This window comes from Scardinius erythrophthalmus (assembly GCF_964197995.2).
Source record: "Scardinius erythrophthalmus genome assembly, chromosome: 21".
In the NCBI taxonomy this organism is placed as follows: domain Eukaryota; kingdom Metazoa; phylum Chordata; class Actinopteri; order Cypriniformes; family Leuciscidae; genus Scardinius; species Scardinius erythrophthalmus.
The window spans coordinates 9,249,306-9,321,394 of NC_138241.1; positions in this window are offsets into that span (position 1 = coordinate 9,249,306).

The following is a 72,089-nucleotide window of genomic DNA, read 5'->3' on the forward strand; positions in this document are numbered from 1 at the left end:
ATTCATACTGACAAGAAACTTATGCAGTTTCATCATTAACAGCTGCCAAGCCACTCCATAGCAACCAAACAGAGGACCCTAGCAACCAAACTCCAGAGAGGGATATCTTCCATTCTGACTGTCACAGAGGCATGGGAGTTGGTTTATATCATTCATATTGACAAGAAGCCTTTGGTGTTTCATGATTGGCAGCTGCCAAGCAACTCCATATCAACCAAACAGAGTACCCTAGCAACCAAATTCCAAAGAGGAATATCTTCCTTTCTGAATGTCACACAGGCATGGGAGTTGGTTTATATCATTCATACTGACAAGAAGCCTTTGGAATTTCATCATTGGCAGCTGCCAAGCCACTCTCTAGCAACCAAACAGAGTACCCTAGCAACCAAAATCCAAGGAGGGATATCTTCCATTCTGAATGTCATAGAGGCATGGGAGTTGGTTTATATCATTCAGAGTGACAAGAAGCCTTTGCAGTTTCATCATTGGTATCTGCCAAGTCACTCCCTGGCAACCAAACAGAGGACCCTAGCAACCGTTTATCAAGACCCATGTCTCTGCATCAGAACATCATATAGAGATGGGGGTTGGCTCTTTAGTTTTGGTTGGGAAACAGTCTGCAAATTTCACCATGGTAACTTTGTATTCACACCCTAGCAACCGTTTACAGCCACCTAGCAACCATATTGCAACATAAAGAAGCCATATTTCAGCTCCACAACAGCGTACAGACATGGTTGTTGGCTCGTATGCGATCATGTACAACACCCTAGCAACCGAGTGCCGAATTTTGCCACTGCAAGCACCACTTCACATTTTCTTCAGGAAATGTACATTCTAGTTCTTCTTATTATTATTATTCTGGACAAAAGTTTGGCGCGTAATGCGCCCCGCACCGTTTGTCACAGGCTCTTGAGTGAGGTGTCAAATCGACCGGCTCATTGAGGAGAGGTGTGCTATGACTTTTCTAAGCGATCGGGTGTACGATGTTCGCACAGCGGACGAAAAAGCGGCCAAAAAAGTCCCCATTGACTTTACATTGGGAGTTCTAAAAATATTTGAATCCCAACTGCCGTTTTCACACACACAGACTCCAAAGGGCCTGACACCCCTGCATCTCTCCCTCTCTCTCTCCCTCAGAGGATTTATATTATCAAGCAGCCAATAAGTAATGGCCTAAAATCTTCATAGCTACACCCTAGCAACCAGTTTCAGCACCCTAGCAACCACTAAGAGCTCCCTAGCAACCACCCTAAACCAAAAAAAAATAGTTTTTTAATTTTTTTGTATTTTTTAACGCAATATTACACTTGTGGCCTTGCGATATTGCTCCATGCTTGTGCTTATTCGGCCATAGGCACGAGGCCGTAGGCCGAGTGCCGTACTGAAGGCACTCGTTATTAAAGATTTTAATAACTCTATAAAAACTCCATAGTAACCATCTTTGACAACTACCAACCACCTAGTAACACCATAGCAACAAAACAAATACCTTAGCAACCATCCTGAACACCCTAGCAACGTCTAGAAACGCTCTAGTAACCATCAAAATACCGTAGCAACCCCCCAGAACACCTAGCAACTGCCTAGCAACCACCCAGAACACCCTAGCAACTGCCTAGCAACGCCCTAGCATCCACCCAAAATACCATTGCAACTGCCTAGCAACGCCCTAGCAACCACCCAGAATACCCTAGCAACCGCCTAGCAAAACCATAGCAACCACCCAGAATACCCTAGCAACTGCCTAGCAACCACCCAGAATACCCTAGCAACCGCCTAGCAACACCATAGCAACCAACCAGAACACCCTAGCAACCACCTAGCAACACCATAGCAACCACCCAGAACAGCCTAGCAAACACCTAGCAACGCCCTAGCAACCACCCAGAATACCCTAGCAACCGCCTAACAACCACCCAGAATACCCTAGCAACCGCCTAGTAACACCATAGCAACCACCAAGAATACCCTAGCAACTGCCTAGCAACACCATAGCAACCACCCAGAACAGCCTAGCAACCACCTAGCAACGCCCTAGCAACGCCCTAGCAACCACCAAGAATACCCTAGCAACCGCCTAGCAACCACCCAGAATACCCTAGCAACCGCCTAGCAACACCATAGCAACCACCAAGAATACCCTAGCAACTGCCTTGCAACCACCCAGAACACCCTAGCAACCGCCAAGCAACGCCCTAGCAACCATTTAGAGCCACATATAAACCATATTGCAACATATAGAAGCTATATTTCAGCTCCACAACATCGTACAGACATGGTTGTTGGCTCGTATGCAATCATGTACAACACCCTAGCAACCGAGTGGAGAGTTTTGCCACTGCAAGCACCATTTCACATTTTCTTCAGGAAATGTACATTCTAGTTAATGGTGCTTGCTGAAAGCAAGGCATCATTAGTGTTCTCTTGCATACTTATTATTATTATTAGTGGTGCTTTTTTAAAAGCATCACTATTGTTATTGCTCATACTTATTAGTGGTGCTTGCTGAAAGCAAGGCATCACTATTGTTATTGCTCATACTTATTATTCTTATTAGTGGTGCTTGCTGAAAGCAAGGCATCACTATTGTTATTGCTCATACTTATTATTCTTATTATTAATGGTGCTTGCTGAAAGCAAGGCATCATTAGTGTTCTCTTGCATACTTATTATTCTTCTTATTATTATTATTCTGGACAAAAGTTTGGCGCGTAATGCGCCCCGCACCGTTTGTCACAGGCTCTTGAGTGAGGTGTCAAATCGACCGGCTCATTGAGGAGAGGTGTGCTATGACTTTTCTAAGCGATCGGGTGTACGATGTTCGCACAGCAGACGAAAAAGCGGCCAAAAAAGTCCCCATTGACTTTACATTGGGAGTTCTAAAAATATTTGAATCCCAACTGCCGTTTTCACACACACAGACTCCAAAGGGCCTGACACCCCTGCATCTCTCCCTCTCTCTCTCCCTCAGAGGATTTATATTATCAAGCAGCCAATAAGTAATGGCCTAAAATCTTCATAGCTACACCCTAGCAACCAGTTTCAGCACCCTAGCAACCACTAAGAGCTCCCTAGCAACCACCCTAAACCAAAAAAAAATAGTTTTTTAATTTTTTTGTATTTTTTAACGCAATATTACACTTGTGGCCTTGCGATATTGCTCCATGCTTGTGCTTATTCGGCCATAGGCACGAGGCCGTAGGCCGAGTGCCGTACTGAAGGCACTCGTTATTAAAGATTTTAATAACTCTATAAAAACTCCATAGTAACCATCTTTGACAACTACCAACCACCTAGTAACACCATAGCAACAAAACAAATACCTTAGCAACCATCCTTAACACCCTAGCAACGTCTAGAAACGCTCTAGTAACCATCAAAAATACCGTAGCAACCCCCCAGAACACCTAGCAACTGCCTAGCAACCACCCAGAACACCCTAGCAACTGCCTAGCAACGCCCTAGCATCCACCCAAAATACCATTGCAACTGCCTAGCAACGCCCTAGCAACCACCCAGAATACCCTAGCAACCGCCTAGCAACACCATAGCAACCACCCAGAATACCCTAGCAACTGCCTAGCAACCACCCAGAATACCCTAGCAACCGCCTAGCAACACCATAGCAACCACCCAGAACACCCTAGCAACCACCTAGCAACACCATAGCAACCACCCAGAACAGCCTAGCAAACACCTAGCAACGCCCTAGCAACCACCCAGAATACCCTAGCAACCGCCTAGCAACCACCCAGAATACCCTAGCAACCGCCTAGTAACACCATAGCAACCACCAAGAATACCCTAGCAACTGCCTAGCAACACCATAGCAACCACCCAGAACAGCCTAGCAACCACCTAGCAACGCCCTAGCAACGCCCTAGCAACCACCAAGAATACCCTAGCAACCGCCTAGCAACCACCCAGAATACCCTAGCAACCGCCTAGCAACACCATAGCAACCACCAAGAATACCCTAGCAACTGCCTAGCAACCACCCAGAACACCCTAGCAACCGCCAAGCAACGCCCTAGCAACCATTTAGAGCCACATATAAACCATATTGCAACATATAGAAGCTATATTTCAGCTCCACAACATCGTACAGACATGGTTGTTGGCTCGTATGCAATCATGTACAACACCCTAGCAACCGAGTGGAGAGTTTTGCCACTGCAAGCACCATTTCACATTTTCTTCAGGAAATGTACATTCTAGTTATTATTATTATTCTGGACAAAGTTTGGCGCGAAACTCGCCCCGCACCGTTTGTCACAGACCCATGAATGAGGTGTCAAATCGACCGGCTTATTGAGGAGAGGTGTGCTATGACTTTTATAAGCGATCGGGGGTGCGGTGTTCACCCCAGGGGCGAAAAAGCGGCCCAAAAAGTTCCATTGACTTAACATTGCGACGAACTTTGAGCACTCATAGCTCTGAGCCAGGATTTCGCAGAAACGTGTGATTTGCCACATTTGAAGAGGCTGACAGGCTCTGTAAGAACATACCTCACAATGGGGTAAAAGTTGCACCCCTGGGGGGCAGGAGCGTCCCAAAGTTGCCCCATTGACTTACTATGGGGAAGGAATGTCCCGTGAAACACACATGCTTTTCCTACTATGGTAAATTGCATAGGGATTTTGTAATGAACGTAGCTCTGGATCACAGTGTCATAGAGACAAGGGGGTGGGCTCATTTTACTCAGACGACCAATCAGTCTCTCAGGATCATTGTGAAGCTATCAAGCCACGCCCTAGCAACCATTTAGAGCACCTTAGCAACAAGTCCCATAGACTTCCATTGAAAGAGTTCAAAGGGATATCTCCGGACTGAATTGTCATAGAAACTTGAGGGTGGTCTCGTTTGACTTGGGGCAGCAAACAGCCAATCATGAATCACCTCAACTCTTCCTAGCCCCTCCCTAGCAACCATTGTCGAGCACCTTAGCAACCAAAATCCTAGAGGGATATCTTCCATTCTGAATGTCACAGAGGCATGGGAGTTGGTTCATATCATTCATAGTGACAAGAAGCCTTTGCAGTTTCATCATTGGCATCTGCCAAGCCACTCCATAGCAACCAAACAGAGTATCCTAGCAACCAAATTCCAAAGAGGGATATCTTCTATTCTGAATGTCACAGAGGCATGGGAGCTGGTTTATACCATACATACTGACAAGCAGCCTTTGGAGTTTCATTATTGGCAGCTGCCAAACCACTCCATAGAAACCAAACAGACTACCCTAGCAACTATTTAGCAATACCTCTATCTCTGTATCAGAACATTGTATAGAGATGGGGGTTGGTTTATATCATTAATACTGACAAGAAGCCTTTGCAGTTTCATCATTAGCAGCTGCCAATCAACTCCATAGCAACCAAACAGAGTTCCCTAGCAACTGTTTTGCAAGACCTATATCTCTGCATCAGAACATCGTATAGAGATGGGGGTTGGTTTATATCATTAATACTGACAAGAAGCCTTTGCAATTTCATCATTAGCAGCTGCCAATCAACTCCATAGCAACCACCAAGAATACCCTAGCAACTGCCTAGCAACACCATAGCAACCACCCAGAACAGCCTAGCAACCACCTAGCAACGCCCTAGCAACGCCCTAGCAACCACCAAGAATACCCTAGCAACCGCCTAGCAACCACCCAGAATACCCTAGCAACCGCCTAGCAACACCATAGCAACCACCAAGAATACCCTAGCAACTGCCTAGCAACCACCCAGAACACCCTAGCAACCGCCAAGCAACGCCCTAGCAACCATTTAGAGCCACATATAAACCATATTGCAACATATAGAAGCTATATTTCAGCTCCACAACATCGTACAGACATGGTTGTTGGCTCGTATGCAATCATGTACAACACCCTAGCAACCGAGTGGCGAGTTTTGCCACTGCAAGCACCACTTCACATTTTCTTCAGGAAATGTACAATCTAGTTATTATTATTATTATTCTGGACAAAGTTTGGCGCGTAACTCGCCCCGCACCGTTGGTCTCAGACCCATGAATGAGGTGTCAAATCGACCGGCTCATTAAGGAGAGGTGTGCTATGACTTTTATAAGCGATCGGGGGTGCGATGTTCGCCCCAGGGGCGAAAAAGCGCCCAAAAAAGTCCCATTGACTTAACATTGCGACGAACTTTGACCACACGTAGCTCTGAGCGAGGATTTCGCAGAAATGTGTGATTTGCCACATTTGAAGAGGCTGACAGGCTCTGTAAGAACATACCTCACAATGGGGTAAAAGTTGCACCCCTGGGGGGCAGGAGATGCCCAAAGTTGCCCCATTGACTTACTATGGGGAAGGAACGTCCCGTGAAACACACATGCTTTTCCTACTATGGTAAATTGCATAGGGACTTTGTATTGAACGTAGCTCTGGATCAAAGTGTCATAGAGACAAGGGGGAGGGCTCATTTTACTCAGATGACCAATCAGTCTCTCAGGATCATTGTGAAGCTATCAAGCCACGCCCTAGCAACCATTTAGAGCCCCTTAGCAACAAGTTCCATAGACTTCCATTGAAAGAGTTCAAAGAGATATCTCCAGACTTAATTGTCATAGAAACATGGGGGTGATCTCATTTGACTCGGGGCACCAAACAGCCAATCATGAATCCCCTCAACACTTCCAAGCCCCTCCCTAGCAACCATTGTCGCGCACCTTAGCAACCAAAATCCAAAGAGGGATATCTTCCATTCTGAATGTCACAGAGGCATGGGAGTTGGTTTATATCATTCATAGTGACAAGAAGCCTTTGGAGTTTCATGATTGGCAGCTGACAAGCCACTCCCTAGCAACCAAACAGAGTACCCTAGCAACCAATATCCAAAGAGGGATATCTTCCATTCTGAATGTCGCAGAGCCATGGGAGTTGGTTTATATCATTCATAGTGACAACAAGCCTTTGGAGTTTCATGATTGGCAGCTGACAAGCCACTCCATAGCAACCAAACAGAGTACCCTAGCAACCAAAATCCAAAGAGGGATATCTTCCATTCTGAATGTCGCAGAGGCATGGGAGTTGGTTTATATCATTCATACAGGCAAGCAGCCTTTGGAGTTTCATGACTGGCAGCTGACAAGCCACTCCCTAGCAACCAAACAGAGTACCCTAGCAACCAAAATCCAAAGAGGGATATCTTCCATTCTGAATGTCACAGAGGCATGGGAGTTGGTTTATATCATTCATACTGACAAGAAGCCTTTGGAGTTTCATCATTGGCAGCTGCCAAACCACTCCATAGCAACCAAACAGAGTACCCTAGCAACCAAAATCCAAAGAGGGATATCTTCCATTCTGAATGTCACAGAGGCATGGGAGTTGGTTTATATCATTCAGACTGACAAGAAGCCTTTGGAGTTTCATCATTGGCAGCTGCCAAACCACTCCATAGCAAACAAACAGAGTACCCTAGCAACCAAAATCCAAAGAGGGATATCTTCCATTCTGAATGTCACAGAGGCATTGGAGTTGGTTTATATCGACAAGCAGCCTTTGAGTTTCATGATTGGCAGCTGCCAAGACACTCCCTAGCAACCAAACAGAGTACCCTAGCAACCAAAATCCAAAGAGGGATATCTTCCATTCTGAATGTCACAGAGGCATGGGAGTTGGTTTATATCATTCATACTGACAAGAAGCCTTTGGAGTTTCATCATTGGCAGCTGCCAAAGAACTCCATAGCAACCAAACAGAGTACCCTAGCAACCAAAATCCAAAGAGGGATATCTTCCATTCTGAATGTCACAGAGGCATTGGAGTTGGTTTATATCGACAAGCAGCCTTTGAGTTTCATGATTGGCAGCTGCCAAGACACTCCCTAGCAACCAAACAGAGTACCCTAGCAACCAAAATCCAAAGAGGGATATCTTCCATTCTGAATGTCACAGAGGCATGGGAGTTGTTTTTTTTATATCATTCATAGTGACAAGAAGCCTTTGGAATTTCATCATTGGCAGCTGCCAAGTAACTCCATAGCAACCAAACAGAGTACCCTAGCAGCCAAAATCCAAAGAGGCATATCTTCCATTCTGAATGTCACAGAGGCATGGGACTTGGATTATTTCATTTATACTGACAAGCAGCCTTTGGAGTTTCATGATTGGCAGCTGCCAAGCTACTCCCTAGCAACCAAACAGAGTACCATAGCAACCGTTTAGCAAAACGTATATCTCTGCATCAGAACATCGTATAGAGATGGGAGTTGGTTTATATCATTCATACTGACAAGAAGCCTTTGCAGTTTCATCATTAGCAGCTGCCAAGCAACTCCATAGCAACCAAACAGAGTACCCTAGCAACCATTTTACAAGACCTACATCTCTGCATCAGAATATTGTTTAGAGATGTTGGTTGGCTCATTAGTTTCAGTTGTAAAACAGTCTGTAAATATCACCATGGTAACTGTGTATTCACACCCTAGCAACCAGTTAGAGCCACCTAGCAACCATATTGCAACATGTCGAAGCCATATTTCAGCTCCACAACATCGTACAGACATGGTTGTTGGCTCGTATGCAATCATGTACAACACCTTAGCAACCGAGTGGCGAGTTTTGCCACTGCAAGCACCACTTCACATTTTCTTCAGGAATTGTACATTCTAGTTAATGGTGCTTGCTGAAAGCAAGGCATCATTAGTGTTCTCTTGCATACTTATTATTATTCTTATTTTTATTCTGGACAAAGTTTGGCGCGAAACTCGCCCCGCACCGTTTGTCTCAGACCACTGAGTGAGGCATCAAATCGACCGGCTCATTAAGGAGAGGTGTGCTATGACTTTTCTAAGCGATCGGGTGTACGATGTTCGCACAGCGGGCAAAAAAGCGGCCAAAAAAGTCCCATTGACTTTACATTGGGAGTTCTAAAAATATTTGAATCCCAACCGACGTTTTCACACACACAGACTCCAAAGGGCCTGACACCCCTGCGTCTCTCCCTCTCTCTCTCCCTCAGAGGATTTATATTATCAAGCAGCCAATAAGTAATGGCCTAAAATCTTCATAGCCACACCCTAGCAAACAGTTTCAGCACCCTAGCAACCACTAAGACCTCCCTAGCAACCACCCTAAACCAAAAAAAAAATGTTTTTTACATTTTTTTGTATTTTTTAACGCAATATTACACTCGTGGCCTTGCGATATTGCTCCATGCTTGTGCCTATTCGGCCATAGGCACGAGGCCGCAGGCCGAGTGCCGTACTGAAGGCACTCGTTATTAAAGATTTTAATAACTCTATAAAAACTCCATAGCAACCATCTTTGACAACTACCAACCACCTAGTAACACCATAGCAACTAAAAAAAATACCTTAGCAACCATCCTGAACACCCTAGCAACGTCTAGAAACGCTCTAGTAACCACCAAAAATACCGTAGCAACCACCCAGAACACCCTAGCAACTGTCTAGCAACCCCCCAGAACACCTAGCAACTGCCTAGCAACCACCCAGAACACCCTAGCAACTGCCTAGCAACGCCCTAGCATCCACCCAAAATACCATAGCAACTGCCTAGCAACACCATAGCAACCACCCAGAACACCCTAGCAACCACCAAGAATACCCTAGCAACGCCCTAGCAACCACCCAGAATACCCTAGCAACCACCTAGCAACACCATAGCAACCACCCAGAATACCCTAGCATCTGCCTAGCAACGCCCTAGCAACCACCCAGAATACCCTAGCAACCGCCTAGCAATGCCCTAGCAACCACCCAGAATACCCTAGCAACCAGCTAACAACACCATAGCAACCACCCAGAACACCATAGCAACCGCCTAGCAACACCATAGCAACCACCCAGAATACCCTAGCAACACCATAGCAACCACCCAGAACAGCCTAGCAAACACCTAGCAACACCCTAGCAACCACCAAGAATACCCTAGCAACCGCCTAGCAACCACCCAGAATACCCTAGCAACCGCCTAGCAACACCATAGCAACCACCAAGAATACCCTAGCAACCGCCTAGCAACCACCCAGTATACCCTAGCAACCACCTAGCAACACCATAGCAACCACCCAGAACACCCTAGCAACGCCCTAGCAACCGTTTAGAGCAGGGGTCGGCAAGTAACTTTGGCCGCGGGCCAATATTTTTTTTAGCCAGTAGATGGCGGGCCAGCTACACAGAGTAGGCCTATGGATACAAATTAAATACTCTTATATAGGCCTATAATTGCGGAATATGATGGGTCCGTCACCGTCCGTGGATCATTCATTCAATCGTTTTTTTTTTTTTTCAAATTAAAACCAAAAATAAAAAGATGAAAAACGACTTGTTTTTCCATTATTTATTTCCTAAACTGAAATGAAAAAAAAAAAAATAAGGACGGGTTTTCTGATTTTCTGATTGTGCTCAGATCAAAAATAGAAAAAATGAATTACTGGATTAGACAAATTTAAATTTTGATTTTTAAGTTTTAATTTAACACCTTATGCATATATCAAGGAAACCATTTTAAACAGATCAAGTAGGCTACTATTGTGGTAACATATTACAGCCATTTTAATAAAGGTGTGAATAGCAATCATGCCTCATTCCGTACAGTCCGACTTTTGAACTTTATTCCTTTTTTATTATTATTATTTATTCGGGGACACACACATACACACCTAAGGTTTAAGGAGGTCTGCGTGGGACTGTTTTTTTTCGTCCCGCTCCCACAAGGTTCTATTCAGCAACCGCTTAAAATACACTCGGTGTTCACCCGCTTTATTTCCCGACCTGACGGGTCCACAAAATTTAGATCTCGTTTCCATAATCTCACATTCAAATGTCTCTAATGGAAAGAAGGAGATTGGAGTAGCCTATAATAATTATAAATGCTATACAAAAATTGTGTTCGTGTCAGTATAAATATTAGGCTATTTTAACATTGTACTGTCAGCAGAGAAAAAAAATGTCACAGAAAAAAAATATGAAATATAAATAACATGAATTAAATAGGACAAAGCCTATCACTCAAGTTTCTAAGCAACATAAACGAAAATCATATTGCCCTACTGACGAAATGAAGTAGGCTATTTTCTGTCGAACTATTTCAAACATCCTTGCAAAAAAAGAATGTTGTTGACTAGGGGTTGCACGACTACTGATTTCTGCTAGTCGATTTCTTATCAAAACAATACTCGAGTTACTCGACTACTCGTCGTTTATGCTACTGTGTATGAAAAGACATGAAATAGCTAAGTTAGATCTTATCAATAAACATTTATTAATTCATAGCCTAATGCAACAATTACATAAGTAAACTCAAAACTTTATAATTATGACATTTCATTTTTAAATTTTCATGTAACAGTCTAAAGCCAAATAAATAGCCGTTCTTGCCTTTCATTTCAGACGTCTGCTTCTAGGGGCCGTTCACATATCGCGTCTTTTCCGCGCTCAAGGTCGTTATTTCAAATGTAGGAGCGCGGCGAGCGCGCTCATAATGAAAGCAACGGACGTGGTGCGCTAGTTTGTCCAGGCGGGTTTTTCCTTCTCATCTCCAGAAATATATCTAGTAGTAAAGCTAATGCAAGGGCTAGAAATAAATTAATCCTTTGCTGAATGATACTTCTTCGTCGTCATCATGTAGAGCGCAGTTTGTTTGCATAGCAACGACAGACGCCACGGGAGCGCAAGCGCTTGTAGGAGACAGCGGAACGGCCGCGCGCGCTTTCCACACGTTTTTAGAAGCAATATGTGAACGGCCTCTTGCAGAGTTGGCCAAATTACAATATTTTTGTCATCCTTGATGAAATTCTTCCACACATCTGACGCGTGGTGTCTGTTGGTGACGTTCGCCATTTTTAATTAATTTTGTTTAATGGACGCTCGAGTAGTCGATTGTTTCCGACAGCGTCGACTAGTGGTTGAAGTAGTCGATCTATCGACTACTCGACTAGTCTATGCAAGCCCTATTGTTGACTGACAATGGTTTCAGTACCAAACAGCTCCTCAGAGCTAGGTGTACAGGCGGTCAGAATTAAGTGCGGATACGCTGTCAAAAGATGTCGGGAGTTGGCTATTGTCAGTCAGACCGCACGCTCCGTCCAAAGTACACCAGAGTTCTGACCGCTACCGTCTTTTGACGCGCGAATGGACACAAAGTGGTCAAGCGTATAACTAGACGCGGCAGGCGCGAATTTGACGCGCTATTCACGTCCGTTGTGAACGCACAGTTATACTTTAAAACGTAATCCCGCGCCGCATTATTCCCTATGGGCGTTTCACACAGTATGCGGCGGTGAAATCGCCGCGCGACTACGGCTTTTCTCAAGTAGTGGAAGAGTTTTGTACAGCATTTAGGACTGCCAAAATAATCCGGCGGGCCAGAAAATATTGCTGACGGGCCAGTTTTGGCCCGCGGGCCGCCAGTTGCCGTTCCCTGGTTTAGAGCCACATATAAACCATATTGCAACATATAGAAGCTATATTTCAGCTCCACAACATCGTACAGACATGGTTGTTGGCTCGTATGCAATCATGTACAACACCCTAGCAACCGAGTGGAGAGTTTTGCCACTGCAAGCACCATTTCACATTTTCTTCAGGAAATGTACATTCTAGTTAGTGGTGCTTGCTGAAAGCAAGGCATCACTATTGTTATTGCTCATACTTATTATTCTTCTTCTTCTTCTTATTGTTCTGGACAAAAGTTTGGCGCGTAACTCGCCCCGCACCGTTTGTCACAGACCCATGAATGAGGTGTCAAATCGACCGGCTTATTGAGGAGAGGTGTGCTATGACTTTTATAAGCGATCGGGGGTGCGGTGTTCGCCCCAGGGGCGAAAAAGCGCCCAAAAAAGTCCCATTGACTTAACATTGCGACGAACTTTGAGCACTCATAGCTCTGAGCGAGGATTTTGCAGAAACGTGTGATTTGCCACATTTGAAGAGGCTGACAGGCTCTGTAAGAACATACCTCACAATGGGGTAAAAGTTGCACCCCTGGGGGGCAGGAGCGTCCCAAAGTTGTCCCATTGACTTACTATGGGGAAGGAATGTCCCGTGAAACACACATGCTTTTCCTACTATGGTAAATTGCATAGGGATTTTGTAATGAACGTAGCTCTGGATCACAGTGTCATAGAGACAAGGGGGAGGGCTCATCTTACTCAGATGACCAATCAGTCTCTCAGGATCATTGTGAAGCTATCAAGCCACGCCCTAGCAACCATTTAGAGCACCTTAGCAACAAGTCCCATAGACTTCCATTGAAAGAGATCAAAGGGATATCTCAGGACTGAATTGTCATAGAAACATGGGGGTGGTCTCATTTGACTCGGGGCAGCAAACAGCCAATCATGAATCACCTCAACACTTCCTAGCCCCTCCCTAGCAACCATTGTCGAGCACCTTAAAAACAACAATCCAAAGAGGGATATCTTCTATTCTGAATGTCACAGAGGCATGGGAGTTGGTTTATATCATACATACTGACAAGCAGCCTTTGGAGTTTCATGATTGGCAGCTGCCAAGCCACTCCCTAGCAACCAAACAGAGTACCCTAGCAACCATTTTGCAAGACCTATATCTCTGCATCAGAACATCATAAAGAGATGCGGTTAACACAAGTTTGACTCAGGGCAGCAAACGGCCAATCATAAATCACCTCAACACTTCCTAGCCCCTCCCTAGCAACCATTGTCGAGCACCTTAGCAACAACAATCCAAAGAGGGATATCTTCCATTCTGAATGTCACAGAGGCATGGGAGTTGGTTTATATCATTCATAGTGACAAGAAGCCTTTGGAATTGCATCATTGGCAGGTGCCAAGTAACTCCATAGCAACCAAAAAGAGTACCCTAGCAACCAAAATCCAAAGAGGCATATCTTACATTCTGAATGTCACAGAGGCATGGGAGTTGGATTATATAATTCATAATGACAAGAAGCCTTTGGAATTTCATCATTGACAGCTGACAAGCCACTCCCTAGCAACCAAACAGAGTACCCTAGCAACCAAAATCCAAAGAGGCATATCTTCCATTCTGAATGTCGCAGAGGCATGGGAGTTGGTTTATATCATTCATAGTGACAAGAAGCCTTTGGAGTTTCATGATTGGCAGCTGACAAGCCACTCGCTAGCAACCAAATAGAGTACCCTAGCAACCGTTTAGCAAAACGTATATCTCTGCATCAGAACATCGTATAGAGATGGGAGTTGGTTTATATCATTCATGCTAACAAGAAGCCTTTGTAGTTTCATCATTAGCAGCTGACAAGCATCTCCATAGCAACCAAACAGAGTACCCTAGCAACCATTTTACAAGACCTACATCTCTGCATCAGAATATTGTATAGAGATGGGGGTTGGCTCATTAGTTTCAGTTGTAAAACAGCCTGTAAATATCACCATGGTAACTGTGTATTCACACCCTAGCAACCATTTAGAGCCACCTAGCAACCATATTGCAACATATAGAAGCCATATTTCAGCTCCACAACATCGTACAGACATGGTTGTTGGCTCGAATGCAAACATGTACAACACCCTAGCAACCGAGTGGCGAGTTTTGCCACTGCAAGCACCACTTCACATTTTCTTCAGGAAATGTACATTCTAGTTATTATTATTATTCTGGACAAAGTTTGGCGCGTAACTCGCCCCGCACCGTTGGTCTCAGACCCATGAATGAGGTGTCAAATCGACCGGCTCATTAAGGAGAGGTGTGCTATGACTTTTATAAGCGATCGGGGGTGCGATGTTCGCCCCAGGGGCGAAAAAGCGCCCAAAAAAGTCCCATTGACTTAACATTGCGACGAACTTTGACCACACGTAGCTCTGAGCGAGGATTTCGCAGAAATGTGTGATTTGCCACATTTGAAGAGGCTGACAGGCTCTGTAAGAACATACCTCACAATGGGGTAAAAGTTGCACCCCTGGGGGGCAGGAGATGCCCAAAGTTGCCCCATTGACTTACTATGGGGAAGGAACGTCCCGTGAAACACACATGCTTTTCCTACTATGGTAAATTGCATAGGGACTTTGTATTGAACGTAGCTCTGGATCAAAGTGTCATAGAGACAAGGGGGAGGGCTCATTTTACTCAGATGACCAATCAGTCTCTCAGGATCATTGTGAAGCTATCAAGCCACGCCCTAGCAACCATTTAGAGCCCCTTAGCAACAAGTTCCATAGACTTCCATTGAAAGAGTTCAAAGAGATATCTCCAGACTTAATTGTCATAGAAACATGGGGGTGATCTCATTTGACTCGGGGCACCAAACAGCCAATCATGAATCCCCTCAACACTTCCAAGCCCCTCCCTAGCAACCATTGTCGCGCACCTTAGCAACCAAAATCCAAAGAGGGATATCTTCCATTCTGAATGTCACAGAGGCATGGGAGTTGGTTTATATCATTCATAGTGACAAGAAGCCTTTGGAGTTTCATGATTGGCAGCTGACAAGCCACTCCCTAGCAACCAAACAGAGTACCCTAGCAACCAATATCCAAAGAGGGATATCTTCCATTCTGAATGTCGCAGAGCCATGGGAGTTGGTTTATATCATTCATAGTGACAACAAGCCTTTGGAGTTTCATGATTGGCAGCTGACAAGCCACTCCATAGCAACCAAACAGAGTACCCTAGCAACCAAAATCCAAAGAGGGATATCTTCCATTCTGAATGTCGCAGAGGCATGGGAGTTGGTTTATATCATTCATACCGGCAAGCAGCCTTTGGAGTTTCATGACTGGCAGCTGACAAGCCACTCCCTAGCAACCAAACAGAGTACCCTAGCAACCAAAATCCAAAGAGGGATATCTTCCATTCTGAATGTCACAGAGGCATGGGAGTTGGTTTATATCATTCATACTGACAAGAAGCCTTTGGAGTTTCATCATTGGCAGCTGCCAAACCACTCCATAGCAACCAAACAGAGTACCCTAGCAACCAAAATCCAAAGAGGGATATCTTCCATTCTGAATGTCACAGAGGCATGGGAGTTGGTTTATATCATTCAGACTGACAAGAAGCCTTTGGAGTTTCATCATTGGCAGCTGCCAAACCACTCCATAGCAAACAAACAGAGTACCCTAGCAACCAAAATCCAAAGAGGGATATCTTCCATTCTGAATGTCACAGAGGCATTGGAGTTGGTTTATATCGACAAGCAGCCTTTGAGTTTCATGATTGGCAGCTGCCAAGACACTCCCTAGCAACCAAACAGAGTACCCTAGCAACCAAAATCCAAAGAGGGATATCTTCCATTCTGAATGTCACAGAGGCATGGGAGTTGGTTTATATCATTCATACTGACAAGAAGCCTTTGGAGTTTCATCATTGGCAGCTGCCAAAGAACTCCATAGCAACCAAACAGAGTACCCTAGCAACCAAAATCCAAAGAGGGATATCTTCCATTCTGAATGTCACAGAGGCATTGGAGTTGGTTTATATCGACAAGCAGCCTTTGAGTTTCATGATTGGCAGCTGCCAAGACACTCCCTAGCAACCAAACAGAGTACCCTAGCAACCAAAATCCAAAGAGGGATATCTTCCATTCTGAATGTCACAGAGGCATGGGAGTTGTTTTTTTTATATCATTCATAGTGACAAGAAGCCTTTGGAATTTCATCATTGGCAGCTGCCAAGTAACTCCATAGCAACCAAACAGAGTACCCTAGCAGCCAAAATCCAAAGAGGCATATCTTCCATTCTGAATGTCACAGAGGCATGGGACTTGGATTATTTCATTTATACTGACAAGCAGCCTTTGGAGTTTCATGATTGGCAGCTGCCAAGCTACTCCCTAGCAACCAAACAGAGTACCATAGCAACCGTTTAGCAAAACGTATATCTCTGCATCAGAACATCGTATAGAGATGGGAGTTGGTTTATATCATTCATACTGACAAGAAGCCTTTGCAGTTTCATCATTAGCAGCTGCCAAGCAACTCCATAGCAACCAAACAGAGTACCCTAGCAACCATTTTACAAGACCTACATCTCTGCATCAGAATATTGTTTAGAGATGTTGGTTGGCTCATTAGTTTCAGTTGTAAAACAGTCTGTAAATATCACCATGGTAACTGTGTATTCACACCCTAGCAACCAGTTAGAGCCACCTAGCAACCATATTGCAACATATAGAAGCCATATTTCAGCTCCACAACATTGTACAGACATGGTTGTTGGCTCGAATGCAATCATGTACAACACCCTAGCAACCAAGTGGAGAGTTTTGCCACTGCAAGCACCACTTCACATTTTCTTCAGGAAATGTACATTCTAGTTATTATTATTATTCTGGACAAAGTTTGGCGCGTAACTCGCCCCGCACCGTTGGTCTCAGACCCATGAATGAGGTGTCAAATCGACCGGCTCATTAAGGAGAGGTGTGCTATGACTTTTATAAGCGATCGGGGGTGCGATGTTCGCCCCAGGGGCGAAAAAGCGCCCAAAAAAGTCCCATTGACTTAACATTGCGACGAACTTTGACCACACGTAGCTCTGAGCGAGGATTTCGCAGAAATGTGTGATTTGCCACATTTGAAGAGGCTGACAGGCTCTGTAAGAACATACCTCACAATGGGGTAAAAGTTGCACCCCTGGGGGGCAGGAGATGCCCAAAGTTGCCCCATTGACTTACTATGGGGAAGGAACGTCCCGTGAAACACACATGCTTTTCCTACTATGGTAAATTGCATAGGGACTTTGTATTGAACGTAGCTCTGGATCAAAGTGTCATAGAGACAAGGGGGAGGGCTCATTTTACTCAGATGACCAATCAGTCTCTCAGGATCATTGTGAAGCTATCAAGCCACGCCCTAGCAACCATTTAGAGCCCCTTAGCAACAAGTTCCATAGACTTCCATTGAAAGAGTTCAAAGAGATATCTCCAGACTTAATTGTCATAGAAACATGGGGGTGATCTCATTTGACTCGGGGCACCAAACAGCCAATCATGAATCCCCTCAACACTTCCAAGCCCCTCCCTAGCAACCATTGTCGCGCACCTTAGCAACCAAAATCCAAAGAGGGATATCTTCCATTCTGAATGTCACAGAGGCATGGGAGTTGGTTTATATCATTCATAGTGACAAGAAGCCTTTGGAGTTTCATGATTGGCAGCTGACAAGCCACTCCCTAGCAACCAAACAGAGTACCCTAGCAACCAATATCCAAAGAGGGATATCTTCCATTCTGAATGTCGCAGAGCCATGGGAGTTGGTTTATATCATTCATAGTGACAACAAGCCTTTGGAGTTTCATGATTGGCAGCTGACAAGCCACTCCATAGCAACCAAACAGAGTACCCTAGCAACCAAAATCCAAAGAGGGATATCTTCCATTCTGAATGTCGCAGAGGCATGGGAGTTGGTTTATATCATTCATACCGGCAAGCAGCCTTTGGAGTTTCATGACTGGCAGCTGACAAGCCACTCCCTAGCAACCAAACAGAGTACCCTAGCAACCAAAATCCAAAGAGGGATATCTTCCATTCTGAATGTCACAGAGGCATGGGAGTTGGTTTATATCATTCATACTGACAAGAAGCCTTTGGAGTTTCATCATTGGCAGCTGCCAAACCACTCCATAGCAACCAAACAGAGTACCCTAGCAACCAAAATCCAAAGAGGGATATCTTCCATTCTGAATGTCACAGAGGCATGGGAGTTGGTTTATATCATTCAGACTGACAAGAAGCCTTTGGAGTTTCATCATTGGCAGCTGGCAAACCACTCCATAGCAAACAAACAGAGTACCCTAGCAACCAAAATCCAAAGAGGGATATCTTCCATTCTGAATGTCACAGAGGCATTGGAGTTGGTTTATATCGACAAGCAGCCTTTGAGTTTCATGATTGGCAGCTGCCAAGACACTCCCTAGCAACCAAACAGAGTACCCTAGCAACCAAAATCCAAAGAGGGATATCTTCCATTCTGAATGTCACAGAGGCATGGGAGTTGGTTTATATCATTCATACTGACAAGAAGCCTTTGGAGTTTCATCATTGGCAGCTGCCAAAGAACTCCATAGCAACCAAACAGAGTACCCTAGCAACCAAAATCCAAAGAGGGATATCTTCCATTCTGAATGTCACAGAGGCATTGGAGTTGGTTTATATCGACAAGCAGCCTTTGAGTTTCATGATTGGCAGCTGCCAAGACACTCCCTAAAAACCAAACAGAGTACCCTAGCAACCAAAATCCAAAGAGGGATATCTTCCATTCTGAATGTCACAGAGGCATGGGAGTTGTTTTTTTTTATATCATTCATAGTGACAAGAAGCCTTTGGAATTTCATCATTGGCAGCTGCCAAGTAACTCCATAGCAACCAAACAGAGTACCCTAGCAGCCAAAATCCAAAGAGGCATATCTTCCATTCTGAATGTCACAGAGGCATGGGACTTGGATTATTTCATTTATACTGACAAGCAGCCTTTGGAGTTTCATGATTGGCAGCTGCCAAGCTACTCCCTAGCAACCAAACAGAGTACCATAGCAACCGTTTAGCAAAACGTATATCTCTGCATCAGAACATCGTATAGAGATGGGAGTTGGTTTATATCATTCATACTGACAAGAAGCCTTTGCAGTTTCATCATTAGCAGCTGCCAAGCAACTCCATAGCAACCAAACAGAGTACCCTAGCAACCATTTGACAAGACCTACATCTCTGCATCAGAATATTGTTTAGAGATGTTGGTTGGCTCATTAGTTTCAGTTGTAAAACAGTCTGTAAATATCACCATGGTAACTGTGTATTCACACCCTAGCAACCAGTTAGAGCCACCTAGCAACCATATTGCAACATGTCGAAGCCATATTTCAGCTCCACAACATCGTACAGACATGGTTGTTGGCTCGTATGCAATCATGTACAACACCTTAGCAACCGAGTGGCGAGTTTTGCCACTGCAAGTACCACTTCACATTTTCTTCAGGAAATGTACATTCTAGTTATTATTATTATTCTGGACAAAGTTTGGCGCGTAACTCGCCCCGCACCGTTGGTCTCAGACCCATGAATGAGGTGTCAAATCGACCGGCTCATTAAGGAGAGGTGTGCTATGACTTTTATAAGCGATCGGGGGTGCGATGTTCGCCCCAGGGGCGAAAAAGCGCCCAAAAAAGTCCCATTGACTTAACATTGCGACGAACTTTGACCACACGTAGCTCTGAGCGAGGATTTCGCAGAAATGTGTGATTTGCCACATTTGAAGAGGCTGACAGGCTCTGTAAGAACATACCTCACAATGGGGTAAAAGTTGCACCCCTGGGGGGCAGGAGATGCCCAAAGTTGCCCCATTGACTTACTATGGGGAAGGAACGTCCCGTGAAACACACATGCTTTTCCTACTATGGTAAATTGCATAGGGACTTTGTATTGAACGTAGCTCTGGATCAAAGTGTCATAGAGACAAGGGGGAGGGCTCATTTTACTCAGATGACCAATCAGTCTCTCAGGATCATTGTGAAGCTATCAAGCCACGCCCTAGCAACCATTTAGAGCCCCTTAGCAACAAGTTCCATAGACTTCCATTGAAAGAGTTCAAAGAGATATCTCCAGACTTAATTGTCATAGAAACATGGGGGTGATCTCATTTGACTCGGGGCACCAAACAGCCAATCATGAATCCCCTCAACACTTCCAAGCCCCTCCCTAGCAACCATTGTCGCGCACCTTAGCAACCAAAATCCAAAGAGGGATATCTTCCATTCTGAATGTCACAGAGGCATGGGAGTTGGTTTATATCATTCATAGTGACAAGAAGCCTTTGGAGTTTCATGCTTGGCAGCTGACAAGCCACTCCCTAGCAACCAAACAGAGTACCCTAGCAACCAATATCCAAAGAGGGATATCTTCCATTCTGAATGTCGCAGAGCCATGGGAGTTGGTTTATATCATTCATAGTGACAACAAGCCTTTGGAGTTTCATGATTGGCAGCTGACAAGCCACTCCATAGCAACCAAACAGAGTACCCTAGCAACCAAAATCCAAAGAGGGATATCTTCCATTCTGAATGTCGCAGAGGCATGGGAGTTGGTTTATATCATTCATACCGGCAAGCAGCCTTTGGAGTTTCATGACTGGCAGCTGACAAGCCACTCCCTAGCAACCAAACAGAGTACCCTAGCAACCAAAATCCAAAGAGGGATATCTTCCATTCTGAATGTCACAGAGGCATGGGAGTTGGTTTATATCATTCATACTGACAAGAAGCCTTTGGAGTTTCATCATTGGCAGCTGCCAAACAACTCCATAGCAACCAAACAGAGTACCCTAGCAACCAAAATCCAAAGAGGGATATCTTCCATTCTGAATGTCACAGAGGCATGGGAGTTGGTTTATATCATTCAGACTGACAAGAAGCCTTTGGAGTTTCATCATTGGCAGCTGCCAAACCACTCCATAGCAAACAAACAGAGTACCCTAGCAACCAAAATCCAAAGAGGGATATCTTCCATTCTGAATGTCACAGAGGCATTGGAGTTGGTTTATGTCGACAAGCAGCCTTTGAGTTTCATGATTGGCAGCTGCCAAGACACTCCCTAGCAACCAAACAGAGTACCCTAGCAACCAAAATCCAAAGAGGGATATCTTCCATTCTGAATGTCACAGAGGCATGGGAGTTGGTTTATATCATTCATACTGACAAGAAGCCTTTGGAGTTTCATCATTGGCAGCTGCCAAAGAACTCCATAGCAACCAAACAGAGTACCCTAGCAACCAAAATCCAAAGAGGGATATCTTCCATTCTGAATGTCACAGAGGCATTGGAGTTGGTTTATATCGACAAGCAGCCTTTGAGTTTCATGATTGGCAGCTGCCAAGACACTCCCTAGCAACCAAACAGAGTACCCTAGCAACCAAAATCCAAAGAGGGATATCTTCCATTCTGAATGTCACAGAGGCATGGGAGTTGTTTTTTTTATATCATTCATAGTGACAAGAAGCCTTTGGAATTTCATCATTGGCAGCTGCCAAGTAACTCCATAGCAACCAAACAGAGTACCCTAGCAGCCAAAATCCAAAGAGGCATATCTTCCATTCTGAATGTCACAGAGGCATGGGACTTGGATTATTTCATTTATACTGACAAGCAGCCTTTGGAGTTTCATGATTGGCAGCTGCCAAGCTACTCCCTAGCAACCAAACAGAGTACCATAGCAACCGTTTAGCAAAACGTATATCTCTGCATCAGAACATCGTATAGAGATGGGAGTTGGTTTATATCATTCATACTGACAAGAAGCCTTTGCAGTTTCATCATTAGCAGCTGCCAAGCAACTCCATAGCAACCAAACAGAGTACCCTAGCAACCATTTTACAAGACCTACATCTCTGCATCAGAATATTGTTTAGAGATGTTGGTTGGCTCATTAGTTTCAGTTGTAAAACAGTCTGTAAATATCACCATGGTAACTGTGTATTCACACCCTAGCAACCAGTTAGAGCCACCTAGCAACCATATTGCAACATGTCGAAGCCATATTTCAGCTCCACAACATCGTACAGACATGGTTGTTGGCTCGTATGCAATCATGTACAACACCTTAGCAACCGAGTGGCGAGTTTTGCCACTGCAAGCACCACTTCACATTTTCTTCAGGAAATGTACATTCTAGTTATTATTCTTCTTTTTATTATTATTCCACACAAAGTTTGGCGCGTAACTCGTCCCGCACCGTTTGTCACAGATCCATGAATGAGGTGTCAAATCGACCGGCTCATTGAGGAGAGGTGTGCTATGACTTTTATAAGTGATCGGGGGGGCGGTGTTCGCCCCAGGGGCGAAAAAGCGGCCCAAAAAGTCCCAATGACTTAACATTGCGACGAACTTTGAGCACTCGTAGCTCGGAGCGAGGATTTCGCAGAAACGTGTGATTTGCCACATTTGAAGAGGCTAACAGGCTCTGTAAGAACATACCTCACAATGGGGTGAAAGTTGCACCCCTGGGGGGCAGGAGCTGCCCAAAGTTGCCCCATTGACTTACTATGGGGAAGGAACGTCCCGTGAAACACACATGCTTTTCCTACTATGGTAAATTGCATAGGGATTTTCTATTGAACGTAGCTCTGGATCACAGTGTCATAGAGACAAGGGGGCGGGCTTATTTTACTCAGACGACCAATCCGTCTCTCAGGCTCATTGTGAAGCTATCAAGCCACGCCCTAGCAACCATTTAGAGAAACTTAGCAACAAGTCCCATAGACTTCCATTGAAATAGATCAAAGGGATATCTCCAGACTGAATTGTCATACAAACACGAGGGTGGTCTCATTTGACTCGGGGCAGCAAACGGCCAATCATGAATCACCTCAACACTTCCTAGCCCCTCCATAGCAACCATTGTCGAGCACCTTAGCAACCAAAATCCATAGAGGGATATCTTCCATTCTGAATGTCACAGAGGCATGGGAGTTGGTTTATATCATTCAAAGTGTCAAGAAGCCTTTGCAGTTTCATCATTGGCCGCTGTCAAGCAACTCCATAACAACCAAAAAGAGTACCCTAGCAACCGTTCAGCAAAACGTATATCTCTGCATCAAAACATAGTATAGAGATGGGACTTGGCTCTTTTGACTAAATCATGGTAAACTATGGTAAATCATCATAGAATCATAGTAAATCATACTAAAACATGGTAAATCATGGTATACTATAGTAAATCATAGTAAACTATGGTAAATCGTGGTAAATCATGGTAAACTATGGTAAATCATGCTAAAATCAGGAAATCATACTTGAACATGGTAAATCATGGTATACTATAGTAAATCATGGTAAACTATGGTAAATCATGGTAAATCGTGGTAAACTATGGTAAATCATGGTAAACTATGATAAATCATGCTAGAATCAGTAAATCATACTTGAACATGGTATATCATGGTATACTATAGTAAATCATGGTAAACTATGGTAAATCGTGGTAAATCATGGTAAACTATGGTAAATCATGGTAAACTATGATAAATCATGCTAGAATCAGTAAATCATACTTGAACATGGTAAATCATGGTATACTATAGTAAATCATGGTAAACTATGGTAAATCATGGTAAATCGTGGTAAACTATGGTAAATCATGGTAAACTATAGTAAATCATACTAGAATCAGTAAATCATACTTGAACATGGTAAATCATGGTATACTATAGTAAATCATGGTAAACTATGGTAAATCATGGTAAACTATGGTAAATCATGCTAGAATCAGTAAATCATACCTGAACATGGTAAATCATGGTATACTATAGTAAATCGTGGTAAATCATGGTAAACTATGGTAAATCATGCTAGAATCATAGTAAATCATACTTTAACATGGTAAATCATGGTATACTATAGTAAATCATGGTAAACTATGGTAAATTGTGGTAAATCATGGTAAACTATGGTAAATCATGGTAAACCATGCTAGCAACGTGGTAAAACAAGCTAGCATCATGCTAGCTACATGCTAATTATGCTAACATGATGCTAGCAACATGCTAATAATGCTAGCATGATACTAGCTACATGCTAATCATGCTATCTTCTTGCTACAAACATGCTAGCAAACATGCTATTCATGTTAGCATCTTGTTAAAAAATGCTAGCATCATGCTAACAACATGCTAATCATGCTAGCTACATTCACGTTAGCTTTTGCTAAAAACATGCTAGCATGATGCTAGCAACATGCTAATCATTTTAACATCATGCTAGCAACATGCTAGCATTATGTTAGTCACATGCTTATAATGCTAGCATGATGATAATTTTGTTATAATCTTGCTAAAAACTAGCTAAACGCACTTTAGCAACCGAGTGGTGAGTTTTGCCACTGCAAGCACCACTTCACATTTTCTTCAGGAAATGTACATTCTAGTTATTAGTGGTGCTTGCTGAAAGCAAGGCATCACTATTGTTATTGCTCATACTTATTAATGGTGCTTGCTGAAAGCAAGGCATCATTAGTGTTCTCTTGCATACTTATTATTATTATTCTTATTTTTATTCTGGACAAAGTTTGGCGCGAAACTCGCCCCGCACCGTTTGTCTCAGACCACTGAGTGAGGCATCAAATCGACCGGCTCATTAAGGAGAGGTGTGCTATGACTTTTCTAAGCGATCGGGTGTACGATGTTCGCACAGCGGGCAAAAAAGCGGCCAAAAAAGTCCCATTGACTTTACATTGGGAGTTCTAAAAATATTTGAATCCCAACCGACGTTTTCACACACACAGACTCCAAAGGGCCTGACACCCCTGCGTCTCTCCCTCTCTCTCTCCCTCAGAGGATTTATATTATCAAGCAGCCAATAAGTAATGGCCTAAAATCTTCATAGCCACACCCTAGCAAACAGTTTCAGCACCCTAGCAACCACTAAGACCTCCCTAGCAACCACCCTAAACCAAAAAAAAATGTTTTTTACATTTTTTTGTATTTTTTAACGCAATATTACACTCGTGGCCTTGCGATATTGCTCCATGCTTGTGCCTATTCGGCCATAGGCACGAGGCCGCAGGCCGAGTGCCGTACTGAAGGCACTCGTTATTAAAGATTTTAATAACTCTATAAAAACTCCATAGCAACCATCTTTGACAACTACCAACCACCTAGTAACACCATAGCAACTAAAAAAAATACCTTAGCAACCATCCTGAACACCCTAGCAACGTCTAGAAACGCTCTAGTAACCACCAAAAATACCGTAGCAACCACCCAGAACACCCTAGCAACTGTCTAGCAACCCCCCAGAACACCTAGCAACTGCCTAGCAACCACCCAGAACACCCTAGCAACTGCCTAGCAACGCCCTAGCATCCACCCAAAATACCATAGCAACTGCCTAGCAACACCATAGCAACCACCCAGAACACCCTAGCAACCACCTAGCAATGCCCTAGCAACCACACAGAATACCCTAGCAACCGCCTAGCAACCACCCAGAACACCCTAGCAACGCCCTAGCAATCACCCAGAATACCCTAGCAACCGCCTAGCAACACCATAGCAACCACCCAGAACACCCTAGCAACGCCCTAGCAACCACCCAGTACACCCAAGCAACTGCCTAGCAACGCCCTAGCAACCACCAAGAATTCCCTAGCAACCACCCAGAATACCCTAGCAACTGCCTAGCAACGCCCTATTCACCACCCAGAATACCCTAGCAACCGCCTAGCAACACCATAGCAACAACCCAGAACACCCTAGCAACCGCCTAGCAACGCCCTAGCAACCACCCAGAACACCCTAGCAACGGCCTAGCAACACCCTAGCAACCACCCAAAACACCCTAGCAACTGCCTAGGAACACCATAGCAACCACCCAGAATACCCTAGCAACGACCCAGAATACCCTAGCAACCGCCGAGCAACACCATAGCAACCACCAAGAATACCCTAGCAACCGCCTAGCAACCACATAGAATACCCTAGCAACCGCCTAGCAACACCATAGCAACCACCCAGAACACCCTAGCAACTGCCTAGCAACGCCCTAGCAACCACCCAGAATACCCTAGCAACCGCCTAGCAACACCGTAGCAACCACCCAGAACAGCCTAGCAACCACCTAGCAACGCCCTAGCAACCACCAAGAATACCCTAGCAACCGCCTAGCAACCACCCAGAATACCCTAGCAACCGCCTAGCAACACCATAGCAACCACCAAGAATACCCTAGCAACCGCCTAGCAACCACCCAGTATACCCTAGCAACCGCCTAGCAACACCATAGCAACCACCCAGAACACCCTAGCAACTGCCTAGCAACACCATAGCAACCACCCAGAATACCCTAGCAATGCCTTAGTAACCACCCAGAATACCCTAGCAACCGCCTAGCAACACCATAGCAACCACCTAGAATACTCTAGCAACCACCTAGCAACGCCCTAGCAACCACCAAGAATACCCTAGCAACCGCCTAGCAACCACCCAGAATACCCTAGCAACCGCCTAGCAACGCCCTAGCAACCGTTTAGAGCCACATATAAACCATATTGCAACATATAGAAGCTATATTTCAGCTCCACAACATCGTACAGACATGGTTGTTGGCTCGTATGCAATCATGTACAACACCCTAGCAACCGAGTGGAGAGTTTTGCCACTGCAAGCACCATTTCACATTTTCTTCAGGAAATGTACATTCTAGTTATTCTTATTAGTGGTGCTTGCTGAAAGCAAGGCATCACTATTGTTATTGCTCATACTTATTATTAGTGGTGCTTGCTGAAAGCAAGGCATCACTATTGTTATTGCTCATACTTATTATTCTTATTATTATTAGTGGTGCTTGCTGAAAGCAAGGCATCACTATTGTTATTGCTCATACTTATTATTCTTATTATTATTATTATTATTATTATTATTATTATTATTCTGGACAAAGTTTGGCGCGTAATGCGCCCCGCACCGTTTGTCACAGACCCCTGAGTAAAGTGTCAAATCGACCGGCTCATTGAGGAGAGGTGTGCTATGACTTTTCTAAGCGATCGGGTGTACGATGTTCGCACAGCGGACGAAAAAGCGGCCAAAAAAGTCCCCATTGACTTTACATTGGGCATTCTAAAAATATTTGAATCCCAACCGACGTTTTCACACACACACCACTCCAAAGGGCCTGACAGCCCTGCGTCTCTCCCTCTCTCTCTCCCTCAGAGGATTTATATTATCAAGCAGCCAATAAGTAATGGCCTAAAATCTTCATAGCCACACCCTAGCAACCAGTTTTAGCACCCTAGCAACCACTAAGAGCTCCCTAGCAACCACCCTAAACCAAAAAAAATTTTTTTTTACATTTTTTTGTATTTTTTAACGCAATATTACACTCGTGGCCTTGCGATATTGCTCCATGCTTGTGCCTATTCAGCCATAGGCACGAGGCCGCAGGCCGAGTGCCGTACTGAAGGCACTCGTTATTAAAGATTTTAATAACTCTATAAAAACTCCATAGTAACCATCTTTGACAACTACCAACCACCTAGTAACAAAATAGCAACTACCAAAAATACCTTAGCAACCATCCTGAACACCCTAGCAACGTCTAGAAACGCTCTAGTAGATCATAGAAACACCAAGGTGGTCTCGTTTCACTCAGGGCATCAAATGGCCAATCATGAATCACCTCAACACTTCCTAGCCCCTCCCTAGCAACCATTGTCGAGCACCTTAGCAACCAAAATCCTAGAGGGATATCTTCTATTCTGAATGTCACAGAGGCATGGAAGTTGGTTTATATCATTCATAGTAACAAAAAGCCTTTGCAGTTTCATCAATGGCAGCTGTCAAGCAACTCCATAGCAACCAAACAGATTACCCTAGCAACCAAAATTCAAAGAGGGATATCTTCCATTCTGAATGTCACAGAGGCATGGGAGTTTGTTTATGTCATTCATACTGAAAAGCAGCCTTTGGAGTTCATCATTAGCAGCTGCCAAGCCACTCCATAGCAACCAAACAGAGTACCCTAGCAACTATTTAGCAAGGCCTATATCTCTGTATCAGAGCATCGTATAGAGATGGGGGAAGGTTTATATAATTCAATATTGACAAGAAGCCTTTGGAGTTTCATGATTGGCAGCTGCCAAGCCACTCCCTAGCAACCAATCATAGTACCCTAGCAACCAAAATCCAAAGAGGGATATCTTCCAGTCTGAATGTCACAGAGGCATGGGAGTTGGTTTATATCCTTCATAGTAACAAAAAGCCGTTGCAGTTTCATCAATGGCAGCTGTCAAGCAACTCCATAGCAACCAAACAGATTACCCTAGCAACCAAAATTCAAAGAGGGATATCTTCCATTCTGAATGTCACAGAGGCATGGGAGTTGGTTTATGTCATTCATACTGACAAGAAGCCTTTGGTGTTTCATGATTGGCAGCTGCCAAGCAACTCCATAACAACCAAACAGAGTACCCTAGCAACCAAAATCCAAACAGGGATCTCTTCCATTCTGAATGTCACAGAGGCATGGGAGTTGGTTTATATCATTCATACTGACAAGAAACCTTTGGAATTTCATCATTGGCAGCTGCCAAGTAACTCCATAGCAACCAAACAGAGTACCCTAGTAACCAAAATCCAAAGAGGGATATCTTCCATTCTGAAAGTCACACAGGCATGGGAGTTGGTTTATATCATTCATTATGACAAGCAGCCTTTGGAGTTTTATGATTGGCACCTGCCAAGTCACTCCCTTGCAACCAAACAGAGGACCCTAGCAACCAAATTCCAAAGAGGGATATCTTCCATTCTGAATGTCACAGAGGCATGGGAGTTGGTTTAAATCATTTATACTGACAATCAGCCTTTGGAGTTTCATCATTGGCACCTGCCAAGTCACTCCCTGGCAACCAAACAGAGGACCCTAGCAACCGTTTATCATGACCCATGTCTCTGCATCAGAACATCACATAGAGATGGGGGTTGGCTCTTTTGTTTTGGTTGGGAAACTGTCTGTAACTATCACCATGGTAACTGATTTCACACCCTAGCAACCGTTTAGAGCCACCTAGCAACCATATTGCAACATATAGAAGCCATATTTCAGCTCCACAACATTGTACAGACATGGTTGTTGGCTCGAATGCAATCATGTACAACACCCTAGCAACCAAGTGGAGAGTTTTGCCACTGCAAGCACCACTTCACATTTTCTTCAGGAAATGTACATTCTAGTTATTATTATTATTATTATTATTATTATTCTGGACAAAGTTTGGCGCGTAATGCGCCCCGCACCGTTTGTCACAGACCCCTGAGTAAAGTGTCAAATCGACCGGCTCATTGAGGAGAGGTGTGCTATGACTTTTCTAAGCGATCGGGTGTACGATGTTCGCACAGCGGACGAAAAAGCGGCCAAAAAAGTCCCCATTGACTTTACATTGGGCATTCTAAAAATATTTGAATCCCAACCGACGTTTTCACACACACACCACTCCAAAGGGCCTGACAGCCCTGCGTCTCTCCCTCTCTCTCTCCCTCAGAGGATTTATATTATCAAGCAGCCAATAAGTAATGGCCTAAAATCTTCATAGCCACACCCTAGCAACCAGTTTTAGCACCCTAGCAACCACTAAGAGCTCCCTAGCAACCACCCTAAACCAAAAAAAAATTTTTTTTACATTTTTTTGTATTTTTTAACGCAATATTACACTCGTGGCCTTGCGATATTGCTCCATGCTTGTGCCTATTCAGCCATAGGCACGAGGCCGCAGGCCGAGTGCCGTACTGAAGGCACTCGTTATTAAAGATTTTAATAACTCTATAAAAACTCCATAGTAACCATCTTTGACAACTACCAACCACCTAGTAACAAAATAGCAACTACCAAAAATACCTTAGCAACCATCCTGAACACCCTAGCAACGTCTAGAAACGCTCTAGTAGATCATAGAAACACCAAGGTGGTCTCGTTTCACTCAGGGCATCAAATGGCCAATCATGAATCACCTCAACACTTCCTAGCCCCTCCCTAGCAACCATTGTCGAGCACCTTAGCAACCAAAATCCTAGAGGGATATCTTCTATTCTGAATGTCACAGAGGCATGGAAGTTGGTTTATATCATTCATAGTAACAAAAAGCCTTTGCAGTTTCATCAATGGCAGCTGTCAAGCAACTCCATAGCAACCAAACAGATTACCCTAGCAACCAAAATTCAAAGAGGGATATCTTCCATTCTGAATGTCACAGAGGCATGGGAGTTTGTTTATGTCATTCATACTGAAAAGCAGCCTTTGGAGTTCATCATTAGCAGCTGCCAAGCCACTCCATAGCAACCAAACAGAGTACCCTAGCAACTATTTAGCAAGGCCTATATCTCTGTATCAGAGCATCGTATAGAGATGGGGGAAGGTTTATATAATTCAATATTGACAAGAAGCCTTTGGAGTTTCATGATTGGCAGCTGCCAAGCCACTCCCTAGCAACCAATCATAGTACCCTAGCAACCAAAATCCAAAGAGGGATATCTTCCAGTCTGAATGTCACAGAGGCATGGGAGTTGGTTTATATCCTTCATAGTAACAAAAAGCCGTTGCAGTTTCATCAATGGCAGCTGTCAAGCAACTCCATAGCAACCAAACAGATTACCCTAGCAACCAAAATTCAAAGAGGGATATCTTCCATTCTGAATGTCACAGAGGCATGGGAGTTGGTTTATGTCATTCATACTGACAAGAAGCCTTTGGTGTTTCATGATTGGCAGCTGCCAAGCAACTCCATAACAACCAAACAGAGTACCCTAGCAACCAAAATCCAAACAGGGATCTCTTCCATTCTGAATGTCACAGAGGCATGGGAGTTGGTTTATATCATTCATACTGACAAGAAACCTTTGGAATTTCATCATTGGCAGCTGCCAAGTAACTCCATAGCAACCAAACAGAGTACCCTAGTAACCAAAATCCAAAGAGGGATATCTTCCATTCTGAAAGTCACACAGGCATGGGAGTTGGTTTATATCATTCATTATGACAAGCAGCCTTTGGAGTTTTATGATTGGCACCTGCCAAGTCACTCCCTTGCAACCAAACAGAGGACCCTAGCAACCAAATTCCAAAGAGGGATATCTTCCATTCTGAATGTCACAGAGGCATGGGAGTTGGTTTAAATCATTTATACTGACAATCAGCCTTTGGAGTTTCATCATTGGCACCTGCCAAGTCACTCCCTGGCAACCAAACAGAGGACCCTAGCAACCGTTTATCATGACCCATGTCTCTGCATCAGAACATCACATAGAGATGGGGGTTGGCTCTTTTGTTTTGGTTGGGAAACTGTCTGTAACTATCACCATGGTAACTGATTTCACACCCTAGCAACCGTTTAGAGCCACCTAGCAACCATATTGCAACATATAGAAGCCATATTTCAGCTCCACAACATTGTACAGACATGGTTGTTGGCTCGAATGCAATCATGTACAACACCCTAGCAACCAAGTGGAGAGTTTTGCCACTGCAAGCACCACTTCACATTTTCTTCAGGAAATGTACATTCTAGTTCTTCTTCTTCTTCTTATTGTTCTGGACAAAAGTTTGGCGCGTAACTCGCCCCGCACCGTTTGTCACAGACCCATGAATGAGGTGTCAAATCGACCGGCTTATTGAGGAGAGGTGTGCTATGACTTTTATAAGCGATCGGGGGTGCGGTGTTCGCCCCAGGGGCGAAAAAGCGCCCAAAAAAGTCCCATTGACTTAACATTGCGACGAACTTTGAGCACTCATAGCTCTGAGCGAGGATTTTGCAGAAACGTGTGATTTGCCACATTTGAAGAGGCTGACAGGCTCTGTAAGAACATACCTCACAATGGGGTAAAAGTTGCACCCCTGGGGGGCAGGAGCGTCCCAAAGTTGTCCCATTGACTTACTATGGGGAAGGAATGTCCCGTGAAACACACATGCTTTTCCTACTATGGTAAATTGCATAGGGATTTTGTAATGAACGTAGCTCTGGATCACAGTGTCATAGAGACAAGGGGGAGGGCTCATCTTACTCAGATGACCAATCAGTCTCTCAGGATCATTGTGAAGCTATCAAGCCACGCCCTAGCAACCATTTAGAGCACCTTAGCAACAAGTCCCATAGACTTCCATTGAAAGAGATCAAAGGGATATCTCAGGACTGAATTGTCATAGAAACATGGGGGTGGTCTCATTTGACTCGGGGCAGCAAACAGCCAATCATGAATCACCTCAACACTTCCTAGCCCCTCCCTAGCAACCATTGTCGAGCACCTTAGCAACAACAATCCAAAGAGGGATATCTTCTATTCTGAATGTCACAGAGGCATGGGAGTTGGTTTATATCATACATACTGACAAGCAGCCTTTGGAGTTTCATGATTGGCAGCTGCCAAGCCACTCCCTAGCAACCAAACAGAGTACCCTAGCAACCATTTTGCAAGACCTATATCTCTGCATCAGAACATCATAAAGAGATGCGGTTAACACAAGTTTGACTCAGGGCAGCAAACGGCCAATCATAAATCACCTCAACACTTCCTAGCCCCTCCCTAGCAACCATTGTCGAGCACCTTAGCAACAACAATCCAAAGAGGGATATCTTCCATTCTGAATGTCACAGAGGCATGGGAGTTGGTTTATATCATTCATAGTGACAAGAAGCCTTTGGAATTGCATCATTGGCAGGTGCCAAGTAACTCCATAGCAACCAAAAAGAGTACCCTAGCAACCAAAATCCAAAGAGGCATATCTTACATTCTGAATGTCACAGAGGCATGGGAGTTGGATTATATAATTCATAATGACAAGAAGCCTTTGGAATTTCATCATTGACAGCTGACAAGCCACTCCCTAGCAACCAAACAGAGTACCCTAGCAACCAAAATCCAAAGAGGCATATCTTCCATTCTGAATGTCGCAGAGGCATGGGAGTTGGTTTATATCATTCATAGTGACAAGAAGCCTTTGGAGTTTCATGATTGGCAGCTGACAAGCCACTCGCTAGCAACCAAATAGAGTACCCTAGCAACCGTTTAGCAAAACGTATATCTCTGCATCAGAACATCGTATAGAGATGGGAGTTGGTTTATATCATTCATGCTAACAAGAAGCCTTTGTAGTTTCATCATTAGCAGCTGACAAGCATCTCCATAGCAACCAAACAGAGTACCCTAGCAACCATTTTACAAGACCTACATCTCTGCATCAGAATATTGTATAGAGATGGGGGTTGGCTCATTAGTTTCAGTTGTAAAACAGCCTGTAAATATCACCATGGTAACTGTGTATTCACACCCTAGCAACCATTTAGAGCCACCTAGCAACCATATTGCAACATATAGAAGCCATATTTCAGCTCCACAACATCGTACAGACATGGTTGTTGGCTCGAATGCAAACATGTACAACACCCTAGCAACCGAGTGGCGAGTTTTGCCACTGCAAGCACCACTTCACATTTTCTTCAGGAAATGTACATTCTAGTTATTATTATTATTATTCTGGACAAAGTTTGGCGCGAAACTCGCCCCGCACCGTTTGTCACAGACCCATGAATGAGGTATCAAATCGACCGGCTTATTGAGGAGAGGTGTGCTATGACTTTTATATGAGATCGGGGGTGCGGTGTTCACCCCAGGGGCGAAAAAGCGGCCCAAAAAGTTCCATTGACTTAACATTGCGACGAACTTTGAGCACTCATAGCTCTGAGCGAGGATTTCGCAGAAACGTGTGATTTGCCACATTTGAAGAGGCTGACAGGCTCTGTAAGAACATACCTCACAATGGGGTAAAAGTTGCACCCCTGGGGGGCAGGAGCATCCCAAAGTTGCCCCATTGACTTACTATGGGGAAGGAATGTCCCGTGAAACACACATGCTTTTCCTACTATGGTAGATTGCATAGGGATTTTGTAATGAACGTAGCTCTGGATCACAGTGTCATAGAGACAAGGGGGCGGGCTCATTTTACTCAGACGACCAATCAGTCTCTCAGGATCATTGTGAAGCTATCAAGCCACGCCCTAGCAACCATTTAGAGCACCTTAGCAACAAGTCCCATAGACTTCCATTGAAAGAGTTCAAAGGGATATCTCCGGACTGAATTGTCATAGAAACTTGAGGGTGTTCTCGTTTGACTTGGGGCAGCAAACAGCCAATCATGAATCACCTCAACTCTTCCTAGCCCCTCCCTAGCAACCATTGTCGATCACCTTAGCAACCAAAATCCTAGAGGGATATCTTCCATTCTGAATGTCACAGAGGCATGGGAGTTGGTTTATATCATTCATAGTGACAAGAAGCCTTTGCAGTTTCATCATTGGCATCTGCCAAGCCACTCCATAGCAACCAAACAGAGTACCCTAGCAACCAAATTCCAAAGAGGGATATCTTCTTTTCTGAATGTCACAGAGGCATGGGAGCTGGTTTATACCATACATACTGACAAGCAGCCTTTGAAGTTTCATTATTGGCAGCTGCCAAACCACTCCATAGCAACCAAACAGAGTACCCTAGCAACTATTTAGCAATACCTCTATCTCTGTATCAGAACATTGTATAGAGATGGGGGTTGGTTTATATCATTTATACTGACAAGAAGCCTTTGCAGTTTCATCATTAGCAGCTGCCAATCAACTCCATAGCAACCAAACAGAGTTCCCTAGCAACTGTTTTGCAAGACATATATCTCTGCATCAGAACATCGTATAGAGATGAGGGTTGGTTTATATCATTAATACTGACAAGAAGCCTTTGCAGTTTCATCATTAGCAGCTGCCAATCAACTCCATAGCAACCAAACAGAGAACCCTAGCAACCAAAATCCAAAGAGGGATATCTTCCATTCTGAATGTCACAGAGGCATGGGAGTTGGATTATATCATTCATAGTGACAAGAAGCCTTTGCAGTTTCATCATTGGCAGCTGCCAAGCCACTCCCTAGCAACCATTGTCGAGCACCTTAGCAACCAAAACCATAGAGGGATATCTTCCATTCTGAATGTCACAGAGGCATGGGAGTTGGTTTATATTATTCATACTGACAAGCAGACTTTGCAGTTTCATCATTAGCAGCTGTCAAGCAAATCCATAGCAACCAAACAGAGAACCCTAGCAACCAAAATACAAAGAGGGATATCTTCCATTCTGAAAGTCACAGAGGCATGGGAGTTGGTTTAAATCATTCATAGTGACAAGAAGCCTTTGCAGTTTCATCATTGGCAGCTGTCAAGCAACTCCATAGCAACCAAAAAGAGTACCCTAGCAACCATTTTGCAAGACCTATATCTCAGCATCAGAACATCATAAAGAGATGGGTTAAGACAAGTTTGACTCAGGGCAGCAAACAGCCATTCATGAGACACCACAACACTTGCTAGCCCCGCCCTAGCAACCATTGTCGAGCACCTTAGCAACCAAAATCCATAGAGGGATATCTTTCATTCTGAATGTCACAGAGGAATGGGAGTTGGTTTATATCATTCACACTGACAAGCAGCCTTTGGAGTTTCATGACTGGCAGCTGCCAAGCCACTCCCTAGCAACCAAATAGAGTACCCTAGCAACCATTTTGCAAGTCCTATTTCTCTGCATCAGAACATCGTATAGAGATGGGGTTTGGCTCTTTTGACTCATGCTAGCAAACAGGAATTCCAACATGCTACACATGCTAGCTGTGAATAGCTACATGCTAATAGCGATTAGGTAAGTGCTAAATTTTGCCAAGAAAATGCTAAGAACTCAATAGTAATCATCTGTGACAACTGCCAACCACATAGTTACACCATAGTAACCACCCAGAATACCATAGCAACCGCCTAGCAACGCCCTAGCAACCACCCAGAATACCCTAGCAACCGCCTAGAAACACCATAGCAACCACCCAGAATACCATAGCAACCGCCTAGCAACGCCCTAGCAACCACCCAGAATACCCTAGCAACCGCCTAGCAACACCATAGCAACCACCCAGAATACCCTAGCAACCACCTAGCAACTCCATAGCAACCACCCAGAACACCCTAGCAACTGCCTAGCAACACCATAGCAGCCACCCAGAACACCCTAGCAACCACCTAGCAAAGCCCTAGCAACCACACAGAACACCCTAGCAACACCCTAGCAACCACCTGAACAACATGAATAAGCCATATCTCAGCACCAGAACATCGTACAGACATGTTTGTTGGCTTGTATGCAATCATGTACCACACTCTAGCAACCGAGTGGCGAGTTTTGCCACTGCAAGCACCACTTCACATTTTCTTCAGGAAATGTACATTCTAGTTATTCTTATTATTATTATTATTATTCTGGACAAAGTTTGGCGCGTAACTCGCCCCGCACCGTTGGTCTCAGACCCATGAATGAGGTGTCAAATCGACCGGCTCATTAAGGAGAGGTGTGCTATGACTTTTATAAGCGATCGGGGGTGCGATGTTCGCCCCAGGGGCGAAAAAGCGCCCAAAAAAGTCCCATTGACTTAACATTGCGACGAACTTTGACCACACGTAGCTCTGAGCGAGGATTTCGCAGAAATGTGTGATTTGCCACATTTGAAGAGGCTGACAGGCTCTGTAAGAACATACCTCACAATGGGGTAAAAGTTGCACCCCTGGGGGGCAGGAGATGCCCAAAGTTGCCCCATTGACTTACTATGGGGAAGGAACGTCCCGTGAAACACACATGCTTTTCCTACTATGGTAAATTGCATAGGGACTTTGTATTGAACGTAGCTCTGGATCAAAGTGTCATAGAGACAAGGGGGAGGGCTCATTTTACTCAGATGACCAATCAGTCTCTCAGGATCATTGTGAAGCTATCAAGCCACGCCCTAGCAACCATTTAGAGCCCCTTAGCAACAAGTTCCATAGACTTCCATTGAAAGAGTTCAAAGAGATATCTCCAGACTTAATTGTCATAGAAACATGGGGGTGATCTCATTTGACTCGGGGCACCAAACAGCCAATCATGAATCCCCTCAACACTTCCAAGCCCCTCCCTAGCAACCATTGTCGCGCACCTTAGCAACCAAAATCCAAAGAGGGATATCTTCCATTCTGAATGTCACAGAGGCATGGGAGTTGGTTTATATCATTCATAGTGACAAGAAGCCTTTGGAGTTTCATGATTGGCAGCTGACAAGCCACTCCCTAGCAACCAAACAGAGTACCCTAGCAACCAATATCCAAAGAGGGATATCTTCCATTCTGAATGTCGCAGAGCCATGGGAGTTGGTTTATATCATTCATAGTGACAACAAGCCTTTGGAGTTTCATGATTGGCAGCTGACAAGCCACTCCATAGCAACCAAACAGAGTACCCTAGCAACCAAAATCCAAAGAGGGATATCTTCCATTCTGAATGTCGCAGAGGCATGGGAGTTGGTTTATATCATTCATACCGGCAAGCAGCCTTTGGAGTTTCATGACTGGCAGCTGACAAGCCACTCCCTAGCAACCAAACAGAGTACCCTAGCAACCAAAATCCAAAGAGGGATATCTTCCATTCTGAATGTCACAGAGGCATGGGAGTTGGTTTATATCATTCATACTGATAAGAAGCCTTTGGAGTTTCATCATTGGCAGCTGCCAAACCACTCCATAGCAACCAAACAGAGTACCCTAGCAACCAAAATCCAAAGAGGGATATCTTCCATTCTGAATGTCACAGAGGCATGGGAGTTGGTTTATATCATTCAGACTGACAAGAAGCCTTTGGAGTTTCATCATTGGCAGCTGCCAAACCACTCCATAGCAAACAAACAGAGTACCCTAGCAACCAAAATCCAAAGAGGGATATCTTCCATTCTGAATGTCACAGAGGCATTGGAGTTGGTTTATATCGACAAGCAGCCTTTGAGTTTCATGATTGGCAGCTGCCAAGACACTCCCTAGCAACCAAACAGAGTACCCTAGCAACCAAAATCCAAAGAGGGATATCTTCCATTCTGAATGTCACAGAGGCATGGGAGTTGGTTTTATATCATTCATACTGACAAGAAGCCTTTGGAGTTTCATCATTGGCAGCTGCCAAAGAACTCCATAGCAACCAAACAGAGTACCCTAGCAACCAAAATCCAAAGAGGGATATCTTCCATTCTGAATGTCACAGAGGCATTGGAGTTGGTTTATATCGACAAGCAGCCTTTGAGTTTCATGATTGGCAGCTGCCAAGACACTCCCTAGCAACCAAACAGAGTACCCTAGCAACCAAAATCCAAAGAGGGATATCTTCCATTCTGAATGTCACAGAGGCATGGGAGTTGTTTTTTTTATATCATTCATAGTGACAAGAAGCCTTTGGAATTTCATCATTGGCAGCTGCCAAGTAACTCCATAGCAACCAAACAGAGTACCCTAGCAGCCAAAATCCAAAGAGGCATATCTTCCATTCTGAATGTCACAGAGGCATGGGACTTGGATTATTTCATTTATACTGACAAGCAGCCTTTGGAGTTTCATGATTGGCAGCTGCCAAGCTACTCCCTAGCAACCAAACAGAGTACCATAGCAACCGTTTAGCAAAACGTATATCTCTGCATCAGAACATCGTATAGAGATGGGAGTTGGTTTATATCATTCATACTGACAAGAAGCCTTTGCAGTTTCATCATTAGCAGCTGCCAAGCAACTCCATAGCAACCAAACAGAGTACCCTAGCAACCATTTTACAAGACCTACATCTCTGCATCAGAATATTGTTTAGAGATGTTGGTTGGCTCATTAGTTTCAGTTGTAAAACAGTCTGTAAATATCACCATGGTAACTGTGTATTCACACCCTAGCAACCAGTTAGAGCCACCTAGCAACCATATTGCAACATGTCGAAGCCATATTTCAGCTCCACAACATCGTACAGACATGGTTGTTGGCTCGTATGCAATCATGTACAACACCTTAGCAACCGAGTGGCGAGTTTTGCCACTGCAAGCACCACTTCACATTTTCTTCAGGAAATGTACATTCTAGTTATTCTTATTATTATTCTGGACAAAGTTTGGCGCGTAATGCGCCCCGCACCGTTTGTCACAGACCCCTGAGTGAGGTGTCAAATCGACCGGCTCATTGAGGAGAGGTGTGCTATGACTTTTCTAAGCGATCGGGTGTACGATGTTCGCACAGCGGACGAAAAAGCGGCCAAAAAAGTCCCATTGACTTAACATTGGGCATTCTAAAAATATTTGAATCCCAACTGCCGTTTTCACACACACAGACTCCAAAGGGCCTGACAGCCCTGCATCTCTCCCTCTCTCTCTCCCTCAGAGGATTTATATTATCAAGCAGCCAATAAGTAATGGCCTAAAATCTTCATAGCCACACCCTAGCAACCAGTTTCAGCACCCTAGCAACCACTAAGAGCTCCCTAGCAACCACCCTAAACCAAAAAAAAATGTTTTTTAAATTTTTTTGTATTTTTTAACGCAATATTACACTCGTGGCCTTGCGATATTGCTCCATGCTTGTGCCTATTCGGCTATAGGCACGAGGCCGCAGGCCGAGTGCCGTACTGAAGGTACTCGTTATTAAAGATTTTAATAACTCTATAAAAACTCCATGGTAACCATCTTTGACAACTACCAACCACCTAGTAACACCATAGCAACTAAAAAAAATACCTTAGCAACCATCCTGAACACCCTAGCAACGTCTAGAAACGCTCTAGTAACCACCAAAAAAACCGTAGCAACCACCCAGAACACCCTAGCAACTGTCTAGCAACCCCCCAGAACACCTAGCAACTGCCTAGCAACCACCCAGAACACCCTAGCAACTGCCTAGCAACGCCCTAGCATCCACCCAAAATACCATAGCAACTGCCTAGCAACACCATAGCAACCACCGAGAACACCCTAGCAACCACCTAGCAATGCCCTAGCAACCACACAGAATACCCTAGCAACCGCCTAGCAACCACCCAGAACACCCTAGCAACGCCCTAGCAATCACCCAGAATACCCTAGCAACCGCCTAGCAACACCATAGCAACCACCCAGAACACCCTAGCAACGCCCTAGCAACCACCCAGTACACCCAGGCAACTGCCTAGCAACGCCCTAGCAACCACCAACAATTCCCTAGCAACCACCCAGAATACCCTAGCAACTGCCTAGCAACGCCCTATTCACCACCCAGAATACCCTAGCAACCGCCTAGCAACACCATAGCAACAACCCAGAACACCCTAGCAACCGCCTAGCAACGCCCTAGCAACCACCCAGAACACCCTAGCAACCACCCAGAATACCCTAGCAACTGCCTAGCAACCACCCAGAACACCCTAGCAGCGGCCTAGCAACACCCTAGCAACCACCCAAAACACCCTAGCAACTGCCTAGGAACACCATAGCAACCACCCAGAATACCCTAGCAACGACCCAGAATACCCTAGCAACCGCCGAGCAACACCATAGCAACCACCCAGAATACCCTAGCAACCGCCTAGCAACCACATAGAATACCCTAGCAACCGCCTAGCAACACCATAGCAACCACCCAGAACACCCTAGCAACTGCCTAGCAACGCCCTAGCAACCACCCAGAATACCCTAGCAACCGCCTAGCAACACCATAGCAACCACCCAGAACAGCCTAGCAACCACCTAGCAACGCCCTAGCAACCACCAAGAATACCCTAGCAACCGCCTAGCAACCACCCAGAATACCCTAGCAACCGCCTAGCAACACCATAGCAACCACCAAGAATACCCTAGCAACCGCCTAGCAACCACCCAGTATACCCTAGCAACCGCCTAGCAACACCATAGCAACCACCCAGAACACCCTAGCAACTGCCTAGCAACACCATAGCAACCACCCAGAATACCCTAGCAATGCCCTAGCAACCACCCAGAATACCCTAGCAACCGCCTAGCAACACCATAGCAACCACCCAGAATACCCTAGCAACCACCTAGCAACGCCCTAGCAACCACCAAGAATACCCTAGCAACCGCCTAGCAACCACCCAGAATACCCTAGCAACCGCCTAGCAACGCCCTAGCAACCGTTTAGAGCCACATATAAACCATATTGCAACATATAGAAGCTATATTTCAGCTCCACAACATCGTACAGACATGGTTGTTGGCTCGTATGCAATCATGTACAACACCCTAGCAACCGAGTGGACAGTTTTGCCACTGCAAGCACCATTTCACATTTTCTTCAGAAAATGTACATTCTAGTTCTTCTTCTTCTTCTTCTTATTGTTCTGGACAAAAGTTTGGCGCGTAATGCGCCCCGCACCGTTTGTCACAGACCCCTGAGTGAGGCGTCAAAACGAGCGGCTCATTGAGGAGAGGTGTGCTATGACTTTTCTAAGCGATCGGGTGTACGATGTTCGCACAGCGGACGAAAAAGCGGCCAAAAAAGTCCCCATTGACTTTACATTGGGAGTTCTAAAAATATTTGAATCCCAACTGCCGTTTTCACACACACAGACTCCAAAGGGCCTGACACCCCTGCGTCTCTCCCTCTCTCTCTCCCTCAGAGGATTTATATTATCAAGCAGCCAATAAGTAATGGCCTAAAATCTTCATAGCCACACCCTAGCAACCAGTTTCAGCACCCTAGCAACCACTAAGAGCTCCCTAGCAACCACCCTAAACCAAAAAAAAAATTTTTTTTTTTTTGTATTTTTTAACGCAATAATACACTCGTGGCCTTGCGATATTGCTCCATGCTTGTGCCTATTCGGCCATAGGCACGAGGCCGCAGGCCGAGTGCCGTACTGAAGGCACTCTTTATTAAAGATTTTAATAACTCTATAAAAACTCCATAGTAACCATCTTTGACAACTACTAACCACCTAGTAACACCATAGCAACTAAAAAAATACCTTAGCAACCATCCTGAACACCCTAGCAACATCTAGAAACGCTCTAGTAACCACCAAAAATACCGTAGCAACCACCCAGAACACCCTAGCAACTGTCTAGCAACCCCCCAGAACACCTAGCAACTGCCTAGCAACCACACAGAACACCCTAGCAACTGCCTAGCAACGCCCTAGCATCCACCCAAAATACCATAGCAACTGCCTAGCAACACCATAGCAACCACCCAGAACACCCTAGCAACTGCCTAGCAACGCCCTAGCATCCACCCAAAATACCATAGCAACTGCCTAGCAACACCATAGCAACCACCCAGAACACCCTAGAAACCGCCTAGCAACCACCCAAAATACCTTAGCAACTGCCTAGCAACACCATAGCAACCACCCAGAACACCCTAGCAACCACCTAGCAACCACCCAAAATACCTTAGCAACCACCTAGCAACACAATAGCAACCACCCAGAACACCCTAGCAACCGCCTAGCAACCACCGAGAACACCTTAGCAACCCACTAGAAAACCCCCAACAACTTTTTAACTTTAAACTACCTAATTTAAACTTTAAACTACTTTAAACTTCAAACTAATTTAAACTTTAAACTAATTTAAACTTTAAACTACTTTAAACTTTAAACTACTTTAAACTTCAAACTAATTTAAACTTTAAACTACTTTAAACTTCAAACTAATTTAAACTACTTTAAACTTTAAACTAATTTAAACTCCAAACTATTTTAAACTTCTTTAAACTTTCTGGTCCGGCTTTCTCAAGCCAACTTAAAGTTTGTCTCGACGAACTTTTTAATCTAGTTAAGTTGGCTTGAGAGAGCCAACTTACTGAAATCCTATTTAAACTTATTATTAAGTTGGCTTGAGAGAGCCAACATATTGAAATCCTATTTAAACTTATTATTATTATTATTATTAAGTTGGCTTGAGAGAGCCAACTTACTGAAATCCTATTTAAACTTATTATTATTATTATTCTTCTGACCCTAAAAATTTACAACTCAAACTCCTCCTAGAGCTTTAACTCCACATACTCCAAACTCGGCACAGACACTCAAACTGATCTGACTCGCGTTGCTATATCTTTTCAGACTGATCGGACTTACGGTTTTCCTAAAAATGACGATCAAAACTCGAAAAAACTCATTCAAAAACTCCCATTGACTTACATTGGGGAGTTCTAAAAAATTCAAACCGACAAAATTTAAATCTAAACACCTTGAAGACTAAACCAAACTGCCATTCTATATACTATATGAGCCATTGAGACTCATTTAAACTAATAAACTCTAAACTCATACACTTATAAACTAATTAACTTATAAACTCATGAATTCATAGACTTATGAACTCTTAAACTCATAAATTAATAAACTCTGAACTCTTAAACTCATTTAAACTTATAAACTCTAAACTCATTTAAAACGTATAAACTCTAAACTCAAAAACTCTTACACTTATAAACTCATCAATTTATACACTTATAAACTCTAAACTCATAAACTCTGAGTGTGTGTGTGTGTGTGTGTGTGTGTGTGAACACACACACACACACACACACACACACACACACACACACACACTAAACTCATTTAAACTTAAACTCTAAACTCATTTAAACTTATAAACTCAAAACTCAAATTCTCGTAAACTACTTTAAACTTCAAACCACTTCTTAAGTTTAAAGCTTACAGCTCCCAAGCAACTCCATAGCAACCAAACTTGAGTACCCTAGCAACCGTTTTGCAAGACCTATATCTCTGTATCAGAACATCGTATAGAGATGAGGTTTGGCTCTTTTGACTCATGCTAGCAAACAGCACTTCCAACATGCTACACATGCTAGCACTGAATAGCTACATGCTAATAACGAGTAGTTAAGTGCTATATCATGCCAAGATCATGCTAAGAACTCTATAAAGACTCCATAGTAACCATCTGTGACAACTACCAACCACCTAGCAACACCATAGCAACCGCCCAGAACACCCTAGCAACCGCCTAGTAACCGCCCAGAATACCTTAGCAACCGCCTAGCAACACCATAGCAACCACCCAGAACACCCTAGCAACCGCCTAGCAACCACTCAGAATACCCTAGCAACCGCCTAGCAACACCATAGCAACCACCCAGAACACCCTAGCAACCGCCTAGCAACCACCCAGAATACCCTAGCAACCGCCTAGCAACACCATAGCAACCACCCAGAACACCCTAGCAACCGCCTAGCAACCACCCAGAACACCCTAGCAACAGCATAGCAACCACTCAGAACACCCTAGCAACCGCCTAGCAACCACCCAGAATACCTTAGCAACCGCCTAGCAACACCCTAGCAACCGCCTAGCAACCACTCAGAATACCCTAGCAACCGCCTAGCAACACCATAGCAACCACCCAGAACACCCTAGCAACCGCCTAGCAACCACCCAGAATACCCTAGCAACCGCCTAGCAACACCATAAAAACCACCCAGAACACCCTAGCAACCGCCTAGCAACACCATAGCAACACCATAGCAACCACTCAGAACACCCTAGCAACCGCCTAGCAACCACCCAGAATACCTTAGCAACCGCCTAGCAACACCATATCAACCACCCAGAACACCCTAGCAACCGCCTAGCAACCACCAAGAATACCCTAGCAACCGCCTAGCAACCACCCAGAATACCCTAGCAACCGCCTAGAAACAGCATAGCAACCACCCAAAAGACCCTAGCAACCGCCTAGCAACCACCCAAAAGACCCTAGCAACCGCCTAGCAAAAAGCGTTCTGGTCCAAACTTTCTCAAGCCAACTTAAAGTTTGTCTCGACGAACTTTTGCATCTAGTTATTATTATTCTTCTGACCCTAAAAATTTACAACTCAAACTCCTCCTAGAGCTTTAACTCCACATACTCCAAACTCGGCACAGACACTCAAACTGATCTGACTCGCGTTGCTATATCTTTTCAGACTGATCGGACTTACGGTTTTCCTAAAAATGACGATCAAAACTCGGAAAAACTCATTCAAAAACTCCCATTGACTTACATTGGGGAGTTCTAAAAAATTCAAACCGACAAAATTTAAATCTAAACACCTTGAAGACTAAACCAAACTGCCATTCTATATACTATATGAGCCATTGAGACTCATTTAAACTAATAAACTCTAAACTCATACACTTATAAACTAATTAACTTATAAACTCATGAATTCATAGACTTATGAACTCTTAAACTCATAAATTAATAAACTCTGAACTCTTAAACTCATTTAAACTTATAAACTCTAAACTCATTAAAACTTATAAACTCTAAACTCATTTAAAACGTATAAACTCTAAACTCAAAAACTCTTACACTTATAAACTCATCAATTTATACACTTATAAACTCTAAAATCATAAACTCTGAGTGTGTGTGTGTGTGTGTGTGTGTGTGTGTTCACACACACACACACACACACACACACACACACACTAAACTCATTTAAACTTAAACTCTAAACTCATTTAAACTCAAAACTCAAATTCTCGTAAACTACTTTAAACTTCAAACCACTTCTTAAGTTTAAAGCTTCCAGCTCCCAAGCAACTCCATAGCAACCAAACTTGAGTACCCTAGCAACCGTTTTGCAAGACCTATATCTCTGTATCAGAACATCGTATAGAGATGAGGTTTGGCTCTTTTGACTCATGCTAGCAAACAGCACTTCCAACATGCTACACATGCTAGCACTGAATAGCTACATGCTAATAACGAGTAGTTAAGTGCTATATCATGCCAAGATCATGCTAAGAACTCTATAAAGACTCCATAGTAACCATCTGTGAAAACTACCAACCACCTAGCAACACCATAGCAACCGCCCAGAACACCCTAGCAACCGCCTAGTAACTGCCCAGAATACCTTAGCAACCGCCTAGCAACACCATAGCAACCACCCAGAACACCCTAGCAACCGCCTAGCAACCACTCAGAATACCCTAGCAACCGCCTAGCAACCACCCAGAACACCCTAGCAACCGCCTAGCAACCACCCAGAATACCCTAGCAACCGCCTAGCAACACCATAGCAACCACCCAGAACACCCTAGCAACCGCCTAGCAACCACCCAGAACACCCTAGCAACAGCATAGCAACCACTCAGAACACCCTAGCAACCGCCTAGCAACCACCCAGAATACCTTAGCAACCGCCTAGCAACACCCTAGCAACCGCTTGGCAACCACTCAGAATACCCTAGCAACCGCCTAGCAACACCATAGCAACCACCCAGAACACCCTAGCAACCGCCTAGCAACCACCCAGAATACCCTAGCAACCGCCTAGCAACACCATAGCAACCACCCAGAACACCCTAGCAACCGCCTAGCAACCACCCAGAACACCCTAGCAACACCATAGCAACCACTCAGAACACACTAGCAACCGCCTAGCAACCACCCAGAATACCTTAGCAACCGCCTAGCAACACCATATCAACCACCCAGAACACCCTAGCAACCGCCTAGCAACCACCAAGAATACCCTAGCAACCGCCTAGCAACACCATAGCAACCACCCAGAACACCCTAGCAACCGCCTAGCAACACCATAGCAACCACCCAGAACACCCTAGCAACCACCTAGCAACCACCCAAAACACCCTAGCAACCGCCTAGCAACCACCCAGAATACCCTAGCAACCGCCTAGAAACAGCATAGCAACCACCCAAAAGACCCTAGCAACCGCCTAGCAACCACCCAAAAGACCCTAGCAACCGCCTAGCAAAAAGCGTTCTGGTCCAAACTTTCTCAAGCCAACTTAAAGTTTGTCTCGACGAACTTTTGCATCTAGTTAAGTTGGCTTGAGAGAGCCAACATATTGAAATCCTATTTAAACTTATTATTATTATTATTATTAAGTTGGCTTGAGAGAGCCAACATATTGAAATCCTATTTAAACTTATTATTATTATTATTATTATTATTATTATTATTATTATTCTTCTGACCGTAAAAATTTACAACTCAAACTCCTCCTAGAGCTTTAACTCTACAAACTCCAAATTCGGCTCAGACACTCAAACTGATCTGACTCGCGTTGCTATATCTTTTCAGACTGATCGGACTTACGGTTTTCCTAAAAATGACGATCAAAACTCGAAAAAACTCATTCAAAAACTCCATTGACTTACATTGGGGAGTTCTAAAAAATTCAAACCGACGAAAATTCAAATCAAAATACCTTGAAGACTAAACCAAACTGCCGTTCTATATACTATATGAGCCATTGAGACTCATTTAAACTAATGAACTCTAAACTCAAAACGTGTGTGTGTGTGAGAGAGAGAGAGCGAGCGTGTGTGTGTGTGTGTGTGTGTGTGTGTGTGTGTGTAAACTCAAATACTCGTACACACTCATTTAAACTTATAAACTCTTAACTCAAAAACTTGTACACTTATAAACTCTAAACTCATATAAACTCTGTGTGTGTGTGTGTGTGTGTGTGAGAGAGAGAGAGAGTGTGTGTCTATGTGCGTGCGTGAGTGTGTGTGTGTGTGTGTGTGTGTGTGTGTGTGTGTGTGTGTTAATGAGCTTGTCTGTGTGTGTGTGAGTGAGTTAGTGAGTGTGTGTGTGAGAGAGATAGTGTGTGTGTGTGAGAGAGAGTGAGAGTCTGTGTGTGCATGCTTGTGTGTGTGTATGTCAAAAATTTAAATCTAAACACCTTGAAGACTAAACCAAACTGCCGTTCTAAATACTATATGAGCCATTGAGACTCATTTAAACTAATAAACTCTAAACTCATACACTTATAATTAGAATAAGTGTATGAGATTAACTAATTAACTTATGAACTCATGATTTCATAGACTTATAAACTATTAAACTCATAAATTAATAAACTCTGAACTCTTAAACTCATTTAAACTTATAAACTCTAAACTCATTTAAACTTATAAACTCAAAACTCAAAAACTCATACACTTATAAACTCTAAACTCAAACTCTTGAGTGTGCGTGTGTGTGTGTCTGAGTGTGTGTGTCTGAGTGAGTGTGTGAGCGAGTTAGTGTGTGTGTGTGTGTGTGTGTGTGTGTGTGTGTGCGTGTTTATCTATCTATTAACTTATCTATCTACCTGCCATAAACTTCAAACTACTGTAAACTACTTTAAACTTCAAACCACTTTAAACTTCTTATGTTTAAAGCTCCCAGCTCCCAAGCAACACCATAGCAACCAAACTTGAGTACCCTGGCAACCGTTTTGCAAGACCTATATCTCTGTATCAGAACATCGTATAGAGATGAGGTTTGGCTCTTTTGACTCATGCTAGCAAACAGCACTTCCAACATGTTACACATGCTAGCAGTGAATAGCTACATGCTAATAGCGATTAGTTAAGTGCTAATCATACCAAGATCATGCAAACAACTATATCAAAACTCCATAGTAACCATCTGTGACAACTACCAACCACCTAGCAACACCATAGCAACCACCAAGCATACCCTAGCAGCTGCCTAGCAACACCATAGCAACCACCCAAACACCCTAGCAACCGCCTAGCAACATCATAGCAACCACCTAGAACACCCTAGCAACCGCCTAGCAACACCCTAACAACCCCCAGAATACCCTAGCAACCGCCTAGCAACAGCATAGCAACACCTAGCAACACCATAGCAACCAACCAGAATACCCTAGCAACTGCCTAGCAACACCATAGCAACCACCAAAACACCCTAGCAACCGCCTAGCAACATCATAGCAACCACCTAGAACACCCTGGCAACCGCCTAGCAACACCCTAGCAACCCCCCATAATACCCTAGCAACAGCATAGCAACCACCAAAACACCATAGCAACCGCCTAGCAACAGCATAGCAACCACCAAAACACCCTAGCAACCGCCTAGCAACAGCATAGCAACCACCCAGAACACCCTAGCAACAGTATAGCAACCACCCAAAACACCCTAGTAACCGCCTAGCAACCACCCAGAATACCCTAGCAACCGCCTAGCAACAGCATAGCAAATACCCAGAACACCCTAGCAACCGCCTAGCAACCACCCAGAATACCTTAGCAACCGCCTAGCAACACCATAGCAACTACCCAGAACACCCTAGCAACCGCCTAACAACCACCCAGAACACCCTAGCAACCACCTAGCAACAGCATAACAACCACCCAGAACACCCTAGCAACCGCCTAGCAACACCATAGCAACCACTCAGAATACCCTAGCAACCGCCTAGCAACACCATAGCAACCACCCAGAACACCCTAGCAACCGCCTAGCAACACCATAGCGACCACCCATAACATCCTAGCAACCGCCTAGCAAAAAACGTTCTGGTCCGAACTTTCTCAAGCCAACTTCAAAGTTTGTCTCGACGAACTTTTGCATCTAGTTATTATTATTATTCTTCTGACCGTAAAAATTTACAACTCAAACTCCTCCTAGAGCTTTAACTCCACATTCTCCAAACTCGGCACAGACACTCAAACTGATCTGACTCGCGTTGCTATATCTTTTCAGACTGATCGGACTTACGGTTTTCCTAAAAATGACGATCAAAACTCGAAAAAACTCATTCAAAAACTCCCATTGACTTACATTGGGGAGTTCTAAAAAATTCAAACTGACAAAATTTAAATCTAAACACCTTGAAGACTAAACCAAACTGCCATTCTATATACTATATGAGCCATTGAGACTCATTTAAACTAATAAACTCTAAACTCATACACTTATAAACTAATTAACTTATAAACTCATGAATTCATAGACTTATGAACTCTTAAACTCATAAATTAATAAACTCTGAACTCTTAAACTCATTAAAACTTATAAACTCTAAACTCATTTAAAACGTATAAACTCTAAACTCAAAAACTCTTACACTTATAAACTCATCAATTTATACACTTATAAACTCTAAACTCATAAACTCTGAGTGTGTGTGTGTGTGTGTGTGTGTGTGTGTGTGTGTGTGTGTGTGTTCACACACACACACACACACACACACACACACACACACACACACACACACACACACACACACACACACACACACACACACACACACACACACACTAAACTCATTTAAACTTATAAACTCAAAACTCAAATTCTCGTAAACTACTTTAAACTTCAAATCACTTCTTAAGTTTAAAGCTTCCAGCTCCCAAGCAACTCCATAGCAACCAAACTTGAGTACCCTAGCAACCGTTTTGCAAGACCTATATCTCTGTATCAGAACATCGTATAGAGATGAGGTTTGGCTCTTTTGACTCATGCTAGCAAACAGCACTTCCAACATGCTACACATGCTAGCACTGAATAGCTACATGCTAATAACGAGTAGTTAAGTGCTATATCATGCCAAGATCATGCTAAGAACTCTATAAAGACTCCATAGTAACCATCTGTGACAACTACCAACCACCTAGCAACACCATAGCAACCGCCCAGAACACCCTAGCAACCGCCTAGTAACCGCCCAGAATACCTTAGCAACCGCCTAGCAACACCATAGCAACCACCCAGAACACCCTAGCAACCGCCTAGCAACCACTCCGAATACCCTAGCAACCGCCTAGCAACACCATAGCAACCACCCAGAACACCCTAGCAACCGCCTAGCAACCACCCAGAATACCCTAGCAACCGCCTAGCAACCACCCAGAATACCCTAGCAACCGCCTAGCAACACCATAGCAACCACCCAGAACACCCTAGTAACCGCCTAGCAACCACCCAGAACACCCTAGCAACAGCATAGCAACCACTCAGAACACCCTAGCAACCGCCTAGCAACCACCCAGAATACCTTAGCAACCGCCTAGCAACACCCTAGCAACCGCCTAGCAACCACTCAGAATACACCAGCAACCGCCTAGCAACACCATAGCAACCACCCAGAACACCCTAGCAACCACCTAGCAACCACCCAGAACACCCTAGCAACACCATAGCAACCACTCAGAACACCCTAGCAACCGCCTAGCAACCACCCAGAATACCTTAGCAACCGCCTAGCAACACCATATCAACCACCCAGAACACCCTAGCAACCGCCTAGCAACCACCAAGAATACCCTAGCAACCGCCTAGCAACACCATAGCAACCACCCAGAACACCCTAGCAACCGCCTAGCAACACCATAGCAACCACCCAGAACACCCTAGCAACCGCCTAGCAACCACCCAAAATACCCTAGCAACCGCCTAGAAACAGCATAGCAACCACCCAAAAGACCCTAGCAACCGCCTAGCAACCACCCAAAAGACCCTAGCAACCGCCTAGCAAAAAGCGTTCTGGTCCAAACTTTCTCAAGCCAACTTAAAGTTTGTCTCGACGAACTTTTGCATCTAGTTATTATTATTCTTCTGACCCTAAAAATTTACAACTCAAACTCCTCCTAGAGCTTTAACTCCACATACTCCAAACTCGGCACAGACACTCAAACTGATCTGACTCGTGTTGCTATATCTTTTCAGACTGATCGGACTTACGGTTTTCCTAAAAATGACGATCAAAACTCGAAAAAACTCATTCAAAAACTCCCATTGACTTAAATTGGGGAGTTCTAAAAAATTCAAACCGACAAAATTTAAATCTAAACACCTTGAAGACTAAACCAAACTGCCATTCTATATACTATATGAGCCATTGAGACTCATTTAAACTAATAAACTCTAAACTCATACACTTATAAACTAATTAACTTATAAACTCATGAATTCATAGACTTATGAACTCTTAAACTCATAAATTAATAAACTCTGAACTCTTAAACTCATTTAAACTTATAAACTCTAAACTCATTTAAAACGTATAAACTCTAAACTCAAAAACTCTTACACTTATAAACTCATCAATTTATACACTTATAAACTCTAAACTCATAAACTCTGAGTGTGTGTGTGTGTGTGTGTGTGTGTGTGTGTGTGAACACACACACACACACACACACACACACACACACACACACACACACACACACACACACACACACACACACACTAAACTCATTTAAACTTAAACTCTAAACTCATTTAAACTTATAAACTCAAAACTCAAATTCTCGTAAACTACTTTAAACTTCAAACCACTTCTTTAGTTTAAAGCTTCCAGCTCCCAAGCAACTCCATAGCAACCAAACTTGAGTACCCTAGCAACCGTTTTGCAAGACCTATATCTCTGTATCAGAACATCGTATAGAGATGAGGTTTGGCTCTTTTGACTCATGCTAGCAAACAGCACTTCCAACATGCTACACATGCTAGCACTGAATAGCTACATGCTAATAACGAGTAGTTAAGTGCTATATCATGCCAAGATCATGCTAAGAACTCTATAAAGACTCCATAGTAACCATCTGTGACAACTACCAACCACCTAGCAACACCATAGCAACCGCCCAGAACACCCTAGCAACCGCCTAGTAACCGCCCAGAATACCTTAGCAACCGCCTAGCAACACCATAGCAACCACCCAGAACACCCTAGCAACCGCCTAGCAACCACCCAGAATACCCTAGCAACCGCCTAGCAACAGCATAGCAACCACCCAGAATACCATAGCAACCGCCTAGCAACAGCATAGCAACCACCCAGAACACCCTAGCAACCGCCTAGCAACTGCCTAGCAACCACCCAGAATACCCTAGCAACCGCCTAGCAACTGCCTAGCAACCACCCAGAATACCCTAGCAACCGCCTAGCAACAGCATAGCAACCACCCAAAACACCCTAGCAACTGCCTAGCAACCACCCAGAATACCCTAGCAACCGCCTAGCAACAGCATAGCAACCACCCAGAACACCCTAGCAACCGCCTAGCAACCACCTAAAACACCCTAGCAACCACCTAGCAACCACCCAGAACACCCTAGCAACCACCCAGAATACCCTAGCAACTGCCTAGCAACACCCTAGCAACCACCCAGATCACCCTAGCAACCGCCCAGCAACACCCTAGCAACCACCCAGAACACCCTAGCAACCACCTAGCAACACCCTAGCAACCACCCAAAATACCTTAGCAACCGCCTAGCAACACCATAGCAACCACCCAGAACACCCTAGCAACAGCCTAGCAACCACCAACATACCTTAGCAACTGCCTAGCAACACCCTAGCAACCACCAAAAATACCCTAGCAACCGCTTAGCAACACCCTAACAACCACCCAGAACACCCTAGCAACCACCCAGAAAACCCTAGCAACCACCAAAAATACCTTAGCAACTGCCTAGCAACACCATAGCAACCACCCAGAACACCCTAGCAACCATCCAAAACACCCTAGCAACCACCCAAAACACCCTAGCAACCACCAAGCAACACCCTAACAACCACCCAAAAACCTTAGCAACCGCATAGCAACACCATAGCAACCACCCAGAACACCCTAGCAACCGCCTAGCAACCACCCAGAACACCTTAGCAACCCACTAGAAAACCCCCAACAACTTTTTAACTTTAAACTACTTTAAACTTTAAACTAATTAAAACTTTAAGCTAATTTTAACTTCAAACTAATTTAAACTTTAAACTACTTTAATCTTTAAACTAATTTACTTCAAACTAATTTAAACTTTAGACTAATTTAAACTTTAAACTAATTTAAACTTCAAACTAATTTAAACTTTAGACTAATTTAAACTTTAAACTAAATTAAACTTTAAACTAAATTAAACTTCAAACTACTTTAATCTTCAAACTACTTTAAACTTCAAACTTTCCAGTACAAACTTTCTCAAGCCAACTTAAAGTTTGTCTCGACGAACTTTTTAATCTAGTTAAGTTGGCTTGAGAGAGCCAACTTACTGAAATCCTATTTAAACTTATTATTATTATTATTCTTCTGACCCTAAAAATTTACAACTCAAACTCCTCCTAGAGCTTTAACTCCACATACTCCAAACTCGGCACAGACACTCAAACTGATCTGACTCGCGTTGCTATATCTTTTCAGACTGATCGGACTTACGGTTTTCCTAAAAATGACGATCAAAACTCGAAAAAACTCATTCAAAAACTCCCATTGACTTACATTGGGGAGTTCTAAAAAATTCAAACTGACAAAATTTAAATCTAAACACCTTGAAGACTAAACCAAACTGCCATTCTATATACTATATGAGCCATTGAGACTCATTTAAACTAATAAACTCTAAACTCATACACTTATAAACTAATTAACTTATAAACTCATGAATTCATAGACTTATGAACTCTTAAACTCATAAATTAATAAACTCTGAACTCTTAAACTCATTAAAACTTATAAACTCTAAACTCATTTAAAACGTATAAACTCTAAACTCAAAAACTCTTACACTTATAAACTCATCAATTTATACACTTATAAACTCTAAACTCATAAACTCTGAGTGTGTGTGTGTGTGTGTGTGTGTGTGTGTGTGTGTGTGTGTGTTCACACACACACACACACACACACGCATACATGTCTATATTACTAACAGGGGACTATCGCTCTACACTGGCCAAGAGGGGACTAGTGTTTCTGGTCATTTTGAAGAAACAAAAATGACATACAAAATTTTCTTTTAAGCTCCTTTTTCATAATATAACTTCCAATATGCATTTTTTTATTTTAAAAAAAACATGCCAAGTGGGGACCTGAAACTCTGAACGATCTCTACCTATACAAGTGGGGACTCTCATAGGCTGCAATGGAGCTGTGTGTGTGTGAACAGTGAAGTGAACTGGCAGCGAAGTCTGCCTTCATTATGTAACTATATATACAATATATATATATATATATATATATATATATATATATATATATATATATATATTAGGGTGCATCAAAAAACACAATTCTTGAATTTTGATATGGCTGGGTGCTAAAAATGTTCCAATATATGTAGAAACAACACATGCAAAATATTTTTCCAGTACATGATGATTTAGGGGTGCCACCGCACATCTGGTTTCGTTGGATAAAGTGCTTAACAGTGCTCAATGGTCACAATGGAGATCTGAGGTAAACAATACTACAGCTCAAGAAAACTGAGATTATCTTTCTGTTTGAGGTGATCTTTCTGTGTTGGGTATGTATTATTACATAATTATCTGTAATTTTGTCTTTGTATACTTATTTATCATAAGTCATTTAAGTCATATTTATAGGTATTTGGTGCTCATTACATCTAGCTAACGTTAGCTAGCAACAGTTTGCTAACCACAGTTTGCTATCTATGTTAGCTAAACTATTAAGCTTAACATCAACAGTATTCTAGAGTGGACAATGACATATTCGGAGTATACAGTGGGGAGAACAAGTATTTGATACACTGGCGATTATGCAGGTTTTCCCACTTACAAAGCATGTAGAGGTCTGTAATTTTTATCATAGGTACACTTCAACTGTGAGAGAAGGAATCTAAAACAAAAATTCAGAACCTGAATAAAAGACACCCATCCACACACTCAATCAAACAGACTCCAACCTCTCCACAATGGCCAAGACCAGAGAGCTGTGTAAGGACATCAGGGATAAAATTGTAGACCTGCACAAGGCTGGGATGCTAGGCTGGGTGCAATTATTAGAAAATGGAATAAGTTCTAGGTGACGGTCAATCTCCCTCGGTCTGGGGCACCATGCAAGATCTCACCTCGTGGGGCATCAATGATCATGAGGAAGGTGAGGGATCAGCCCAGAACTACACGGCAGGACCTGGTCAATGACCTGAAGAGAGCTGGGACCACAGTCTCAAAGAAAACCATTAGTAACACACTACGCCGTCATGAATTAAAATCCTGCAGCGCACACAAGGTCCCCCTGCTCAAGCCAGCGCATGTCCAGGCCCGTCTGAAGTTTGCCAATGACCATCTGGATGATCCAGAGGAGGAATGGGAGAAGGTCATGTGGTCTGATGAGAGAGAAATAGAGCTTTTTGGTCTAAACTCCACTCGCTGTGTTTGGAGGAAGAAGAAGGATGAGTACCACCCCAAGAACACCATCCCAACCGTGAAGCATGGAGGTGGAAACATCATTCTTTGGGGATGCTTTTCTGCAAAGGGGACAGGACGACTGCACCGTATTGAGGGGAGGATGGATGGGGCCATGTATCGCGATATCTTGGTCAACAACCTCCTTCCCTCAGTAAGAGCATTGAAGATTGGCCGAAACACACAGCCAGGGCAACTAAGGAGTGGCTCCGTAGGAAGCATCTCAAGGTCCTGGAGTGGCCAAGTCAGCCTCCAGACCTGAACCCAATACAAAATGTTTGGAGGGAGCTGAAAGTCTGTATTGCCCAACGACAGCCCCGATACCTGAAGGATCTGGAGAAGGTCTGTATGGAGGAGTGGGACAAAATTCCTGCAGTGTGTGCAAACCTGGTCAAGAACTACAGGAAACGTATGATCTCTGTAATTGCAAACAAAGGTTTCTGTACCAAAGTTCTGCTTTTCTGATGTATCAAATACTTATGTCATGCAATAAAATGCAAATTAATTACTTAAAAATCATACAATGTGATTTTCTGGATTTCTGTTTTAGATTCCATCACTCACAGTTGAAGAGTACCTATGATAAAAATTACAGACTTCTACATGCTTTGTAAGTGGGAAAACCTGATAAATCTGAAGTGTATCAAATACTTGTTCTCCCCACTGTAGATGTCTCATGTGTATTGAGAGTAGCATTGTAATTGTTACAGTAAATTAACAGGGTAATGCCACGTGAACATGTCCCATTGACCTCCATTCATTTTGTCTATAGGAAAAATGAATGGAGAATCTTGAAAGTTGAATTCTGAGAAATGCCCAAGTTGCCCAAAGGGTTCAAACAAACAACTTTTACTTTGATAACCCTATAGAACATGTTACTGTATAAAAGTTCACTGTACTCAACATTTCCAGGTCAACCTTTTGGCAATTAGACTAAAAATTGCACATTTTTTGAAATTTCGCCAAAGTTCATGTGTTAGGTGGCACCCCTAAATCTCAATGGAATTCCTCAAAACTTTGCAAAAGTCATTTTTATGTTAATTGGAACAAAATGCAATGCCAGCCAAATTGATATTTTGAAATTAAAATTTCCCATTCAAATTTGATGCACCCTAATATATATATATACATAACCCATCAGTTATCAAAAAATAAAAAAATGATTTTTTTAAGGAAAGACCATTTAAATCTACAACGGGGTAAAAAATACAGACGGCCCGACGGCAACATTTCAAAAGCAGAGGCGAGAATATCCTCTTATCATTCATAATATTAATTTTCTTATTTAACGCTCTCTCTTCAGAGATACTTTCTAAGCTTGATTATGCAGTCCCTAACAATTTACTTGTGACTACTTTTCTTAATAATTTCTTCTGTACCTCAGTAGCAGTTCCATACCAACAAATAATACAGAATATCATAACACTTACAATGAAAGCAATATAAAACATCAGAAGCTTTATGTTGTGGTTATTGCTTTATTTGGCCTATTAATTAAAACTTAATTTCTACTCTAATAAAATCAATAGACATGTCATTTTTTTCTATTTCCTTTGTTTCTAGGATGTTGATGTACAGAGATATTCAGTGTTTGAAATATTGCTCAATTTAAATGCAACCAAACATACTGTATGTCGCTCGTTACCATCCAACAGTGGACCTTTCTTGAAGATCAAATTCAAAACTTTTAAGTTGATTTGCTGCATCTGGTCATTTTGAAGAAACAAAAATGAAATACACAATTTTCTTTTAATGTCTTTTTTCATAATATAACTTCAAATACGCAAAAAAAAAAAACCTTAAACATGCCAAGATGGAATCTCAACTCTGAACGATGTCTACCTATACAAGTGGGGACTTTCTGAACGATCTCTACCTATACAAGTGGGGACTCACAATAGCCTGCAATGGAACTGTGTGTGTATGTGTGTGAACAGTTAAGTCTGTCTTTATTTTGTAACTATAATTTATTGCTACAACGGGGTAAAAAATACAGACGGCCCGGCTGTAATAAGGATCCACTGAAGGCAAGTGTAAATGAGAACCCAAGTGCAGTTTATTACAAACAAAAGCAAAGATAAAACAAAAACATGGTGTGGCATGAAAAAAAACTAAAAAACCAGAACATGAACAAAGACTTACAAACAGTGGTCTACAGGAAACAATACTTTACAAAGACACATGGAAAACATGAGGGCTAAATACAAAGACTAATGACAAGACAAGGGACACCTGTGATGAACAGTGATCACACAATTAACCAATGACAAGACACATGGCAGGATCACATGACAAACAGGGAATCACATGACAGACATGGAAACATGACATGACACAAAAACATGACAAGAACAAACCCAAAATCGTGACACCGGCAGCAACAGTTCAAAATCAGAGGCGAGAATATCCTCTTATCATTCATAATATTATTTTTCTTATTTAACGCTCTCTCTTCAGAGATACTTTCTAAGCTTGGTTATGCAGTCCCTAACAATTTACTTGTCATTGTTATGTGCCATTGCACACACACAAGAGGGGATCTGCAACTCAATGTTATAATTATAATGTAATTATTATTATATTATTAAGATATTGCAACTGATAGTATTGGCTGCATATTAATTAAAACATAATTTCTACTGTAATAAATTCAGTAGACATGTCCTTATTTTTTTGTTTCCTTTGTTTCTAGGATGTTGATGTACAGAGATATTAAGTGTTTGAAATATTGCTCAATTTAAATGCAACCAAACATGTGTCGCTCGTTACCATCCAACAGTGGACCTTTCTTGAAGATCAAATTCAAAACTTTTAAGTTGATTTGCTGCATCTGGTCATTTTGAAGAAACAAAAATGAAATACACAATTTTCTTGTAAGGTCTTTTTACATAATATAACTTCAAATATGCAAAAAAAAAATTTTAAACATGCCAAGATGGAATCTCAACTCTGAACGATGTCTACCTATACAAGTGGGGACTTTCTGAACGATCTCTACCTATACAAGTGGGGACTCACAATAGCCTGCAATGGAGCTGTGTGTGTGTGTGTGTGTGTGGCAGTGAAGTCTGTCTTCATTATGTAACTATATATATATATATATATATATATATATATATATATATATATATATATATATATAGTATATGATATATTATGCCTTTTATCATTCATAATATTATTTCTCTTATTTAAAGCTTACTTTCTCTCTTCATAGATACTTTCTATGCTTGGTTATGCAGTCCCTTTAGGGTTTATGGGATTAATCAAACAGAAATAGCTCTTTAAGGTAACAATTTCAGGTGACTTATATTTAGTGTAGTGTAAAGCATACTTTATACAGTGAATAATGATTTTATTAATCAAAATGAACTTCGCGTCCCCAGTTGGATGGTAAAGAACGATACGTGTTTGGCTGCTTTGTACATTTCTTGCCATCACAAACACACTGTAAAGATTTTGGAGGTCAATCTCAAAATGTTATGTAGACTTGCTGCACTGAACATTTTTAGTTGGTTCAGTTGAAATATATGAAGTAGGGATGTTCATTTAACATTTTGTTTTCTGACTGACAGCTGATGCTTGTTAACCAGTCAGATCAGTTAACTGACATGATTTGAAGGTTAGATTAGAATTAAATGGAATTAGAATAGATAATAGTCTGTGACCGATTCAAATACCTCAAACATGTAGACTTACATGTGCAAATAGCAGCATAAACAACAGAACATGAGGATTCACACACCGTCACATCAAACACCCGCAGTGCTTCTGTGAACACAGTAAACCAGAATAAAACTGTATATATAACTGTATATATAATAAATAGGCCAACTTAAATGAACAATTAACAAAACTAAAGTGCAATAAATAATAAACGCTTTAGGGTCTCACAACATCATTTTCAACTGAAAACTGAAAACGTTTTGGCCGTTCATTTCAACGAAAATGCCATTTTGGGGGCCTGACAATGCAAGCTTTTGAAAACGAGTTTTAAAGTGCAAGGTTTTGAAAATGATGCCTTTACCATCTGCATGTAAACAACATAAACGGGAATTTGTGAAATTGGTACGTCATTCCAACCCGGTCACACTAAATGCTTCTCTATAGCACACAATGGGCCCTATCTCGCACCCAGCGCAATTGACTTTGTACAGCAACGCATGTATCATTCCTATTTTGCACCCGCGCAAAGCGGACTTTTCCCTCCACAGACGCACGTCGGTTAACTAAGAAATACACTTGCGCTCCCCGGGGCGGTTCAGCGCAAAGAGGAGGCGTGTTCCGGCGCAAACGTTCCCTCATGCTATTTTACAGGTTTAGAAAACAATTGCGCCACTGACCGAAAAAAAACAGTTTAAAGTCAGTGGCGCGTTGCGCATGTTATTCATATGCTATTTTAAGGGCGCATGCTTGGCCATAATCAATGTAGCGTGTGCACAACATACACTTTTATTCTCTCATCTACACAGAAGCAGCAGTTCTTATTTTTGCAAATCATACATTATTACGATAGATAGATAGATAGATAGATAGATAGATAGATAGATAGTTTATTATAAAAGCATACATCTAGCTTACACATGTACCCAAATTATCATACGCCTGTTTAACGTTTAACCGAAGTTAATTTGGGTGTGTTTCTCCATCCCCAACGTCCCTGACGAGAACGTCGGTCTCCTCGGCTGTGAACCGCTCCTCGCGTGCGCCTGGCAAATCCGCCGTTATAATAGGACTCCGCTATAGTACAAGCGCGCCTGCTCTCAAAGGGAATGTGAGATGACGCTCTGATTGGTTTATTTCACGTTACGCCCAAACCACACCTATGAATAATGAAGCTACTTCAGACCAACCCCTTTTAGATTTGCGCCGGGCGCAAGAGTCATTTATCCCGCCGGGAAAATAGCAACAGCGCCGAGATCCGCCCACAAAGTTACTTGCGCTTTGCGCTTTGACACTTGCGTTTCAGATCGTTAAAATAGGGCCCATTGTGTTTATTGTGCAATTTATACGCGGAAATGAGTTTTTACGTGTATGTGATACGCATGGGTGGGTTTAGGGTAGGTTTAGTAGTGGTGTGTAATATGTAATATGTATTATATGTTTGGTTAGGATTAGTGCTGTAGGGTGTGTGTACACGCAATAAAGTGCGTATCATATGCATGTAAAAAACTAATTTTCGCATAAAACATTGCACGATAAACTATGCGTGCTATAGAGATGCATGTTCATGAGATCAGGCTGGTCATGCACAAGTATATAACATGTTCACATGTGTACTTATCATCAGGTGTTCACATGGTCATGAGTATTATGTGTTTGCCGTTTTTTTTAGTTTTTTTTTACAAAGTGAACTACTGGCCTGGCTTGCATAATACAGCCCTTTTAGTGTTTATAGGGTTTGTTTGTAAACAATGTTATAGTTGTATTTAACAATATTTTACATTTTGCACGCAGTTGTGTAGTGTATTACTTTAGTTTGAAAATTACTTGCATTATCTTTTTAACTGTTAAATTCTCATTAATTTCTCTTTCATTATGCTTAGATGAGGTTAAATCTTGGCTTGCTCAAAACTTTTTGTCTTTAAATGAAGACAAAACTGAGGTGATCGTTTTTGGCCGGGGGTGAATAGAGCAGAAATATTGCTTTAAGGTAACAATTGCAGGTCACCACACAAGTTAAACTGTACATGATCTAGACTCTAGATAAATATAATGCGACCGCAGCAGTAAGTCAGGGGAATGCTTATATTTATTCCTTTGGTTTCAATTTTGAACATGTTGCCGTTCTTTTTAAAAAGGTACACATTTTAATACAATTATAAAATGATATAACATGATTTGATACTGTATATTAGCAGCAATTACGGTACACATTTTTCACTTTAGCAACAAAGTGGAGACCCTCTTTTCTGTAATGAAAGACCAATCTTATGGGTTGTGGTCTCTCAGACATTGGCAGTAATAAAAATAAAATAAATACTTTGTTTCCCTTTGGACTTAAATTACACTTGATACTGGGCATCATTACATTTTTCCCCTGACTGAAAGGGGATGCTTGTAACCCGATCATAATCTGTTATCCGACAAGATTAGAATGTTATATTCTAATTAAATTAAATTAGAATGTATGTATTTCTCAATACTTATCACTTCTTCCAAAGCTCTTCACTCCCATTGTCTTAACCAACTTTCAGCTTCACTGCAGTTAATTTCACATTTAAAACGCATTAAAACTACCAGAACACATCATTCATGTCTCAAATTAAGTCATTCTTTCAGAACTGTGAAGGTTTCAGCCAACAAACATAAATTAAATATACAAAACAAAACACAGACAAACAACAGGCAGCAATATGCACTATTTTCTGCTGTTCAGAATTCAATGCAGTTTATGTTACATGGTTCATGTTTACATTAATGTACAAAATTATTTCCTTTTGTATAGATGGTGATGAAATTGAAAGACTAAGACCTGTGTATGTGTTTAGTTATATCTTCATTTTTCAGATTTTTTTCAAAAAAGAATATTCAGAATATATATCAATGTGGTATACGGTAGAAATATTGCACATTTCAGTCTAGCTTAGGTTTTTAAATTAAATAACACAGTCTTGGAAAAATATGTAAGCATGTGCAAATAAGCCTGTATAATAAATCAAGTTCTGTTGGTCTTTGTGTTTAAGTGAGAAATTAATTCATTTAAATTGAAAGATCTCAATGTTTATAAGATCTTTCAATTATGTTTAACAGTTTTGAGCGTATAAAAGAGTGTATAAAAATGGGGTCTGAGTTTTGGCAGTGGTTGTGTCTAAGTGAAATATGTAGTTTGGAAGATGTAGTCACTGAATGCATTAATACAACATTGAATGACACAGACATTGGCAACACTTCTACAGTAATACCATATTAAAATATATTCAGAATCTAAAAAATTAAATACTATCAAAACAATTAGATGTAGCTGAACACATACAGGTATTAATCTTTCAGTTTCATCACCATCTATAAAAAGGGGAAACTTGGGGGGAAATGTGTACTGTACTGTAAACAATGAACATGTGACATAAAATGCTGTGAATTCTGAACAACAGAAAACAGCAGAAATATGTTATAATGCTACCTGTTATTTGTGTTTTTTTTTTTTTATTTAACGTGTGTTTTTTGGGTAAAACCTTTTCTAGTGTTCTGGAAGAATGAGTTGATCTGAGACATGAATGAAGTTTCAGTGCATTTTGAATGTGAAATGAACTGCTGTCAAGCTGTAAGTTGGTTTGGAGAAGATATCATAGTCTTTTAACCTGATATCATTTAAGATATCATTTAAGACTATGGTATAAATGATTGAATGATTTAACTATAACTCATTATTATCCTTGATATTCTAAAATAGGTATGTTTCATGTGTATGTAGACTCTAGTGTGTGTGAATTGAGTTGTTGCACTTCCCCCCACACACAATTTACATATCAATGCAGGAAGGCCTGAAAGGCCAGTGTTTGTCTCAGGTGAGAAAACAGGCCAACAACCCTCACAGTACTGTTACCAATATATGTGCAACTTCTCAAATAAACTAAAATAAACTAGAGAAAACACTGGGATTTACCCTGCCAAATTAAATTATATTACAGGTTTTTACAATTGCTAGGACACATTTCTCAATATTTAGGTACATTTTCAAAACTCTTCACTCAGTTCTCCTAACCAACTTACAGCTTGACAGCAGTTCATTTCACATTCAAAATGCACTGAAACTTCATTTATGTCTCAGATCAACTCATTCTTCCAGAACACTAGAAAAGGTTTCACCCATACACTTAGTGCATTTTGAATGTGAAATGAACTGCTGTCAAGCTGTAAGTTGGTTTGGAGAAGATATCATGGTCTTTTAACCTGATATCATTTAAGATATCATTTAAGACTGTGCTATAAATGATTGAATGATTTAACTATAACTCATTATTATCCTTGATATTCTAAAATAGGTATTTTTCATGTGTATGTAGACTCTAGTGCAGGGTTCACCAATCTCGGTCCTGGAGGGCCGCTGTCCCTGCAGAGTTTAGCTCCAACCAGCTCCAACACACCTGTTTGAAAGTTTCTAGTATGCCTAGTGAGACCTTGATTAGCTGGTTCAGGTGTGTTTAATTGGGGTTGGAGCTAAACTCTGCAGGACAGCGGCCCTCCAGGACCAAGATTGGTGAACCCTGCTCTAGTGTGTGTGAATTGAGTTGTTGCACTTCCCCCCACACACAATTTACATATCAATGCAGGAAGGCCTGAAAGGCCAGTGTTTGTCTCAGGTGAGAAAACAGGCCAACAACCCTCACAGTACTGTTACCAATATATGTGCAACTTCTCAAATAAACTGAAATAAACTAGAGAAAACGCTGGGATTTACCCTGCCAAATTTATTTTGTAAAGTTTTCTTTTGTAAAAATGTATTTAAAAATAAATAAAACAAGAATTACACTATCTACTGTTCACTGCAGTTAATGTTACATTATCCACGTTTACAATACTGTACAAAAATATGAAACTGAGAGTAACACTTCTATAGGTGTTTAGTTTTTTTTTTTTTTTTTTTTTTTTCAGAATATATTTAAATATTAGGTTTTGAACATCAGTTTTGATTAGAGAATGTAAACATCTGCAAATTGGCCTGTATAGAACATAAATGTCTGTTGGTGTTTGTGTTAAGTGAGAAATAAATATTTTTTTTGCCAAAGCAATAATAAATGATCCACAGTTTGGCTCACATAAGCCCCATTCACACAGAGATTCCGGAAAATACACTGATAATTTGTCCCGGGATTGTTTGATTTCTGTTCATTCACACTACCAGTGATTTTCTGAAATCAGTGTGTGTATATATCATAATATAATATTTAAATATAAAATCTTAGCACTAGGTTTACAATGACACTAAATTAATGATTATTCCAAACACAAATAAAATTTCAGTTTATCAATACTAATGTCACTTTTTCAAAACTCTCTTCACACAGTGATCACACCATCCGTCTATGTGAGCTAAACTGTGGATCACTGCTTTGAAAGATGTCATTGAATGCATTTTGTGCCATTTACATGAATTATTCTTAAACACAAACTCCAACAGAACTTTATGTTCTATACAGGCTAATTTGCACATGTTTACATACTCTTTTTAAAACTGTTAATAATAATAGTACTGTTAAACTGTTAAAAATAACAAGTAATATCAGTAATATCACATTGAAATAGATATTCTGATTCTAAAATATAATATTATCAAAATAATTAGATGTAACTAAACACCAACACAAGTGTTCACCTATAAAAAAGGGGAAACTTAGGAATATTTTAGTACAGTAATGTTAAAAAGTTAGTTAGTTAGTATACTTTACTTTATTGCCCTTTTTCAGTAAATCTGTCTTGGACTCATAGCTGCATTAGTACACAACATATACATACACACACAAACCAAAAAGAGTTTAAAAAGACGACTACATTACTACATCTTGCTATTTAACATATTAATAGATACAGGAATAAATGATTTTTTGTAACGGTTACTCTAACTCAGTGGGACTCTATACCATCTCCCTGATGGCAGAAGCTGACACATTGGAAATAAAAGATGGCTTGAATCACTCACTATTGTCTGTGCATTTTTAATAACCATCGATTCGTAAATTGATTGAAGTGATGAGTACTCTCTTACACCCATAACTTTCATTGCAGTTTTCACAAGACGTGCAAGCTGTGATTTTAATTGGACCGAAAGATTGCCATACCAAGTTTGCATCCAATAATTTAAAAGACTACCTAAAACGGCATAATAAAATAATTGCATAATTCTCTGATTTACACCAAACAGCCTAAGTCTTCTTAAAAAATACAATCGTTGCCAGAATTTTGAACAAAGATAATCAATGTGGGCTTTCCAAGTAAATTAACGATCAATGACCACACCTAGATACTTATATCCACCTGCTCAATGATGTTATCATAGATGATAACTGGGTTCAACTGCAGTGAATTATTAACAGTACATAGTGTCATTCTTGTTTTATGAAAGCATTTTACAAAAGAAAACATTGTGTAATGCTCCTGTTGTTTGTGTTTTTTTATTTTATGAGTGGCAAAGTGTATCACTAAGTGTATGGGTGAAACCTTTTCTAGTGTTCTGGAAGAATGAGTTGATCTGAGACATGAATGAAGTTTCAGTGCATTTTGAATGTGAAATGAGCTGCTGTCAAGCTGTAAGTTGGTTAGGAGAACTGAGTGAAGAGTTTTGAAAATGTACCTAAATATTGAGAAATGTGTCCTAGCAATTGTAAAACCCTGTAATTTAATTTAATTTGGCAGGGTAAATCCCAGTGTTTTCTCTAGTTTATTTTAGTTTATTTGAGAAGATGCACATATATTGGTAACAGTACTGTGAGGGTTGTTGGCCTGTTTTCTCACCTAAGACAAACACTGGCCTTTCAGGCCTTCCTGCATTGATATGTAAATTGTGTGTGGGGGGAAGTGCAACAACTCAATTCACACACACTAGAGTCTACATACACATGAAAAATACCTATTTTAGAATATCAAGGATAATAATGAGTTATAGTTAAATCATTCAATCATTCATAGCACAGTCTTAAATGATATCTTAAATGATATCAGGTTAAAAGACCATGATATCTTCTCCAAACCAACTTACAGCTTGACAGCAGTTCATTTCACATTCAAAATGCACTAAGTGTATGGGTGAAACCTTTTCTAGTGTTCTGGAAGAATGAGTTGATCTGAGACATGAATGAAGTTTCAGTGCATTTTGAATGTGAAATGAACTGCTGTCAAGCTGTAAGTTGGTTAGGAGAACTGAGTGAAGAGTTTTGAAAATGTACCTAAATATTGAGAAATGTGTCCTAGCAATTGTAAAAACCTGTAATATAATTTAATTTGGCAGGGTAAATCCCAGTGTTTTCTCTAGTTTATTTTAGTTTATTTGAGAAGTTGCACATATATTGGTAACAGTACTGTGAGGGTTGTTGGCCTGTTTTCTCACCTGAGACAAACACTGGCCTTTCAGGCCTTCCTGCATTGATATGTAAATTGTGTGTGGGGGGAAGTGCAACAACTCAATTCACACACACTAGAGTCTACATACACATGAAACATACCTATTTTAGAATATCAAGGATAATAATGAGTTATAGTTAAATCATTCAATCATTCATAGCACAGTCTTAAATGATATCTTAAATGATATCAGGTTAAAAGACCATGATATCTTCTCCAAACCAACTTCCAGCTTGACAGCAGTTCATTTCACATTCAAAATGCACTAAGTGTATGGGTGAAACCTTTTCTAGTGTTCTGGAAGAATGAGTTGATCTGAGACATGAATGAAGTTTCAGTGCATTTTGAATGTGAAATGAACTGCTGTCAAGCTGTAAGTTGGTTAGGAGAACTGAGTGAAGAGTTTTGAAAATGTACCTAAATATTGAGAAATGTGTCCTAGCAATTGTAAAAACCTGTAATATAATTTAATTTGGCAGGGTAAATCCCAGTGTTTTCTCTAGTTTATTTTAGTTTATTTGAGAAGTTGCACATATATTGGTAACAGTACTGTGAGGGTTGTTGGCCTGTTTTCTCACCTGAGACAAACACTGGCCTTTCAGGCCTTCCTGCATTGATATGTAAATTGTGTGTGGGGGGAAGTGCAACAACTCAATTCACACACACTAGAGTCTACATACACATGAAACATACCTATTTTAGAATATCAAGGATAATAATGAGTTATAGTTAAATCATTCAATCATTTATACCACAGTCTTAAATGATATCTTAAATGATATCAGGTTAAAAGACTATGATATCTTCTCCAAACCAACTTACAGCTTGACAGCAGTTCATTTCACATTCAAAATGCACTGAAACTTCATTCATGTCTCAGGTCAACTCATTCTTCCAGAACACTAGAAAAGGTTTTACCCAAAAAACACACGTTAAATAAAAAAACACAAATAACAGGTAGCATTATAACATATTTCTGCTGTTTTCTGTTGTTCAGAATTCACAACATTTTGTCACATGTTCATTGTTTACAGTACAGTACACATTTCCCCCCAAGTTTCCCCTTTTTATAGATGGTGATGAAACTGAAAGATTAATACCTGTATGTGTTCAGCTACATCTAATTGTTTTGATAGTATTTAATTTTTTAGATTCTGAATATATTTTAATACGGTATTACTGTAGAAGTGTTGCAAATGTCTGTGTCATTCAATGTTGTATTAATGCATTCAGTGACTACATCTTCCAAACTACATATTTCACTTAGACACAACCACTGCCAAAACTCAGAGCCCATTTTTATACACTCTTTTATACCCTCAAAACTGTTAAACATAATTGAAAGATCTTATAAACATTGAGATCTTTTTAAATGAATTAATTTCTCACTTAAACACAAAGACCAACAGAACTTGATTTACTATACAGGCTTATTTGCACACGCTTACATATTTTTCCAAGACTGTGTTATTTAATTTAAAAACCTAAGCTAGACTGAAATGTGCAATATTTCTACCGTACACCACATTGATATATATTCTGAATATTCTTTTTTGAAAAAAAAAATCAGAAAAATGAAGATGTAACTAAACACATACACAAGTCTTAGGGCCCTATTTTAACGATCTGAAACGCAAGTGTCAAAGCGCAAAGCACAAGTAACTTTGTGGGCGGGTCTTGGCGCTGTTGCTATTTTCCCGGCGGGATAAATGACACTTGCGCCAGGCGCAAATGTAAAATGGGTTGGTCTGAAGTAGCTTCATTATTCATAGGTGTGGTTTGGGCGTAACGTGAAATAAACCAATCAGAGGGTCATCTCACATTCCCTTTAAGAGCAGGCGCCCTTGTTCTAAAGCGGATTCGTATTCTAACGGCGGATTTGCCAGGCGCGCGCCAGGAGCGGTTGACAGCCAAGGAGAGCAACGCTCTCGTCAGGGACGTTGGGGATGGAGAAACACACCCAAATTAACTTCGGTTAAAAAGGCGTATGATAATTTGGGTAAATGTGTAAGCTAGATGTATGTTTTTATAATAAATTGTCTATCTATCTATCTATCTATCTATCTATCTATCTATCTATCTATCTATCTATCTATCTATCTATCTATCGTAATAATGTATGATTTGCAAAAATGAAAACTGCTGCTCTGTGTAGACGAGAGAATCAAAGTGTATGCGCGTTGTGCACACGCTACATTGATGGCCAAGCATGCGCCCTTAAAATAGCATATGAATAACATGCGCAACGCGCCACTGACTTTAAACTATTTTTTCCTGGTTTGTGGCGCAATTGTTTTCTAAACCTGCAAAATAGCATGAAGGAACGTTTGCGCCGAAACACGCCTCCTTTTTTGCGCTGATCCGCCCAGGGAGCGCAAGTTCATTCCCTAGTTTAGCGACGTGCTTCTGTGGAGGGAAAAGCGCGCTTTGCGCGGGTGCAAAATAGGAATGATACATGCGTCTGTGTACAAAGGCAATTGCGCTGGGTGCAAGATAGGGCCCTTAGTATTTCAATTTCATCACCATCTAAACAAAAGGAAATTATTTTGTATATTAATGTAAACATGAACCATGTAACATAAACTGCATTGAATTCTGAACAGCAGAAAATAGTGCATATTGCTGCCTGTTGTTTGTGTGTGTTTTGTTTTGTATATTTAATTTATGTTTGTTGGCTGAAACCTTCACAGTTCTGAAAGAATGACTTAATTTGAGACATGAATGATGTGTTCTGGTAGTTTTAATGTGTTTTAAATGTGAAATTAACTGCAGTGAAGCTGAAAGTTGGTTAAGACAATGGGAGTGAAGAGCTTTGGAAGAAGTGATAAGTATTGAGAAATACATACATTCTAATTTAATTTAATTAGAATATAACATTCTAATCTTGTCGGATAACAGATTATGATCGGGTTACAAGCATCCCCTGTCAGTCAGGGGAAAAATGTAATGATGCCCAGTATCAAGTGTAATTTAAGTCCAAAGGGAAACAAAGTATTTATCTATTTTTATTTGCCAATGTCTGAGAGACCACAACCCATAAGATTGGTCTTTCATTACAGAAAAGAGGGTCTCCACTTTGTTGCTAAAGTGAAAAATGTGTACCGTAATTGCTGCTAATATACAGTATCAAATCATGTTATATCATTTTATAATTGTATTAAAATGTGTACCTTTTTAAAAAGAACGGCAACATGTTCAAAATTGAAACCAAAGGAATAAATATAAGCATTCCCCTGACTTACTGCTGCGGTCGCATTATATTTATCTAGAGTCTAGATCATGTACAGTTTAACTTGTGTGGTGACCTGCAATTGTTACCTTAAAGCAATATTTCTGCTCTATTCACCCCCGGCCAAAAACGATCACCTCAGTTTTGTCTTCATTTAAAGACAAAAAGTTTTGAGCAAGCCAAGATTTAACCTCATCTAAGCATAATGAAAGAGAAATTAATGAGAATTTAACAGTTAAAAAGATAATGCAAGTAATTTTCAAACTAAAGTAATACACTACACAACTGCGTGCAAAATGTAAAATATTGTTAAATACAACTATAACATTGTTTACAAACAAACCCTATAAACACTAAAAGGGCTGTATTATGCAAGCCAGGCCAGTAGTTCACTTTGTAAAAAAAAAAAAAAAAAACGGCAAACACATAATACTCATGACCATGTGAACACCTGATGATAAGTACACATGTGAACATGTTATATACTTGTGCATGACCAGCCTGATCTCATGAACATGCATCTCTATAGCACGCATTGTTTATCGTGCAATGTTTTATGCGAAAATTAGTTTTTTACATGCATATGATACGCACTTTATTGCGTGTACACACACCCTACAACACTAATCCTAACCAAACATAATACATATTACATAATACACACCACTACTAAACCTACCCTAAACCCACCCATGCGTATCACATACACGTAAAAACTCATTTCCGCGTATAAATTGCACAATAAACACAATGGGCCCTATTTTAACGATCTGAAACGCAAGTGTCAAAGCGCAAGTAACTTTGTGGGCGGATCTCGGCGCTGTTGCTATTTTCCCGGCGGGATAAATGACTCTTGCGCCCGGCACAAATCTAAAATGGGTTGGTCTGAAGTAGCTTCATTATTCATAGGTGTGGTTTGGGCGTAACGTGAAATAAACAGACACATTCACATTCCCTTTGAGAGCAGGCGCGCTTGTTCTATAGCGGAGTCCTGTTATAACGGCGGATTTGCCAGGCGCACGCCAGGAGCGGTTCACAGCCGAGGAGACCGACGTTCTCGTCAGGGACGTTGGGGATGGAGAAACACACCCAAATTAACTTTGGTTAAACATTAAACAGGCGTATGATAATTTGGGTAAATGTGTGAGCTAGATGTATGCTTTTATAATAAACTATCTATCTATCTATCTATCTATCTATCTATCTATCTATCTATCTATCTATCTATCTATCTATCTATCTATCTATCTATCGTTCTATCGTTCTATCGTAATAATGTATGATTTGCAAAAATGAGAACTGCTGCTTCTGTGTAGATGAGAGAATAAAAGTGTATGTTGTGCACACGCTACATTGATTATGGCCAAGCATGCGCCCTTAAAATAGCATATGAATAACATGCGCAACGCGCCACTGACTTTAAACTGTTTGTTTTTTTCGGTCAGTGGCGCAATTGTTTTCTAAACCTGTAAAATAGCATGAGGGAACGTTTGCGCCGGAACACGCCTCCTCTTTGCGCTGAACCGCCCCGGGGAGCGCAAGTG